This window comes from Mercurialis annua, linkage group LG3, assembly GCF_937616625.2.
Source record: "Mercurialis annua linkage group LG3, ddMerAnnu1.2, whole genome shotgun sequence".
Lineage (NCBI taxonomy): Eukaryota > Viridiplantae > Streptophyta > Magnoliopsida > Malpighiales > Euphorbiaceae > Mercurialis > Mercurialis annua.
The window spans coordinates 34,207,334-34,279,200 of record NC_065572.1 but is presented as its reverse complement, the minus strand read 5'-3'; the positions used below and the strand labels follow the sequence as shown (position 1 = coordinate 34,279,200).

The 71,867-nt window shown below is 33.5% G+C and overlaps 4 protein-coding genes across 4 annotated transcripts; 3 read left to right on the top strand and 1 right to left on the bottom strand.

Annotated features, from left to right (window-relative positions):
- The first annotated feature begins 26,431 nt into the window (after positions 1-26,431).
- On the top strand, positions 26,432-30,437 carry LOC126672505 (uncharacterized). The gene is made up of 7 exons (XM_056105032.1): positions 26,432-26,801; positions 26,881-28,098; positions 28,246-28,473; positions 28,765-29,131; positions 29,237-29,261; positions 29,638-29,725; positions 29,832-30,437. The coding sequence occupies exons 1-7, from the start codon at positions 26,798-26,800 to the stop codon at positions 30,299-30,301; spliced, it is 2,400 nt and encodes a 799-aa protein (XP_055961007.1). The 5' UTR covers positions 26,432-26,797; the 3' UTR covers positions 30,302-30,437.
- Positions 30,438-33,153: 2,716 nt separating this feature from the next.
- On the bottom strand, positions 33,154-35,826 carry LOC126672504 (uncharacterized). Its single transcript, XM_050366454.2, has 3 exons — positions 35,351-35,826; positions 33,622-34,467; positions 33,154-33,535 (listed from the first exon to the last, which is right to left on the bottom strand). Exons 1-3 carry the CDS (start codon positions 35,585-35,587, stop codon positions 33,167-33,169), a joined length of 1,452 nt encoding a protein of 483 aa, XP_050222411.2. The 5' UTR covers positions 35,588-35,826; the 3' UTR covers positions 33,154-33,166.
- A 181-nt stretch (positions 35,827-36,007) lies between these two features.
- On the top strand, positions 36,008-37,944 carry LOC126671293 (uncharacterized). Its single transcript, XM_050365059.2, has 2 exons — positions 36,008-37,616; positions 37,727-37,944. Exon 1 carries the CDS (start codon positions 36,332-36,334, stop codon positions 37,613-37,615), a length of 1,284 nt encoding a protein of 427 aa, XP_050221016.2. The 5' UTR covers positions 36,008-36,331; the 3' UTR covers position 37,616; positions 37,727-37,944.
- A 4,380-nt stretch (positions 37,945-42,324) lies between these two features.
- LOC126672503 (uncharacterized) lies at positions 42,325-43,156 on the top strand. The gene is made up of 3 exons (XM_050366453.2): positions 42,325-42,430; positions 42,520-42,627; positions 42,705-43,156. The coding sequence occupies exons 1-3, from the start codon at positions 42,428-42,430 to the stop codon at positions 43,143-43,145; spliced, it is 552 nt and encodes a 183-aa protein (XP_050222410.2). The 5' UTR covers positions 42,325-42,427; the 3' UTR covers positions 43,146-43,156.
- Positions 43,157-71,867: the final 28,711 nt, after the last annotated feature.

Genomic DNA, 71,867 nt, shown 5'->3' with positions numbered 1-71,867 from the left:
CCAATTGCTTCCATGTTGTGATTGAGGTGCTTGGAAGTGATTGAATCCAATTCCTCGCCTTGTCCCTCAAAGAGAAAGGAAAAAGACGAAGCTTGATTTGATCCTCCGTCACATTATGGATTTTGAATGTGTTGCATACCTCCGTGAATTTTGAAAGATGGGCGTTTGGATCCTCGCGTTCCAACCCATAAAATTGACAACGACTCTCAAGTAGTTGAATCGTTCCCGGCTTGATTTCAAAATTGTTAGCGAGTATAGGAGGTGCAAAGCATCCATAGTTGGCGTTGTCGACGTTGGGTAAGAAGAATTCACCCAAGGTACGTCTTGCGGGAAGAGGGGCGACCCTCTCGTTTGGCCTATTAAGAGCTAGGCCATCATGTAGTGGTGGTGGAACAATCCCCTCGTGATTCAACGGAGGGTTACGGTCGTCCTCCATCGTTTTGGATTTCCGCGCTGTTTTTCGGATACTTCTTTCGAAGGAAGTTAAATCTGACTGAAACGGTTCTAGCGGTTTTCTGGCACGTCGTGTATTAGGCATACACTAACCAAAACTCCTGCGCAAACAAAAACAAGAAAACCAACGTAAAATCCAAGAATCACAAAGTATAAAAATAACTAAAATTAAATAAAACTAACTCAATCTAAGAATAAGATACTTTTAATTAATTTAATTGCGATTGCTCCCCGGCAACGGCGCCAAAAACTTGTTGGCAAATAATCGCAAGTGTACGATATCGCGCAAGTAATATAACTTGGAAGACCAAGTATCGATCCCACAAGGAACAATGAACTAAACAACTAATTTCTAATATTCTTTAATTGGCTAGTAGGAAAATAAATGGATTTGTGTAAACTAATTATAATCTAAGTGAATTTAACTCAAGTAATTTAGACTAAAAATCTGAAATCAAACAAATAAATTGAAGTATAAACAATAATGGTAAAAAGCTCAAGAATTGATAATTCCAAATAAACTAGTAGAAGAATGGATTAAAAATTTATCTAGTGATTTTATTGTGAATCGAGCTATTCTAATGCACCGAATCCCGCTCTCTCAAGCCTCAAAGATTCAAATAAAATCACAACCTAATTAGCTAATCAATTATTAACTTGCTCTCACAATATTAAAACTGAATTAAATAACTAAATTGTAATTATGAAGCAAACTCAACGACTACCTAAATTCCAACCCGCTCTCACGGTGTTTTCCTCTAAGTTTTTAATTACCTATGTCTATCTAATTAACAATCTCTCAATTAGTTAATTAAACACAAAATCATGAACTAAGTGATCAAATTAATTCAAGCATTAATCTTAGTAATTAAAACACAATTTTACTCACTTAATAAATCCTAATCCAATTCGAAAACTAGTCTAAGTGTTCATATCAATCCCCGAACAAAGGATTTAGTTACACATGCTTAAGCTTAAATTAAACAAAGAAGAAGATGAAGAATTAAACATAATTAGAACAATAAATACCGGAGTTGTCAATTTCGGAAGAATCGTCTAGATTAAACTTGAAATCTTCACAATCGTTCTTTGCAGAAACTAATAATAAACTACTTATAAACTGCTGAGAAATAGAAGCTAAAACGCTATTTTAAGAGAATGAAAATAAAACTAAAGTAGTCTAAATTATTCTACGTATTAAATTGAGTCTAGTACAAGGTCTTTATATAGTAGGAGAAGTTCCGGAGTCTTCTAATTCGTATTGCAAATTGATTTGTAATAGGAGTTGGAATTGTGAGTTGAAGAAGAATTTCAGTCCAAATCAAATCCTGAAGCACGCGTGTTTTACTCTTGTTCCGTTCGGGAAGCCCTTGGTTCCGTTCGTGACATGCCTAATTTTCCTCTTTTCCGAACGGAACAACCCTTTCACGTTCGAAAAACTTGTAACCGAGAGCTTTTGATATCAGATTTCTTCTTGAGTCCCGAACGGGACAAGGCTTTTCCGTTCGGGACTCATGCTCATTCTGCATGTCTTCCGTTCGGAACTCATCTTTTTCGAACGGAACAATCCTCAATCTCGTTCGTAACTTCAATTCCTTCGTCCGCAAGCTACGCTTTTCACTCGTACACGCAATCCACCATAATTTTGCCCCAAATAGTCGGTTTTCACCTAATTTCCACTGAAATACTAACAAACACGATTAAACGTAAAAACGCCAAATAATGTATAAAAACAATACTACACATAATAAAAACCGACTAAAATCGACCCTAAATATAGGAGTAAAATACTCCTATCAGCAGTATAGCTCAACATCACATGTCGGGCGACACACGTCTAACCCGACTCAACCATAATCCAAAGTGAAAACCAAAGTCTTAAATCAATCTTTAAATAAAACCCAAGTCGAAATAAGAACTCATTCCCTAACTTAACAATGTCAAAAACACTGAAAGCAACAAAGCCAAAAACGCTTGCCAACACTTGGCAAGTAACACCCAAGGTACACTTGAATATATCACCTTAAATAGAATCGATAAGATTCAACATCTTTCAAGTATCAACTTGAAACTAAAATAACTTAGCTAAACATAATACAACAATCTTACACCTTACATGCCTTTAATCGATTACTTAACCCATGTTAACCACAACCTAGAATAAGACTAACATCCTTTTAATATGTTTAAACCACTTTTAAAACATAGTCTCCAGCCTCTTATATTTAATAAAAACCATCTTAAATATGCCTTAAACATTTGGCAAAAACGTTGGTTAACCATTTAAATCCAATCTCCCCCAAAGTAGCATTACAATTACTTAAAATCAACATTAAAATAATTTCCAGCAATATAAGTCATTTCAAAACAGCGATTTAATCTTTGTAAAACATTAATTAGCCTATGTTTTAACCTTAGCCAATTTATCACAAACCCCCCAATGAATTAGTTGTTAACTAACAACCTATAATCATCCTATAGCGGATTTCCAGATTTTCAATAAAGCTTAAGACCAGAATTTTAATTCAAAACATTACCCAATGTATTAATCCTCCAATTAACTCAACCAAATCAATCCACCCAAAGTACAATTGACAAGAACAAGCCAATCACAACACTAATCAATATTTACAGATTTTTATATTGCAACCGAACAGAAATTAACAAGCCAAACACCACAGGTATGGATTCAATACAATCATCTAGCAATCTCTACACATTTAAACAAGGGATTAGAGCCACTAACCTCTTGAAACGGATTAAGAACGGTTCAATATAGGGAACCCATAAAATATTTGATTAGAATAAGCCTACAATCAACCAAACGCCATAACTAATGAATCCAATTCGAAGGGACAAGGAAATCAATGAATTAAACAACAAGGGATATGCTTAGAACACTTACCGAATGTCTAAAGCACCAAGAAAAGTTAGAGAATCAGTTGGGAATGAGTTAGAATGGAGTTTAGGGTTTTAGAAACGAGTGGGGGCTGATTAGGTTTCAGAAACGGGATTTTTATAACAAACCCGTAAGTGAACCGGTTCACTGGCCGGTTCTACTGGATAGAACCGGTCAATGAACCGGCCAAGCACAAAGTGAGCCGGCCCTCTGGCCGGTTCTACTGGGCAGAACCGGTCAGAGAACCGGTTTGCCCTCTGCTCAGTAAAACTGAGCAAACCGGACCTCCAAACCGGTTCTACTAAGGAGGTCCGGTCCTAGGTCCAGTCAAGGCCTTAAAACCGACTTAAAACATGTCCGAACACGTCTCGAAAGCTACGATACGATCCGCCAATCGCACACACAAGTGTTAACCAAACCGACACCAAAACACATGCACAAACCGAAGTGAAAACACAGCTAGTGTTCAACCTAAACTGAACATTATATGGTCAACCAACCTTCGAATCGAATCATAAAAAACGGGGTATTACAATATTCTTGAAAATATGAAACGTTTTGATTTGTTTCGTAACGTTTTAAACGTTTGGTTTTGTTTCGTAACATTTGTAAATGTTTGGCTAAAATCTCTAAAAAGGGGAAACGTTTAGATTAGTTTCGTAACGTTTGTAAATGTTTGGCTTAAATTGCTAAAAAGGTGAAACGCTTGGATTTGTTTCGTAAAGTTTGTAAATGTTGGGCTTAAATTGCTAAAAAGGTGAAACGTTTGGATTTGTTTCGTAACGTTTGTAAAAGTTTGGCTTAAATCGTTAAAAAGGTGAAACGTTTGGTTTTATTTTATAACCTTTGTAAACGTTCGGCATAAATCGCAAAAAGGGTGAAACGGTTGGATTTGTTTCGTAACGTTTTAAACATTTGGATTTGTTTCGAAACGTTTGGATTTGTTTCAAAATGTTTGGATTTGTTTCGTAACGTTTGTAAACGTTTGGCTTCAATCACTTAAAAAGTGAAACATTTGGATTTGTTTCATGACATTTGTAAACATTTGGCTTAAATCACTAAAAATATGGAATGTTTGGATTTGTTTCGTAACGTTTACAAACGTTTGGTTTTGTTTCGTATAAACGTTTGGCATAGATCGCTAAAATGGGGAAACTGTCACGACCCAATTTCATGGATCGCCACCGGCGCTAGGGTATGGGTATGGTTGTACCAAAACCCGTAGCAAGCCTTGCGGAAAACCACCAATCAGATAAACCTGCAGAAAATCCAATGCTCGGGGCAGCCGAGACTCCAACTTAAACTAACAGTTTAAATATAAGTATTTCCATTAAATAAAAAAATAACCAGAGTTAAACAATAATAATGCCAAAGCATAAAATTAAACCAGTCAGACAAATCCGACAAACAAACTAAAATAATAGACTTCTAGTTTACTACTGCGGTCTAAGAATAAAAATAGTTTGACAATTTATTAAAATAAAATAAACCTCCGAGGAATAAAGATTCGGAGATCAGCAGACTTGCTCAAAATAATAAACCTGGAAAATGGGAAAACAACGGGGGTCAAATATACTGAGATGAGTTCATAATACTATTTACATATATTAAGTTTAAAACCCTTAAAACAAATCCTTTTATACTAATATATATAAGATTATGGAAAAACAGTATGAAATGATCCCAGCGTAAGTATGACATAGCATACTGAAAAATCCAAAGTGGACGGGAACAAATCCTCGTCATATACCAGCGTAAGCAAGATATTAGTCTGCCGATCCCAGAGTACTTACCGGTGCACACAGTCTCGATACAAGCCTATCGAGTAGCTCGTTCCAATCCAGATCCATAATCGCTTAAACAGTTCGAAAACATTTATAATACTAAAATAAATTTCGGTACTTAATAAAGCGGTAAATAGCACTACAAACTCACTGCTTGCTAATCCACGTGAAAAACCTGGCAAGCGACAAAAACTGATTTGACTCCGAAGCACCAGTAGTCGACGAGTCTAAGACAGGATAAAACAAATATTAAAATCAACCCCTAACTCTAGTGATTACTAGACACCACATAGGACTAGCACAATACCAAGTCTCGTACAAGCATAGCCAAAGAAGAAAGAACAATTAATTACATAATGACCAGAGTCAAAATACAAACCACCTTGAGTAAACACAATACTCAAAATTAATAAGTCAAGTTTATTGAGTTCCCGCTTTAAAATCTGTTCCAGAAAATATTACTTAAATAATATTTAAATAATAACTTAATTTCATTTTCTCAAATATTGGGTTAGCCGAGTTACCAATAACTACCAAGCTACCTCAAATGTCGGGTGACCCAAGTCTAACCCAACCCAAAATATTTATCAAAATATAAACAAGAGTTTATAATTCCCAAAAATGACTTTGATAAAATAAATATATTTATATCCAATTATAAACCATAGTTTATAATTATAGAAACAACCTTGATAAAATAATAATCAAAATTTAAAACGGAACTCAATAACTTATAACTCAAGTAACCATTAGTAACTAACAATTTATTTAATTAAATTAAATTAAGAAAACGTTTAAAATTTAAAACGTCAAATTGACACGCCTAGTCAATAATTCCAAAATATAATAATTGCCCGAGTAATTATAAATTGTTGGTTAAAAATATAATTATATTTTTTTTTTCAAAAACAAATCAATTATAATTGAACAAATATTGTTTTCAGATTCTTAAATAATATTATCGATTAGCAATTTGGAAAAAAAAATGATAATTGAAAGCCCGGTTTTAAATCGATAAAAACATTATAATATTAAACTAATATAAATAAAATAGCTAAAGATGATATGGTTTAACAATTAGAAATAGTTACAAAAAAATTCAATACATATATAATACCATTTCATTACTGCCAATCAAATCATGAAACTAAAATCATTATTAAAATATGGAACCCATCTCACACGAGCCAATAATTTAGACCAATAATTACAGTAAACCATTTACTTAACCAAACACTATTATTTTGCATAGAGAAACCTACTGAAATAGAAATGGAAATTAGCCAATACAAATTTAAATCTCAATCTGCCGCCAACCAATTATTAAAGAAATCAAACAACTAGAAACCGAGTCCAACAGTTAGCAGCCAAAAGTAATTCCAAGGCATCAAGACAAAAATATTAATCAATGAACATTTCAGCAATAACATCACCAAATAACCAACAAGAGTAATTGCAAAACCACAAGAATGTACTCCTGCAATAACAATCACAGGCTGGCCAAGCACAGAGGTTAAGAAGAACGAACCGAGACGAAGCAGTGATACAAGCAACGAGAATCAATCTCAGCACAATAGCCAGACAATAAAAGATCAGATTATAATCATAAAAGCAACATGAATCACATCAGCAACCAGGAAAAATGGGCAGCAACATAAAGAATAGACGACATATTAATGGCATGAACAAACAGTCACCATAACAACAAAGACGATGAAACGACGGCGCGAATAACGGAGAGATTGACATACCGTTTGACGAAGAAAAAAAAAAGAATTGTTGAGGACGACGTGAACTAGTCTTGGGACGAAACGGATCTCAAATAGATGCTAAAACGAATAAGATATAGTTAAAAAAACGAGACGTGACGATAACGATGAATAACAAAGAACAAAAGCTTAGACTTACCGAATTGTTGCAGCAATGGAGAGGATGAAAATAGTATAAGTTCAGAGAATTTTGAAGTGTGTAGGTCGGGTAGGGTTTGAAAAAAATAGAGGAATAAAAAAATTTAGGGTTGTTAAGAATTATTTATAGAAGGAACAAAAATGTCGCAGGACGAAGAAAAGGATTGGGCTGCTGAAACATGTGAGAAATGGGCCAACACTAAGCATGGTCAACACTAAGAAGCCCAAGTTAAACAAAACAAACCATAGCCCAACAAAGCTGAAACACAATCCAAAAAAAATTACTCACAACACGAATCGAACCACGAATTCGTAATGGCTCAAAATTATTATAGGAAACTCATCAGAAAATAAAAAAAAAATACGGGATATTACAGAAACATTTGTTGTTGTTTTGTAACATTTGTAAACGTTTGGATTTGTTTCGTAACGTTTTAAGCGTTTGGATTTGTTGCGTAACGTTTCTAAAAGTTTGGCTAAAATCGTTAAAATGGTGAAATGATTTTTTTTGTTTGAAATTTTTGTAAACGTTTTGCTTAAATCGCTAAAAAGGTGAAACATGTGGATTTGTTTTGTAACATTTGTAAACGTTTGGCTTAAATCTCTAAAAAGTTTAAGCGTATGGATTTGTTTTGTAACGTTTGTAAACGTATGGCCTAAATCACTGAAAAGGTGAAACGTTTGGTTTTTTTCGTAACGTTTGTAAACGTTTGCTTAAATCACAAAAAAGGTGAGACGTTTGGTTTTGTTTCCTAAGGTTTTTAAACGTTTAGATTTATTTCGTAATGTTTGTTTCATAACGTTTTAAACGTTTATTTTTGTTTCGTAATGTTTGTAAACGTTTGGCATAAATCGCTAAAAAGGTGAAACGTTTGGTTTTGTTTCGTAACATTTGGCTTAAATCTCTAAAAATATGAAACATTTGGTTTTGTTTCGTAACGTTTGTAAATGTTTCGATTTGTTTCGTAACGTTTTATACGTTTGGTTTTGTTTCGTAACGTTTGTAAACGTTTGACTTAAATCCCTAAAAAGGTGAAACGTTTGGTTTTGTTTCGTAATTTTTGTAAACGTTTAGCTTATATCGCTAAAAAGGGGAAACGTTTGGATTTATTTCGTAATGTTTGTAAAAGTTTGGGTTAATCGCTAAAAAGGTGAAACGTTTGGATTTGTTTCGTAGCTTTCGTAAACGATTGGCTTACATCGCTAAAAATGTGAAACGCTTGCTTTTGTTCCTTAACGTTAGTAAACGTTTTGCTTAAATTGCTAAAAAAGTAAAACGCTTGGGTTTGTTTCGTAACGTTTGTAAACATTTGGCTTCAATCACTAAAAAGATGAAACGTTTGGATTTGTTTCGTAACGTTTGTAAACGTCTGGCTTAAATTGCTATACAGGTGGAATGCTTGGATTTGTTTTGTAACGTTTGTAAACGTCTGGCTCAAATTGGTAAAAAGTTGAAACATTTGGATTTGTTTCATATCATTTGTAAATGTTTGGCTAAAATCGTTAAAAAGGTGAAGCATTTAGATTTTTTTCATTGCGTTTGTAAACGTTTGGCTTAAATAGCTAAAAAAGGGAAACGTTTGAATTTGTTTTGTAACGTTTGTAAAGGTTTGGCTTAAATTGCTAAAAAGGTGAAACGCTTGGATTTGTTTCGTAACGTTTGTAAAAGTTTGGCATAAATTGCTAAAAAGGTAAAATGCTTGGTTTTGTTTCGAATCGTTTGGCTTAAATCGCTAAAAATGTGAAGCGTTTGGATTTGTTTCGTAACGTTTTAAACGTTTGGTTTTGTTTCATAACGTTTGTAAATGTTTCGCTTAAATAGCTCAAAAGGTGAAACGTTGGGATTTGTTTCGTAATATTTATAAATGTTTGGCTTAAATCTCTAAAAAGGTGAAACCTTTTGATTTGTTTCGTAACATTTGTAAACGTTTGGCTTAAATTGCTAAAAAGGTGAAACATTTGGATTTGTTTCGTAACATTTGTAAAGGTTTGGCTTAAATTGCTAAAAAGGTGAAATGTTTGGATGTGTTTCGTAACATTTGTAAACGTTTGGCTTAATTTGCTTAAAAGGTGAAACGCTTGGATGTGTTTCGTAACGTTTGTAAATGTTTGGCTTGAATTTCTAAAAAGGTGAAACGCTTGGATTTGTTTCGTAACATTTGTAAATGTTTGGCTCAAATTGGTAAAAAGCTGAAACATTTGGATTTGTTTCATAACCTTTGTAAACGTTTGGCTAAAATCGTTAAAAAGGTGAAACATTTGGATTTTTTTCGTAGCGTTTGTAAACGTTTGGCATAAATAGATAAAAAGGGGAAACGTTTGAATTTGTTTCGTAATGTTTGTAAACGTTTGGCTTAAATTGCTAAAAAGGTGAAACGCTTGAATTTGTTTCTAATGTTTGTAAACGTTTGGCTTAAATTGCTAAAAAGGTGAAATGCTTGGTTTTGTTTCGTAACTTTTGGCTTAAATCGCTAAAAATGTGAAACGTTTGGATTTGTTTCATAACGTTTTAAATGTTTGGTTTTGTTTCGTAACGTTTGTAAATGTTTCGATGAAATCGCTGAAAAGGTGAAACGTTGAGATTTGTTTCGTAATATTTGTAAACGTTTGGCTTAAATCGCTAAAAAGGTGAAACGTTTGCATTTGTTTCGTAACGTTTGTAAACGTTTGGATTAAATCGCTAAAAAGGTGAAACACTTGGATTTGTTTCGTAACGTTTGTAAAGGTTTGGCTTAAATCGCTAAAAAGGTGAAACGCTTGGATTTGTTTATAATGTTTGTAAACGTTTAGCTTAAATTGCTAAAAAGGTGAAATGCTTGGTTTTGTTTCGTAACGTTTGGCTTAAATCGCTAAAAATGTGAAACATTTGGATTTGTTTCGTATCGTTTTAAATGTTTGGTTTTGTTTCGTAATTTTTGTAAATGTTTCGCTTAATCACTGAAAAGGTGAAACGTTGAGATTTGTTTCGTAATATTTGTAAACGTTTGGCTTAAATCGCTAAAAAGGTGAAACGTTTGGATTTGTTTCGTAACGTTTGTAAATGTTTGGCTTAAATCGCTAAAAAGGTGAAACATTTGGATTTGTTTCGTAATATTTGTAAAGGTTTGGCTTAAATCGCTAAAAAGGTGAAACGTTTGGATTTGTTTCGTAACGTTTGTAAAGGTTTGGCTTAAATCGCTAAAAAGGTGAAACGCTTGGATGTGTTTCGTAACGTTTGTAAACGTTTGGCTTGAATTGCTAAAAAGGTGAAACGCTTGGATTTGTTTCGTAACTTTTGTAAACGTTTGGCTTAAATTTCTAAAAAAATGAAGCTCTTGGATTTGTTTCGTAGCGTTTATAAACGTTTGACTTATATCGCTAAAAAGGTGAAACGTTTGGATTTGTTTCATACCGTTTGTAAACGTTTGCATTAAATTGCTAAAAAGGTGAAACGTTTGAATATGTTTCATAACGTTTGGCTTAAATTGTTAAAAAAGGTGGAAACGTTTGGATTTGTTTCGTTACGTTTGTAAACGTTTGTCTTAAATTGCTAAAAAGGTGAAACGCTTGGTTTTGTTTCGTAACGTTTGGCTTATATTCTTGAAAATGTGAAATGTTTTGTAACGTTTTAAACGTTTGGTTTTGTTTCGTAACGTTTTAAACGTTTGGTTTTGTTTCGTAACATTTGTAAACGTTTGGCTAAAATCGCTAAAAAGGTGAAACGTTTAGATTTGTATAGTAACGTTTGTAAATGTTTGGCTTAAATTGCTAAAAAGGTGAAACACTTGGATTTGTTTCGTAATGTTTGTAAATGTTATGCTTAAATTGCTAAAAAGGTGAAATGTTTGGATTTGTTTCGTAACGTTTGTAAACGTTTGGCTTAAATCAATAAAAAGGTGAAATGTTTGGTTTTATTTCGTAACCTTTGTAAACGTACGGCTTAAATCGCTAAAAAGGTCAAACGGTTGGATTTGTTTCGTAACGTTTTAAACGTTTGGATTTGTTTCGAAACGTTTGGATTTGTTTCGTAACGTTTGTTAACGTTTGGCTTCAATCACTAAAAAGGTGAAACGTTTGGATTTGTTACGTAACGTTTGTAAACATTTGGCTTAAATCCCTAAAAATGTGGAATGTTTGGATTTGTTTCGTAACGTTTGCAAACGTTTGGTTTTGTTTCATATAAACGTTTGGCTTAAATCGCAAAAATGGAAAAACGTTTGGAGTTGTTTTATAACGTTTGTAAACGTTTGGATTTGTTTCGCAACGTTTTAAACGTTTGGATTTGTTTTGTAACGTTTGTAAAAGTTTGGCTAAAACCGCTAAAATCGCTAAAAATGTGAAATGTTTTATTTTGTTTCGTAGCGTTTGTAAACATTTGGCTTAAATTGCTAAAAAGTTTAAATGTATGGATTTGTTTCGTAACGTTTGTTAACGTATGGCTTAAATCACTGAAAAGGTGAAACATTTGGTTTTATTTCGTAACGTTTGTAAACGTTTGGCTTAAATCACTCCAAAAGGTGAGACGTTTGGTTTTATTTCGTAACGTTTTTAAACGTTTAGATTTGTTTCGTAATGTTTGTTTCGTAACGTTTGTAAACGTTTGGCTTAAATCGCTAAAAAGGGGAAACGTTTGAATTTGCTTCGTAACATTTTAAACGTTGGATTTGTTTCTAAACGTTTGGATTTGTTTCGTAATATTTGTAAACGTTTGGCTTCAATCACTAAAAAGGTGAAACATTTTGATTTGTTTCGTAACTTTTGTAAAAGTTTTGCTTAGTTTGCTAAAAAGGTGAAACGCTTGGAAATGTTTCGTAACGTTTGTAAACATTTGGCTTAAATTTCTAAAAAGGTGAAACATTTGGATTTGTTTCATAACCTTTGTAAAGGTTTGGCTTAAATTGCTAAAAGGGTGAAACATTTGGATTTGTTTTGTAACGTTTGTAAACGTTTGGCTTAAATAGCTAAAAAGGGGAAACGTTTGGATTTGTTTCATAACGTTTGTAAATGTTTGGCTTAAATTGCTTAAAAGGTGAAACGCTTGGATTTTTTCATAACGTTTGTAAACGTTTGGCTTAAATTGCTAAAAAGGTGAAAGGCTTGGTTTTGTTTCGTAACGTTTGTAAACATTTAGCTTAAATAGCTAAAAATGTGAAACGTTTGGATTTGTTTCGTAATGTTTTAAACGTTTGGCTTTGTTTCGTAATGTTTGAAAACTTTTTGCTTATATCGCTACAAAGGTGAAACATTTGTATTTGTTTCGTTATGTTTGTAAACGGTTGACTTCTATCGCTAAAAAGGTGAAACGTTTGCATTTGTTGTGTAACGTTGGTAAACGTTTGACTTAAATCGCTAAAAAAGGTGAAACGTTTGGATTTGTTTCGTAACGTTTGTAAACGTTTCGCTTAAATCGCTAAAAAGGTGAAACGTTTGGATTTGTTTCGTAACATTTGTAAACGTTTGGCTTAAATCGCTAAAAAGGTGAAACGGTTGGATGTGTTTCGTAACGTTTGTAAACGTTTGGCTTAAATTGCTAAAAAGGTGAAACTCTTGGATGTGTTTCGTATCGTTTGTAAACGTTTGGCTTAAATTGCTAAAAAGGGGAAACGCTTGGATTTGTTTCGTAACGTTTGTAAACGTTTGGCTTATATTGCTAAAAAGGGGAAACGTTTGGTTTTGTTTCGTAGCGTTTGTAAACATTTGCCTTATATCGCTAAAAAGGTGAAACGTTTGGATATTTTTTGTAACGTTTGCAAACGTTTGGCTTAAATCGCTGAAAATGGGAAACATTTGGATTTGTTTCGTAAAGTTTGTAAATGTTTGGCTTCGATTGCTAAAAAGGTGAAACGTTTGGATTTATTTTGTAACGTTTCTAAACGTTTGGCTTAAATTGCTAAAAAGGGGAAACGTTTGGATTTGTTTCGTAACGTTTGTAAACGTTTGTCTTATATCGCTAAAAAGGTGAAACGTTTTGATTTGTTTCGTAACGTTTGTAAACGTTTTGCTTAAATTTCTAAAAAGGTGAAAAGCTTGAAAGTGTTACGTAACGTTTGTAAATGTTTGGCTTAAATTGCTAAAAAGGTGAAACGCTTGGATTTGTTGCGTAACGTTTGTAAACGTTTGGCTTAAATTGCTAAAAAGGGGAAACGCTTGGTTTTGTTTCGTAACATTTGTAAACGTTTGGCTTAAATCGCTAAAAGTGTGAAACTGTCACGACCCATTTTCACGAATCGTGACCGGCGCTAGGGTATTGGTATGGTTGTACCAAAACACGTAGCTAACCTTGCAGATAGCCAACTTATAGCATTTAAAACAATGTACCTGCAGAAAACCACATGCTCGGGGGCAACCGAGACTTTAGCCTAGTCTAGCAGTACAATATAAACAACTTGTATTTAAAGTACGCTTATCTCAAAATAATTTCTATCAGCATGGCAATAGATAAAATACCATAAACGTTGTAATCATGCCAAAGCTGATAAAATAATAGTTGGACCAATCCAACAAACAATAGTCTAAAATATAAATAAAAGACTAAGACATGAATAAACAGATACTACTACTGCAGTCTAAGAGTTTGAAACAGTTCGACTCTTTTATTCTAAAAATAAAATAAAAACCTCCGAAAATGAAGAAACGGAAATCGACCAATGCTCAAATCATAAACCTAGAAAATTTGAGAAAAGAACGGGGTCAGATTTACTGAGTAGAGTTTATATAACCATTTACATTTATTAAGTTAAAAAGCTTTAAAACGTTTAATAAAACATTTTCATTATGGATTATGAATGAAACCCTGAACCACAATTCTAAATCCGCTGTCGTGTCGGTGAGACGTATCTCAATAATTGATCCCCGACTATCACTGTAATATCCCGTATTTTTAAATTTTTTTTTAAATTTAAATTCCGTCAAGTTTTAAGTAATTTATTATTATTATTATTATTAAATTAAATATGTTAAGTATTTATTTTGTTTATAAAAAAATATATATAAGTAATATATAATTCATGCAAAATGAATGCAAAGTGATTTGGCCCATTTGTTTTGTATATTAACCTTCCACGTGAATATGGCCCATTGCTTTGTCTTGTTTCTATCATAAAAGGCCCATGTTAGAATTATAGAAAATCTAATACACTTTTTTATTTAAGATTACTGCAGAGTCTTCTTCTTCGTTTATATGCCCCTGTTTCATAACTTTTTGTAAACCTATTTTCTTTCTTTCCTTTCTTAAATAAAACCCTAGCCGTCAAACACTCTAAACCCATCTGAGACATATCATTCTTCGCTCCATTCGTTCAATCCGCTTTATTCTGAGATTTCTTGTGACGGTTCCTCATTATTCTTCGTTCTCTATATTCGTTACGTTTCGAAATCGATAAAGGTACGTAAAGATTACTCCGTTTATCGCCGTTCGTTTCACCATATTCTCGTTAGTTTACTGCCATCTCTTTTGGTACTAAATGCTATTGTTCTTATGAAAAATTGATTAGTGATTAGTTGTTGTTGAGGTCGTTATAGTTATCTAGGGTACGTGAATGAATTGGTTTGAATTCGACGGTTTGTCGACGTTCTTCATGGCATGACAGTTTCTACATGTTATGTTTCTTATTTCCTCCTGAGATTATATGATCTTCATGGAGTTGCTAGTTTAATATGGTTTAAAGATTGTAAGACCTATGCGTGGATCTTAGTGTGCTTCTATGTTGTTATCATTGTCTAATCTTTTTATGTTAGTTAGGGAATGTTAAATTGGAAATCGTTCATGGTGTTTTAATGGCAGGGACTTGAGTTATGATTTTGATTTAAAAGGATGGTTAAATGTCATGTGTAATCACCAAGTTATTTTATTGAAATCAATTGAATCCTTTAAGTTAGTTTTACCTATCGAATTCGGTTTGATAATAACTTAAACTCGTTTAATTTTAAATAGAAAATTTGGATACGTTAAATAATTTTATAACTTAGATTAATATAATTACCGGATAATTATATTTAATTCTAATTGAAATATCAATTTGGTTAAATTACAATTTAACCCCTAAAAGTTTCTAAAAAACTTATTTAAGTTATGTTTTATCTTTTGGACTTCTAATTGATTGATAATTTAGTAAATTGAGATTGGGTATTAATTTTGACTATGATTATCAAATTTGGCTAAATTACAGTTTAGTCCCTGAACTTTTATAAACTTAAAATGGTTAAGTTTTGGGTTGTAACTTAGGTTATTTAATTTGCAAGATATTGAATTCTACTTTAAAATGGATAATTATTTTATTGAATTATTTTAATTTATAAACTTGGGTTTATAAATTTAATAAGTTATGTTTGGGTTAGACTGTGGTCGCCCGACAAGTGGGAAGAAGCTTGATAGTTTTTAATAACTCGGCTGACTCACTGATATGGATTTTAACTTGGGTTTATTTAAACTATTTTACGATTCACTCTAAATATATTTATATGATTTGTACTCTATAACTTGGGTTATATTTGTAATGCATTTAATATAAGTATTTATTAAATGTGGCTTGGTATTGTGTTGTGCTAGTCCTATATGGTGTCTAGTACTCTTTAAAGTTAGGGTCTGATTTTAATTATGATTTTATTATTTTATTTAGACCCGTCGACTGTTCGTACTTCAGAGGCGAACCAGAGTTAGGTGCTTGTCAGGATCACGTGGATTTGGCAAGCAGTGAGTTTATATCTCTATTTACCTCTTTATTAAGAAAATATTATATTTTGTATATGTATATGTATAAACAGCTTTTGAACTGTTTTTCGGCATTGTGGATTTGATTTGGAACGTGCTACTCGATGGGCATCATCGGGACTGCGTGCGCACCGGTAATGATTATGGTATTGAGGTAGGTTTGAGATATGTCTCACCTTAGTGAGGGAACCGGTGGAAGATACGTCTCATGGGCTCACTATTTATTAAGTGATAGTCGGGGATCGGTTATTGAGATACGTCTCACCGACACAACAATGGATTTAGAATTGTGCTTTAGGGTTTCATTGATAATCCATAATGAAAATGTTTTATTAAACGTTTTAAAGGTTTTTAACTTAATAAATGTAAATGGTTTTATAAACTCTACTCAGTAAATCTGACCCCATTGTTTTCCCAAATTTTTCAGGTTTATGATTTGAGCATTGGTCGATCTCCGTTTCTTCATTCTCGGAGGTTCTTTATTTTATTTTCAGAATAAAAGAGTCGAACTGTTTTAAACTCTTAGACCGCAGTAGTAGTATCAGATTATTTATGTTTTAGTCTTATACTATATTTTCAGACTGTTGTTTGTTGGTAATTACTTTATCGCTTTTGGCATGATTACAGTGTTTATGGTATTTATATTATATTGCCACACTGTTAGAGTTATAATTTGTGATAAGCATACTTTGAATATATGTTGCTTATTGTACTGCTAGACTAGGCTGAAGTCTCGGTTGCCCCCGAGCATGTGGTTTTCTGCAGGTACACTGTTTTAACTGTTTAAGTTGGTTATCCGCAAGGCTTGCTACGGGTTTTGGTACAACCATACCCATACCCTAGCGCCGGTCACGATTCATGAAAATGGGTCGTCACAAACTTGGTATTAGAGCTTTGGTTTCAAACCAAGGCCTTTTAAATGTTAAGTGTTTACTTTGTTTGGCATGTTAAGTGGTTAACTTGTCCTAGGAACTACTGCAGAATTAGGATTCGAGTCTTGTCTTTGAAACGTCATCTTTTGTTTTCAAAACTTTCTGCCTACTCCTATAGGAATGTCGTGAGTCAGTCATGAGAATTTATTTGCTTATTGCTTTTTATATGTTGTTTTCACTTGGGTGATTACTTGTTGGCTGATTCTCCAAGTTGTGTTTATTTGGTTAAATTTTGTTGTATTGAGAAATTTTGTTTCATTCTTAGGAATGAATACTCGTACTCGTGCTGCGGCTCAGCAAAATGTTGAGGCTGATGACGCGATCTCTATGGAGGTGGACCAGAATGAACCAGAGGTTCAAGCTGGTAGAGGACTAGCAGGCAGAGGCCCAGCTGGTCAGGGTCGAGCTGGTCGAGTACGAGATGGCCGAGGTCAAGCTGGCAGAGGCAGAGGCAGAGGCGTAGGACGTGGTGCTGCAGGGGGTGCTCAAGCACCAGGTGTGGCACAGCCTCAGTTGGACGATTTTGACTTCAACACATTTTTGGCTGGAGTTGCTGCTTTACAACTCAACCAGGTTCAGCTGCAAGCGGGTCAGGTCGCTATGCAGGATCAGTCTGCGGTTTTGGGTCAGATAGTTCAGCAGCAGCAACCACGGGCTGGTAGTGCAGCAGTTGGTGGTGTCGGAACCACTGACAGGGATTTTGTTCTGGCTTACATGAGGCTGAAGCCAACTGAGTTTGACGGTTCGGGAGACGCGCTGGATTTTCTCGAGGAGGTTGAGCAGAATGCTCGGCGACTACAGGCTACTGAACGTTAGACCGTCGTTCTAGTCGAGATGTCCATGAAGGGTTCAGCTGGGGACTGGTTTCGTAGCTCTATTCATGTTGACATGGCTACCATCTCTTGGGCTCAGTTTGTGGCGAGATTCAGAGCTTTCTTCTTGCCGTTTTCAGTGACAGAGGGTCACAGAGACAGGTTGCTTACGCTTACTAGGGATGATAGGTCAGTATCTGAGTACACGACAGAGTTCGTGAGGTTGGGTCGGTTCGCTCCAGACTTGCAGGCAGATCAGCAAAGGGTGAACGACGGATACATAAAAGGCTTAGGGCGCGATTTTATGAGTTTGCTGACTGAGACACGCAGAGACTTTACAGACGTAGTGGACAGTGCTCGGCGTATGGAGAGGTCGTTATTGCAGTTTGGGGATATTCCTGGTTCTTCTCAGACTAAGAAGTCTTCTGGCCCTGGACAGCGGAGTGGTGGTGGTAGCTACCAATCGACACCTTCTCGGTACGAGAACAAGAAGAGGGGTGTCAAGAAGAGTTATCAGCCGTACACCTACAGTTCAGGCAACAGCGATAGCAGCCGCAGCTTTGGGCGCGGTAACAGTGGAGGTGCTAGTTTTCCTTTCTGCCGGAATTGCAGACGTCGACATCCAGGCGAGTGTCGTTTAGCACCAGGGGGTTGTTTTACTTGTGGCCAGCCGGGTCACTTTTCCAGAGAGTGCCAAGCATCTGGGCAGTAGATGTCGGCAGCTAGTGTCGCTCAGCCATTCTATCAGAGTTAGAGACCAGCGTTCTCTGCACCAGCAGGGTTTTCTCAACCTGCCGCTTCTTTTGGTGGCCAACGAGGCCGTGGTTCTGGAGGGCGTGGTTTTGGAGGCCGTGGCAACGGTGGCAGAGGTTCTAGCAGCTATGGTACTAGACAGAGTTCTCAACAGCAGAGTCAGGGTGAGGCTAGAGTTTTTGCCTTGACTACTCAGGATGCTCTCGCATCTAACACAGTGGTGCAAGGTACTATTCAGATTGCCTTTGTAGATTCTTTAGTTTTATTTAATGCGGGTGCAACCCATTCTTTTGTGTCAACGTGTTTCGCTGCTAAGTTGGGTGTAACACCAACAAGTCTGTGTGAACCTTTATCTTTTTCAACTCCTTTGTCTGACTGTGTGGTGGTGGACGTTGTGTATCCATCGTGTTCCGTGGTTATCCATGGAAGAGACTTGCGTGCTGATTTGATTGTTTTAGATGTACTTTCATTTGACGTGATTTTGGGGATGGATTGGGTGGCACGCCATTATGCTTCGATCGACTGTCGAGGGAAGTCGGTTGAGTTTCGGATTCCAGGTGATCTACCCTTTTCTTTTTAAGGGGAAAAGGCGGAGACACCGAAGAATCTCATTTCTGCGATCAAGGCAAAGCGGATGATGAGTAAGGGTTGTCAAGCTTTCTTAGCTGTGGTTCGAGACATGGATGCTGAGGTGGGCAGTATGAACACTGTCCCTATAGCGAATGAGTTCACTGACGTTTTTCCAGAGGAGTTGCCTGGATTACCACCTGATCGGAATATCGAGTTCTGCATTGACGTTGTTCCTGGAACTGGTCCGATTTCGATACCGCCGTATCAGATGGCTCCTGCTGAGCTGAAGGAGTTGAAGGAGCAGTTACAAGAATTTTTGGTCAGTGGCTTCATCAGACCGAGTACTTCTCCGTGGGGTGCTCCAGTTATGTTTGTTAAGAAGAAAGATGGTTCCTTTTGGCTTTGTATCGATTACAGGCAGTTGAATAAGACTACCATCAAGAACAGATATCCTCTTCCTCGCATTGACGACCTGTTTGATCAGTTGCAAGGTGCGAAGTGCTTTTCCAAGATTGACTTGAGATCCGGGTATCATCAACTTCGGATTCAGGATGTCGATGTACCTAAGACTGCTTTCAGAACGCATTATGGGCATTTTGAGTTTTTGGTCATGTCGTTTGGGTTGAGTAACGCACCAGCAGCGTTTATGGACATGATGAATCGAGTTTTCAAGCCCTTTTTAGATCAGTTTGTCATCGTCTTCATTGATGACATTCTGATTTATTCTCGGAGTGAGGAAGAGCATGCTTATCACTTGAGGACTATACTACAGACTTTGCGAGAACATCAGTTGTATGCTAAGTTGTCAAAGTGCGAGTTTTTGCTGGAACATGTTACCTTCTTAGGACACGTGGTGTCGAAGGATGGGATCAAGGTTGATCCGAAGAAGATTGAGGCAGTTATGGATTGGCAAAGGCCAAGGTCAGTTACCGAGATCAGGAGTTTTCTTGGGTTAGCTGGCTACTACCGTCGGTTCATGCAGGATTTCTCTCGGATATCTGCACCTTTGACTAAACTGACACAAAAGGGTGTTAAGTTTGAGTGGACCGACAAGTGTGAGGCATGTTTCGAGAAGCTGAAGGAGATTCTGACTACAACTCCTGTTTTGGCGTTACCTTCTGGCATTGAGGGTTTTACTGTGTACTGCGATGCTTCTCGGATGGGCTTAGGTTGCATGTTGATGCAACATGGACAGGTGATCGCCTATGCTTCTCGTCAGCTGAAGAAGCATGAGGTGAATTACCCTACTCATGACTTGGAGTTAGCTACTGTGGTTTTTGCTCTGAAGATCTGGAGGCACTACTTCTACGGTGCGACTTGCGAGATCTTCACTGATCATAAGAGTCTGAAGTATATCTTTGATCAGCGAAAGTAGAATCTGAGACAGAGGAGGTGGCTAGAGTTGCTGAAAGAGTACGACTGTACTATTTAGTACCATCCTGGTAAGGCTAATGTGGTAGCCGATGCATTGAGTCGCAAGTCTTCGGGCAGTCTGGCCCATATTTCTGAGGTTGGGCGTAGACCCATGGTTCGAGAGTGGCATGGTTTGATAGCTTCGGGCTACGGTTTTCAGTTTCTCAGAATGGTATTTTGTTGGCACAACTGCAGGTGCAGCCGGTTTTGATTGATAGGATTAAAGCTTTACAAGCCGAGGATCCACAATTGAAACGGATTATAGATGAGATCCATCTGGATGGGAATTCCGAGTTTGTTTTTGTTGACGGAGTTCTCAGGTTTTGTTCTAGACTGTGCGTTCTGGATTCGGATGGTTTGAGAGATCAGATTCTGGAGGAAGTGCATAGATCAGCTTACAGTGTTCATCCGGGATCTACCAAGATGTACCATGACCTCAATGGTGCGTATTGGTGGAGCGGAATGAAGAAGGATGTTGCAGAGTACGTTTCCAAGTGTCTGACTTTCCAGCAGGTGAAGCTGGAACATCAGAGACCCTTTGGCTCTCTGCAGCCACTACCTATTCCAGAGCGGAAGTGGGAGCGGATTGCCATGGACTTTGTTGTTGGTTTACCACGTACTCGACAGGGGTACGATTCCATCTGGGTGATAGTTGATCGTATGACTAAGTCAGCTCATTTCCTTCCGATCAAAGTTTCATATCCTGCTTCGAAGTTGGCTCAGTTGTACATCGACAGGATTGTCAGTTTGCATGGTGTACCGGTTTCGATTGTTTCAGACAGAGGTTCTGTTTTCACTTCGAGCATCTGGAAAGCGTTACATGAGTCTTTGGGTTCTCGATTGGACTTCAGTACAGCTTTTCATCCTCAGACTAATGGTCAGTCTGAGAGAACTATTCAGACTGTAATATCAAGGGAATTTTTAAAAATTTTATCATTAAGTTGCGGAAATAATTTGAGTCGTTCTCGGTATTTTAGATCGTTTGGTTTACGTATAGGGTTTTAATTGGGTTTGATTTTAGCCCTATATAGGTTTGGTTGGCCCATGGGGTTTTGGCCCATGGGCCAAACCAAATTTCTTTCGGCCCAAACACAGGTCTCGAACGAGACCTGTGCCATTTGAGGCCAGTCTCGTTCGAGAATTCCATTCTCGAACGAGACCCTAGCTGAATTCAGCTAGTCTCTTTCGAGAATGGCAATTCTCGAACGAGAATTGGCCTAAATCTGCTGGTCTCGTTCGAGACCAGTCCTAGCCTTGCGGGGGGGGACTTTCGTCAATCGTTTCTAACCTAATCGACCTACTTAAATACGAAATTTTCTACCCTAACTCATTCTCCACACTACAAGCAAACCCTAGCCACCTTTAACATCTGTTTTTACTGATAAACGACGCTGAAATCATCCGTCAAAGTTGTTGTCCCGGTAAGTCTCTTCGTTCATCAGATTTCAGTTTTTGGTTTTGAACGGCATTCCGTATTTTTGATCGTTCTCTCTCGTTTCTAGATCGAAATTGGTTTCGTTTGATCCCGTGGATTCTAGACTCGAGTATCTCCGATTCCCCACCTCGTTTTCGTGGAACGGTACGCTATCGATCTCGTTTCAATCGACGTACGGTTTCCGTTTTAAGTTTGATAAACTTGTTTCTTGTAGAATTTGGTTTCTGCCGAATTCTTTTCAAGAGTCTTGGCCATGATTTTATTGATTCATGTTTATGAAACTCTTAGTAGGTTAGTTGTAAATCGTTTTAGCTTTCGTTTTGTGTTTGTTCCATCGACAATGGATGTCTCGGTTGAGTTTTGATTGAGTATTTCGGAATTGTCCTTGCTTGTGAGTTTTTCGAATTAATCACTACGGATTTTTCTTTTTAAGATGTTGGGTTATTGATTTTGATGGATGATGTGTTTATAATATGAAGTCTTAAGGGTTTGAAGATTAAAAATCAAGATCAGTAGCTTAAAAAAATGGCGAAATGAATATTTCAAGGTTGGCGGGTCTGTTGATTTGTTTGAATTAAGAGGATGGTCAAATGGCCATATTAGTCATGTATTTGTTTTGATTAAATCAAAGAAATCCCTTAGGTTAAAATTATGCCAATCATTTGATAATAAATAGGATTTTGATTTGATTTTTAATTAACAAATTATAAATGATAGTTATTATAAATTAAGCTAATATAATTACTCGGGTAATTATATTAAATTTCGAATTTCGATTATGTATAAATTGGCTAAATTACAATTTAGCCCCTAAACGTTTTAATAACTTATTTAAGTAGGATTTTGATTAACAACTTTGTATTTTGTATTAATTATAAACAAAAGTAATTAATTTGATTTTAAATATCAAATTGGCTAAAGTACAATTTAGTTCTTAATTGGCAAAAGTACAATTTAGTCCTTAATTGGCAAAAGTACAGTTTAGTCCCTAATTGGCTAAAGTACAGTTTAGCCCCTAAAATTTTATAAACTTAAAATGATTAGATTTTTGGGTTATAGCTTGGTTTACTTGAAATTGAAGTTATTGAGTTCCGCTTTTAAAATGGATGTTATTTTATCGAATTATTTTATAAATATAAACTCGGGTTTATATTTGATAAACGTTTTGAGTCGGGTTAGACTTGGGTCACCCGACAAGTGAGGTTAGCTTAGTAGTTATTGGTAACTCGGCTAACCCACTATTTGGAAATTAATTATTATTTAAAGATTATTAAATAATATTTTTAAATTGGATTTTAAGCGAGAACTCAATAGACTTGTATTAATTCTACATTGTTACCTTTTGGGTATTTTTGTGTTGTTCTGGATTATTTAATTCCGACGTGTTAATTGTGCTAGTCCTATGTGGTGTCTAGTACTCTCTAGAGTTAAAGTCAGTTTTTAATAATTATTTTATTTGTCTAGACCAGTCTATTGTTCGTGCTCCAGAGGCGAACCAGGATTAGTTGCTTGCCGGTTATCACGTGGATTAGCAAGCAGTGAGTTTGTACTTACTATTTACCGCTTTATTAAGTAAATTGTTATTTTATTATTAAATATATATACTGTATGTATATTTCGAACTGTTTTTATATTATGACTTTTAGTTGGAACATGCTACCTAATGGGCATCATTAGGACTGCGTGCGCACCGGTATTGATCCGGGTAAGTTATATATGGAAATGTGGTAACTCGGTGTGAGCATAGCTCTCGGGACCAAATAGAGTAACTCGGTGTACCACAGCTCTCGGGACTCTGGATATGGTAAAGTGTGGTCAGTGGTAACTCGGTGTAGCTCAGCTCTCGTGACCAGACCTATTGGATTATGTTTATATTTGGAATTGTGGATTAGGGTTCCAACTATTATTCGTAATATCGTTATTAAATGTTTTAAACGGTTTTAAAGGTTTTCCACTTAATAAATGTAGATAGTGGTATAAACTCATCTCAGTATATCTGACCCCGTTATTTTCCCAATTTTTCCCAGGGTTATTATCTGAGAGAGTCTGGTGATCTCCGCATTTACTTTTCTTCGGAGGTTCCCTTTATTTTTGATAAACTGTAAAACTGTTTTATTCTTAGACCGCAATAGTTGACTAGACGTCTTTATTTTATTTTAGTTGTTATCGGATTGGTCCGACTGGATTATTATTGCTTTGGCATGTTATATTATTATTCAGAATTATTATGTTAAGCCGAATTAAGACTATTATTGGAAAGCATGTTATTTTAATTGCTGAATATTATAACTGCTAGATTTAGGCTGAAGTCTCGGTTGCCCCCCGAGCATTGGTTTTCTGCAGGTTTATGAATTTTCATGTTAATTGAAAGGTTAGCTACGGGTTTTGGTACTACATTACCCATACCCTAGCGCCGGTCGCGATTCATGAAAATGGGTCGTGATAAGACATTGGAGGATATGCTCAGGATGTGCATTCTTGATTTTCAGGGTAGCTAGGATACTCATTTGCCTTTGATTGAGTTTTCCTACAACAACAGTTACCATGCGAGCATTGAGATGGCACCTTATGAGGCTTTGTAGGGACGCAAGTGTCGATCTCCTATCTGCTGGGAAGAGGTCGGCGAGCGGAAGTTGTCTGGTGCTAAGATTATTCAGATTACCTTAGAGAAGGTACCGTTGATAAAACGAAGGTTGGAGACAGATTTTAGTCGGCATAAGAGTTATGCTGATCCGAACAGAAAAGACATCGAGTTTTAGGTGGGAGACTTTTTGTTTCTTTGGGTTTCGCCTATGAAAGGCGTGGTTCGTTTTGGTGTCAAGGGGAAGTTGGCACCGAGGTACGTTGGTCCTTATGAGATTTCAGAGAGGATTGGAGCTGTGGCTTATCGTCTGGTTCTGCCGCCAGACATGTCTTTGGTACATCCTGTATTTCATGTTTCTATGTTGAGGAAGTGCATCTCAGATCCTTCACATGTGATTGTGCCTCTGAGCGTTGAGATTGACCAGGAGCTGTCCTATGAGGAACAGCCAGTTGAGATTTTTGATACGCAAGTGCGTAAGTTACGGAACAAGGAGATTCTGATGGTCAAAGTTCTGTGGCGAAATCATTCTGTTGAGGAGTGCACTTGGGAGACGGAGTCCGATATGCGGAAACGTTATCCTTTCCTCTTTTCTTAAGGTACGTGCACTACAAAAAATTTGGCTTCTTGTGACAAAAAAATATGTGACAAACTATATTTTGTCATAATAAATAGGTTAGTTGTGACAAAAAAAATTATTTTGTCACAATGAGAGTTCAATGAAATGATATTGCGACAAATACATATTGTGTCAACCATTTTTGTCACTATAAAAAATAATTATGTTTGTTGTGACTAACTATTTTGACAAAAACATGTTTTGTCGCCGTAATTTAAAATATTTTTATTATGACAAAATTATTCTTATCATAATATTTAAAAAAGTTGTGACAAATTTTATTTTGCAGCAATTAGATATATTTTGTCACTATAAAATTTAATTACGTTTGTTGTGACAAAGTATTTTGCCAATAAAAGATATTGTAATAAATTATTATTGTGTCAAATTTTTTCGTCACTTATAAAAAAGTAAATATGTCTTTGTGACAATGTATTTTGCCAAAACAAATGTTTTGTTTTCGTATTTTAAACCTACAGTTATAACGACTGCATATGGACCTGATGTCAACCGTATGTCAACCTTATAAAACACAAACATAAACTCTTTCCACTACTGTTTATTGTGTCAAATTTATTTGTCAATAAAAAAAGTAAATTTTTTTTTCTGACAAAATATTTTGCCAAAACAAATGTTTGGTTCCGATATTTCAAAAAGGCAGTTATAATATTTATTGTGTCATATTTATTTGTCACTATATAAAAAAGTAAATATATTGTTGTGACAAAGTAATTTGCCAAAACAAATGTTTTGTGCCTGTATTTTAAACTATAGTTATAATAACCGTAAATAAACCGTTTATTGACCATATGTCAACCTTATGAAACACAAAATACACACAAAATAGAGAAAGAAAAACTAATTGCAGAAAATAAATGGTAAAATAGAAAATATATACAGTTATAATGAAAAAATAAATTTTAGCATAATATTTAAAGACTTTAGTAACGAATTTATTTTTCAGCAATTAATTAAACTTATATAATGTTGTGATAATTAAATATTGTGTCTAATATTTTTGTCACTATACCAATTAATTGTGTTTGTTGTGACAATGGGTTTTGACAAAAACTGTTTTGTCACTGTATATTAAAAATACAGTTATTATGATAAAATAAATTTTATCATAATATGTAAAAATATTGTGAATAATTTTATTTTTCAGCAATTAAGCGAAATTAAATGATATTGTGATTAATAAATGTTTTGTCACCATGGAATTGAAAAAACAAATATGATAACAGGTTTAAATGGGTTATGAAATTATATTTTATTTTGATAAAAAAAGGTATATGACAATTAAGATTCAAATATCCAAATTAGGTTAATCGAAGCACTCTTCATTAGGGAAAAACTTTTTTTGCTGAATATTGACACCACACTACCGCATCAATTCCATACGTTTGTACGCTTCTCACGCCGCCGCACTTTCATTGATTTGTGTTTGTTGATGCTTATTTGTCCAGGTATTTTTTAACTTATGAAAAGAGACTAAATTGATTAATGTAGGATGAATTTCACATTCAAATTGCTTATTTGTTCAATTGATAATTTAATTTTTTAACTAATTCGTACAAACTCGAGGTCGGGCTTAAAACTCGACGACTTATCACCTATTCTCGAGTTTATTAGCTCAGTAAAATCAAGAACTCGAGGTTTTGCTTCCATTTCGTCGAGTATTAAGACTTACATCAAGTTTGTGCTTTGACAGAGATAAAAAAGTCGAGTTAAGGATGTAACTCGTCGAATATTAAGCATGACATCGAGTTTAACATTGCAAACGACGTATAAACTCGAGTTAAGTTTAAAAATTCGTCGACTATATAGGCTGACCTCGAGTATGTTTTAACAGTAACACTAACCAAATGTTAGCCTTGTTTTAGAACTGCAGGTAGTTCAGGGAAAGAAATTGGATATATTTTTAAAATAGCTAACGGTATCTGATTTGTAATGGGTAAGTTTTAATTATATTTTCAATTGATAGATTTGTACCAAATATTGATGTTGCCTAATATATTATTTTGGTATTAAAGGGACGCCATCAGACAAAAGTTGGATGACGTCGTACCGATTTAGTTCATGTTATATTCAAGGGGTCAAAAATTTTCTGAATGTTGCAAAAGACTTTACTGATTCAAATGGCAGAGTTCGATGTCCATGCAAGAACTGCATCAATATTTATTTGAAGCCATTGCAAGAAGTAAAAATGGATCTATATCAATATGGAATTAGTGAAAACTACACAAACTGGGTGCACCATGGTGAGACTTCTCAACCTCGTGATAGTTTAGATGGCTCTATTAATTCGGACAATGAATTGGAGGATAGTGGAAATGATGTTTCAGAAATGTTAGATGATATGTGTAATGCAACTTTTATGGACACCGACATGGAAGACAGACTTCCCAATCAAGATAATAACATGCTAGAAGGAGAAGTAGCAAAATTTGCTAAATTGTGGAATGATTCTCATTGTGAACTATATCCTGGAAGTCAAAAATATTCAAAGCTCTCTTTTCTTCTTAAGATGATTAATATCAAAGCACTCACAAATTCTAGTAATAAGTCATTTTTTTCGAATTTGGAGTTGTTCAAGGATGCACTCCCGAGAGGAGAAACCCTTCCAAGCTCAAGTTATGAGGTTAAAAAATTGATGCGTGATTTAGGACTCGGTTACGTAACTATTGATGCTTGTGTAAATGATTGTGTGCTATTTTGGAAGGAAAATGAAAATCTTGACACGTGTCCAACTTGTAAGGCCCCTAGATGGAAATTAGGTTTCGGAAAACGCAAGAAGGTTGCTCAAAAAATTCTTAGACACTTCCCTTTAGTACCTAGACTTCAGATGTTATTTATGTCTAAAGATATTGGTGAAAATATGAGGTGGCATAAGGAGAAACGTGTAGATGATGATACGATTAGACATCCAGCTGATGCTACGGAATGGAAAGATTTTGACCAGAAATATGCTTGGTTTGGCAAAGATGCTCGTAACGTGCGACTTGGGCTTGCTAGTGATGGATTTAACCCTTTTGGAAATATGAGCACGAGTTATAGCATGTGGCCGGTGATTGTGACGCCATATAACTTACCACCATGGAAATGCATGAAGGAGAATTTTTTGATGTTATCTTTGCTTATTCCTGGTAAGGAATCTCCCGGAAATAATATCGATGTATATTTAAGGCCATTAATTGATGAGTTAAAAGAGTTATGGGAGACCGGTGTGTCAACATATGATGCATATAGCGGTAAGAATTTTCAATTACATGCTGCATTATTATGGACAATAAATGACTTTCCAGCATATGGAATGTTATCTGGATGGAGCACAAAAGGAAAATTGGCATGTCCTGTGTGTAATAAGTGGACGTGTTCGCTAACATTAAAAAATGGAGTGAAGCAATGTTACATGGGTCATCGGAGATATTTACATGCCCAACATTCTTGGAGAAAAAGCAGAAAATTTGATGGCAAACCAGAGCACGGGTCAAAGCCTGAAGAGTTGTCAGGGGATGAAGTTCTAAGGCAATTAGATTTGCTTCCAAAAAGCCTTGTTTTTGGGAAGACACCTAACCAAAAAAAGCGTGCACGTGGTCCTGAAGAGCTCAATTGGACAAAGAGAAGTATATTCTTTGAATTGCCTTACTGGAAAACATTAAAATTACGTCATAATTTAGATGTAATGCATATTGAGAAGAATATATGTGAAAATATATTGGGTACGTTGATGAATATTGATGGAAAATCTAAGGATAACATTAAGGCTCGAATGGATTTAGAAGCAATGGGTATAAGAAAAGAGTTACATTTACAGCAAAAGGGAAATAAATTTTTTATGCCACTTGCTTGTTATACATTACCGAAGCCTGAAAGGAGAAAGTTTTGCGAATGGTTGCAGCCAATCCGGTTGCCAGACGGATATGCTTCCAATCTTTCTCGATGTGTAAGTGTTCAGGACTGCAAAGTTATGGGGATGAAAAGCCATGATTATCATATATTCTTGCAACGGTTACTTCCAGCATCAATTTGTGGGTCTTTGCGTAGTGAGGTTTACACTGCATTATCAGAGTTGAGCTCTTTCTTTAAGGAGCTTTGTTCGAAGACTTTAAAAAGATCTACAGTTAAAAAGTTGCAGAGCGATATCATTTTGATAATATGTAAACTTGAGATGATATATCCTCCATCTTTTTTCGTGGTAATGATGCATTTGGTAATTCATCTGCCACGTGAAGTAGAATTAGGAGGCCCTGTTCACTATAGGTGGATGTACTTTATTGAGAGGTGAGTTGATAAGGAAATTTTATTTTTAGTTTTCTTGCTGCAGTTTTAACTAATTTTTATATATCTATATGGTTTATTCACATTTACAACAAATTTGTTGTGCAGGTTCTTACGTACTTTGGAAAATTATGTACGTAACTTAGCTCGACCGGAGGGTTCAATTGCTGAAGCGTATATCACTAAAGAATGTTTGAACTTTTGTTCACTGTATTTTCATGGTGTTGAGACAATATATAATCGCGTTGAGAGAAATAATTTTCCTGTGCAAATAGGAGTGGAAAATGGATTTTCCATATTTTCAAACAATGCAAGACCTTTAGGAGCTACAGAATATAAAACGTTATCCCATTCTGATTTTGAAAAATTGCAGTGGTATGTGCTTAACAATTGTGAGGATGTTGATGAATATCTTAAGTAAGTTATTTTATTTTGAAAAAACAAAGACTTTAGAGTTTCAAAATAGCTTTATTTTACACTTTTTATCTAATTTTATAAACGTTGTGCAGGATTCACATCGAGGAATTACAAAAGGAAAGTGTTATAGATGTGCAAAAAAGACACCAGGCAGGATTTGCCAGTTGGTTCAAGGAGTGTGTAAGTATGATGCTATAAAAGTACTAAATATTGAATTATGCCTCTAATTTCACCATTAAACTTATTTTTCAGGTTGGACGCTTACGTGCTACTGGTTTGGCTGCAGCAACAGATCATATATATGCGTTGGGATTAGGTCCTGATATACGAATTGCTAGGTACAGTGGGATAATTGTCAATGGAGTTAGGTTTCACACAGTTGAGCGTGATAATTTTCGTCGGACTCAAAATAATGGAGTTTCAGTTACGGGAGAGCATAAGTCGAAAGAAATCGAGTTTTATGGTGTGCTAACAGATATCATTGACCTCCAATATGTTAATGGGAATCATGTTTTCTTGTTTAAATGTGATTGGTGGGATGTTGGCGATAAAAATGGAATTAAAACAGATGGCAACTTAGTTTCTGTTAATGTGAGCCGTAAATGGTATACAGGTGATTCTTTCGTGTTGAGTTCTCAAGTACAACAGGTTTTTTATGTCAGCGATATGAAAAATGGAGGTCATTGGAAAATTGTGCAAAAATCATTTCACAGGAATATATTTGATGTGCCAGAAAAGGAAAAAGTGTGCAATTAAGATTCAATATTGAATGATGAGCCCTATCAGCAATACGAGGCAGATAATAGTCATGAAGTCGATCAAAATGGTGGTGAAAATTTGGAACTCTTGCATCCTATAGATGTATTACCGGATGAAGTTGATGTTGGTCAAATGTTTCAGGGTCAAAACTCAAACCCGATTTATTCTAGCGATGAGGAGGATGATACTACGATCAATTATGATGATGCCGACACTGATGTACTAGAAGACTCAAATGACAGTGACAATGAAGACGAAGACGATGATTAGTGACTGAAATTTACCGCTTATTGAACTCTTTTTGGATTCTTGTAGCTTGTTTGAAAGTATGAATTTTACTGAGAGATGCTTTTTTATATTGCCTTGAATGTAGATTGTAGAATTTTGGTGTTTTATGGCAGTAGTTATGCAGCCCAACATGAAATTTGTGGAAAACTGGATAGCAGAAACTCGATGTGTTGATGAAAACTCGTCGAGATATTAGACACACATCGAGTTTGAACGTATGGAATTATATATGAGATATCAGCCAAACATTCAATTGATTCGTTTGGTTTAGTTTGATTTTAAGGTTTGGTGTAATACCAATTATTTTTTCTCAATTTTGTACTTCTACTATAGAACAGAACAAAAAAATAGAATTGAACTCCTGCCTTTTAATATAACTATTGACAATTCACAATTTTGCGGAAATTTGCTAAAACACTACACATATTGTAACTACCTGTTTTTACAAATACTCTAAAATAGACTTCAAATAAGAAATAAATGGACATTTATGTCCTCCAAGCAAAATAAAAGTGTGACAAAAAGGAGACTTTCTTTACAAACAAAAATCAATAACATTCTTCATCTTGAACCTCCATAAATTAGCTTCCTCTTCACTCCCTAGGCAGATGTTCTCTTGAGTTTTAGAGGACCCTCATCTTCACTAACACAAGAAGAGCTTTCCTTCCAACGAGCATACAAATATAATGACGAAGCGTAACGAGCACGGTGTTCTTTGACATCATAATCATGCCCCATAACTTTCCCATCAACAAAGAACTCAGCAGCGGAAAACATATGAACTCCACAATCACTACGAAAAGTGAGAAAAAAATAAAAAAAACATAAGAAACAAGGTTGACATTAGGTTCCTATTCTGTCACCATAACTCTTTAATATAACCCAACCAACTAAAGTTAAAAACAAATTATAGACTTACACATCATTTTGGATAGGCATGTTTTCCACAATCTCTATTCTGAACGGATCAGTTATTCTCTTTCCCTCATAAGCACCGGCAGTAGTATCGATGTCATCTCGAGAATCATAAAAATTGGTAGCTTGAAGGAATAGTGGAAGTAACACACTGTAGGAAGTAACATATTCAGTTGCTGATCTGTCATTTTGCGCCGACCTCAACGAATTGTAGATATAGATGCATCGTTCCTTGAAATTCAGGCGAGCCAAAATTCAATGCCAATCGTTAACACAATTGATCGGAAAAAGAACATCGTCAACATCAGCCCAATTCGTATTGCAACGCATAGCACCACCTTTAATGTAGATAGCCACTGTATGTTTCAAAGAAACAAGTGACACATCTTGCTTTTTCTTGTATACTGTGTAGAGAGTTTGAATACGCCGATCAAAAAAATTATCAGTTGACGTACATCTACTGTTTGCAGCACATCCAGATTTTATTTTCTTTCTCAGATAATAAAAGAGAACATCTACATGCTGCCAAATAAACAAAATTCAAGGTTAAGTAGCCATACAGTCACAACAATGTTATTAACTAAGTGAGCATTAAAACAGGATTTACTTACAGAACACTCAAGAGGCTTTCCAACGTGGTAGAGATGGTAAAACCAGGATTTCGTTTCAATATCAACCACGCCAAGAGAAAGACGAGGATGGAATTTATCAATCTTTGGATCGTATATCCAGCTTTGTCTTCTAAACAAACAAAGAAAAAAAAATTAAATAAGTGAGCATTAAAACAGAACTGAAAAAAGTTAGTCGAGATACGAACTTGGCCCCTTTAGGACGTCCTTCTTCCAGCCAATTCTGAATGATGTTTTGTTTGGTAGCATCACTGAATAAAATGTGATTAGCATCAAATGGACAAATACGGACTTTACAACCAGTTTGCGTCGGTATGAAGCGGCTTGAAGAAGGACCAGACTACCAAAAACATAAGAGAGGATACAGTAAGTAAACTATAAAATTAAACTATAAATATAATTTAAAGCAAACAATACCTCCTTTGATTTGAATTCAGCAATCGATTCACTTGCATTTTTTTTAGTCTGATTGATGGTGTCATATGGTGGAGATTTTAAATTCAACTCGCTTTGTCGCGAAACCTAGTAAATTGACAATAAACAAATTAATATAGTTAATCAAAACAGCTTAATATCAAATTATTAAATATACCTCAAAATTCGGAGAGATAACATCAACGTGTTCGGAAGAAACAATAACACAAGGTTCACCACGGTCATCCTTGCCTTCAAGTACAGCCTTCTCGCAAACCAAATCTTCCAATTCGACTTTTTCAGCACCTTCTTCTTCATCAGCAGACTCCCTACCATCCCTTTCTTTGCTGGAAGTAGCTTTAGTATCAGCAGAAACAGGAACAACAGACTCCCTACCATCCCTTTCTTCTCGTTCCGTTACTATAGAAGTACCATTTTTACTTGGTTTCACTGAAATGTCCTCTGCAGGAAGAACAACCTTTTTTCCTTTGTCAACCCTTGTCTGCAAGCCATCAGAAACATCATGTTTCTCACTTTCAACCTGATATAGATATGGAGTTAACATTAGGTTCCCATCAGGTTACAATAACATAATATGAAATAACATAAATTATATTTAACTAAACTCTAAGTGATAAAAGTACAAAATACATAAATCAAAACAAATTACCGTTTTAGAATCACCAATCAGAGTTAGCCTATCATTCAATGAATTGACAACTGTCAAAAGTTCGGAACATTTGGAAGTGAATAAACGTTTCAAATCCATTATATCATCCTTAATCGTCTTTTGACCAGCCATCAAAATTTCCAGCCTCTCTTCCATAACATTTAAATTCGAAGTGTTCGACGTTGATTCACCGTCCTTCAATATATTAAATGCCGGACAATAACCCTCCTCGTTTCCCTTAATTTTTTTGAATAAGTCACCTAGACGAAGGGCATTCATCTCTGCCGGGGTTGGAACAATTGATCGGAAAATCATCTACACATAACAAATGAACACCATATATGAAAACAGAGTCAATGATAAATTACATTTGAAAAATTGAAAATTTAACACATACGAACCTCATCGGATGCAATCTCAACAAATAAATCCCTGTCAACATCAATGTATTTTGCAGGAACGAATGCTTGCCACCTCAGAATCCGCGGGATAGCATCTTTGTTCACTAGCTGAGCAAAGGTATTTTCCACCGCCGGGCAACACTCGTAGAACCAACATACCAGTGCATATGGTAAACCTTGAAGTCGATACTGGTAAATGTTGTCTTCAATAATAAGAGATCCCGGACTAAGAACAGCTCTTTTTGACAAAGAATCAAACGTGTACTTGAAAACGTCAATACCCCATGGATAGTCGTTCAAATCAGCCGAATCAACTACGTCAAAGTCCTTCAAAGGGATACGAGCAGTCCTCGGTGAAGCAAGCAAGAAGTTATGCAAAAAATGCATAAATGCTATCTTAAACCCATCCTCCTCCGACTCCCAACGCCTAGCTTTGAAAAAATCCTGAAGGGTCTGTTTAGAAACAGATTGCAGCCCGCTGAAGTACTTATCCAAAATGCCGTTTTCAACTTTTGTATAGGCATACTTACTGCTGTCACCTTGACAGTTTAAACCCGAGATCAAAGCAAATTCGTCGATTCCGAATTTCAGCCTATGACCGCCAACCTCAAACCACAATTCAGACTTCTTTAGCTGCTCCACCTCCCTCAACAATAAACAATGTATGATCTGATTTTGCACTTTGATCTTGGGAATATCAAGAAAGTAGCCAAAGCAAGATTGTCTAAACTTTTCCAATTCACCTGGAGTCAGAGTCGATTTGATATCAGAAATGACATCGTATGACATGCGCGTATCAATCTTCGAGTGAACACGATCTTCTCGGCTTACTTTAAACTGCCATAGCTGTATGGAAATTAGAGTGAAAACAGTTAGATATCAAAAATTTCACAAAGAACATGTTGACATCAGCCAGACGAAAATAGGAATTCGGAAAATAACAAAAGCCAGAAATTAAACCCATAGTATGCACACAGATTTACAGCACTCTTTTTCAGATATTTATAGTGCTTGTCAAAGTAAAACTGCTGGTCCAATTCAGCAGTGCAAAAAGTAACATTTTGTAGGTTAAGGTAATAAACCTCCAAGGCAAGTAAAACAACACTAAGCTGGCTCAGGTTCACTTCAAGCTTTCAAATTTTAGAGCTCCAACATAAAAGTCTCCCAGTATCTACATAAATGTACACTAAAACTGCCAAGCTATGTAACACGGACTCGGAAACTTGTAAACAAGACACTTAGATATGGACACGTAGACGTCAAGTCATTGTTATTTCAAGATTTTCCATAATAAAAATTGCAATTTTGTGTCTGAAACGCCAAGTTTCCAATACATGAATGTTGATTGAGTAAATTGTCCATCCTACTTAGCTGCCAATTAGTAAGGGTAATTTAGAGTTCATAACAATTTCTAACATTCCTCTCAATACAATGCCCAAAAATAACCAAATCAAAACCTGAAATTTCATTGTCAAACCCAGTAGAATGGAGGAATTAGCCTTCAAAAACTGAAATTTCAGTATCCTAAAAAAATAGAGTTCATAACTGTACCTTCAAAACTATCTACCAACCAACCTAACCACAATTTTATATAAACATAATTCCAAACAATCATACTTAAACATATTTTCAAACAATCATATAAACAGAGTCAATTTATTATTTTAAGACATAAAACAATTCTAATGCAGTAGGTTCTTAATTGACTTATAAACTAATGAAATCATACCTTAGGAGGAGATTTCTTGGATTCAGTTCTGGAAATGCCTTTGTGTTTCTTCGATTTCGGAGGTGAATCATTTGCATGTCTCTTCTTACTCAACTGCACAGGAGATGGAGGAACTGAAGCTTCTCCGGTTGACACTACCTTTTTGTTTTTTGAAGCTTTTTTTGCAACGGATTTCTTACCCATATCAGCGATTCTGATATTACCGTCGTTCTCAGTGGCAGCCCGTGTAGTCACCATGGATTTAGGTCATAAAGAAGAACACGGCAAATTAGGAAGGAAGAAAAGAGTTTTGATTATTTAGGAATGAAATCAAATTTTGCAATATCAAATGGGTATTTCCCGCTATATGAAAAAAGGAGAGGTAAATTATATGATACATTAGACACACACTAAAGAGACATATACCTTAGATGAGGATAAAATTGGAATAAAAAATTTAAAGGGTGTTGAAAATAAATTAATGTTTTCAATAGAGGCATTTTTTCAAGGGTAAAAAAATGAAATCAATAATTTAAAATTTTGAGATTTCAATTAATTTGTTATAGTTTTAATAATTTAAATGATTAAAATTATTATTTTAATTAGGGTATGTGTATATAAAGAACTGGACAAGTAAATACTCGATGTCTGGCTAAATACTCGACGAGTTTTAAGCCTAACATCGAGTTTGTTTCTGTTCAGTGCTGCATAAACTCGATGATGGGTTAATATTCGACGAGTTTAAACCTAACATCGAGTTTATGCTAGTCCAGTTATGCCAAACTCGATTTCAGGCTTTGTTTTCGTCGAGTATTTAGACCCACCTCGATTTATTTTGAAAATTACTGCAATTGAAAATTAAACCTCCCACTTTTCTTTAGAAACCTAGAATCAAAACAAGTGAAAAAAAAATTTCTCTAAATCTTCCCCATTCCACAACCCGAAACCTAGCCTCTAAATTCATCAAATTGCTATCATAATCTTATCAAATCATTAACCAAAATGATGGCATCAACAAAGGGACGAGCTAAAAGAGTTGCTTCAAAAGGGAAATCATCAAGTTCAACTATGCCTCCGAAATTTGTTACAAGAGAAGATTTGTCCTCAAATTATGATTGCCCATTTCCAATTTTCTCCGACGAAGAAGGTATTCGTTACGAAACTATTTCACGCAAGCCTATTGTTATACCTAGATATTTTGATTATGCTTTGTTGACTAGGATGGGTTTGAAATCAAAAATTGATGAAATAGTTGGTAGAATGGGTTTAAATTTTATTGCACATGGTAAGTATCAAGTTTATAAAGAGTTAACTAGAGAATTTTATACCACCTTGAATTATGCCTCTAAGAATGAAAAAGCAATTTCTTTTAGAATAAAAGGGGTTGATTATAGCATAGGGTATGATTTTATGAATCAGAAATTGAAGTTGCCTAAAGGTGGCATTAGAGGTTGTCCTTCAAATTTTGATGTTAATAGAGTATGGAAGCAATTGACCGGTGAAGACTCGGTCGATTTACAACAAGCTCCTAATGGACTCATAATTGAACCATCATATCTTATATTTCATAAATTCCTTTGTCATTCTATATGTGGTAAAAAGGAGTCGAATAGAGTAACGAAGGATGATTTACTAGTACTTGACTATTTAGTGCGACGTTCGGCAAAAAGTGTTGATTTCATACACTTAATTTTTAAAAGCATGATGACCATGGCAACATCATCTAAAGTTGCACTTGGAAATGGTCATTTAGTAACTTGTATAGCATTGCTTCATAGTGCTATTGATGAGGATGATTTGCATAAGATGGAATGTTTGGGGGATGCGTATCTTAATGAAACTATGCTCCGTAAAGCCGACATTCTTGATATGGATGGAGAATTGATGAATGTAAAGGACCGAAATTGTTATTTAATTAAAACTGGCCAGCCGAGAAGAGGAAAGGGAAGAAAAGCAGAAATAGAAGATGACTGTGACGAAGATGAGGATAATGTAAGTAGAGAACTGGAAACCGAGAATGGTCAAGGTGAGGTGGTGAGGGATGATGTCGGTATAGATCAACCAAGAGAGGAGGAAGTGAGGCGACCAAGAAAGCCGAAGCGAAGGGGAGCTTTTGAAGAGGAAGTACTTTCTTTGTTAAATGAAACAAAGTCCAGGTTGACTAATATTGAAACATCTATCGAAGAGATTAAAAGAGAACAACGAAGGTCACATCGCCGATGGAAGGCTTGTTTCGGCACCTTGGGAGCACATGATCCTTCACCTCCACATACACCGGAGAGTTAAGGTTAGTAACAACCAAAATATTTTGATTATTTCATATCTATATGCTGTCATTCATTTGGTTTCAGGGCATTACTTTTCTTCCTGAAATATCCTCTGTTTTCCAAATTGCAGATAAGATGGGTGGCTGATTGCATAGTTGGTTCTAAATATCTAATTCTGGATACGCTGTTTTGGAGACTTGGAGGTGCAGTTTTGAAGACGTGGAGCAGATGTATATGCATAGCTGTTGATTATGGATTTAGTATTTTGAATTTGGAGGTTTATGTATTTGAACATAAGTAGGTTTAATTGTGATAAACTCATGTGTTATTAGTAGGTCTGAAATGTTATTACCAAGTATGAATATTTCTGAATGCTATTATCAAATTTGAATATTAACACTTGTTAATTCTAGATCATTGTACACTAATATTTTTTTGACAAAACTTTAAATTTAAGTTTGTTAAATTGTTATAAATTAGGATAGTTAGATGACTTTTATTGATTAACTTTTCTTATAAAGCCAAAGAATAAAAATTGATAAATTTAAATATTTATGAATTACAAATATGTAATTAATTTGTTACATTGGTCTTTTAGCTTTTATTTTTCTTTTCCACCAATTTTTAATATTTAAATATCTAAATCCGTAGAAAAAAGGATTATGATCTAGAAAATTTGAATAAATGTTAATATTTTACAAATTTAAATATTTAAATTTTAAAAATATGTAATTAATATTTTGATTACATCAGTCTTTAAGCTTTTATTTTTTGGTTGAGTCGATTTTTTAATATTTAAACATTTAAAATTATTAATATATTATGATATGATCTATATATTTTTGATAATTTGTTTCATAAAATTTTAAATTACGTACATTATTAAATGTATAAACTTTATAGAATGCAACGACATAATAACATGTCTGTGTGTGCTACTCATAACTTGTGATTATTAAAGTGTGTACTGCCTGAACCAATCTGTTTTCAAAATTGCAAAAGTGCTTGGTTGCAAGATATGTACATGAATTTGAGATTTATGTACTTAAAAACGAGTTAGTTTATTTGTGATGAAATCATGTCTTATTTTACGAGTAGGTTGAAGTTGTAGGTTCATTTTTACATCTCACGTAAGTTGAGGCACATGCAACGTTAAATTGAGGCACATGTAACGTATATTTTAAGTTCTCTTAATTTTTATCAAAATTCATAAAATTAACTTCATGTAAATTTTGCCACATTGCTTTGTTAATGTAAAAATGGAATTGAAACAAATCATTCTTTCGTGTTCAGTTCTCAAGTATACATGAGGTTTTTTATGTCAACGATATGAAAAATGGATGTCCTTGGAAAACTAAATAAAATATTAATTGTTTTATTTTTTTAGCGGTCATTAAAAAAATAAATTAAATATTGTTTTATTTTTTTAGCGGTCATTAAAAAAAATTGAATGTTGCTAATTAATGTTGTTTTTTCTAACCCTAACACTAATCCTAACCCAAAACCCTAAACCCTAACCCTAAGCCCTAAACCCTAAACCCTAAGCCCTAAACCCTAAACCCTAAAATACAATTTTAATAATGGTTATGCGAGTAAAATCATATTCAACGGAATAAATTTAGCTATTAAAAATTCAAATTATACTAATTAAAAACATAAAAATAAATTATAAGAATAGGCAAAAGTGGAAAAATTTCTTATTGTTGCAATTTATTTGCAAAAGGCATATATTACCTCCAAAAAAATTAAGACAAAATATTGTTTTGAAATATTTATGTTAGAGCGATAAAAATGGAGTGGTCAACTATTACGTTGAATAACACATAAATTTTTGATATCTAATCATAAATAAGCATAAAAACAACCATTTATCAACATTAGACTCTTTGTTTTGCTTTTAATATGGGAAACAAAGACTTTTTATTTTGCATTTTGCTTCTATATCTAAAGGAAAGTGGTGATATTTGGATTAAGTTGAAAAAAATAGATTTTAACTCGAGTATATTGTTTAAACTCGTCGAATATTTTCCATGTCATCGAGTTATGACGAGTTCAGTAGAGCATATATTCGATGAAACATATAAAACTCGTCGACTTTCTCTACTACCTCGAGTAAAAAACAATATTTCTCCAACAAGATTTTCAGAATATATCTCAAACTGATTAGATTTGACACGATTTTGGCAAATCAAATCAGGAAAATTTAAAAACGAATTTATTAGGAGGGAAAAAATATTAAAATAGGAGGGAAACGAAAAAAAAAAGAGAGGGAAACGAAAATAATTTGTTCCTTATTTAATTTTTTAATTAAAGAAGTTCCCTCTAAAAGGAAACTTCTTTGGCATTAACCATAATTGCAGGAATCACGTTGTTGAATGACAAAATAAAGTGGTTTCTTTGTTCTTATCAAAATATCGATCATAAAAAAAATTACAAACAATTCTCACCATACTTGTTCTTCAATTCAATTTGTTTCAACGTTTTTCTGAACAATGTCACTTAATACTAGAAAAAGAGTTATATCGTTTAACGAATTACAAAGATCAGCTAGACTGAAAGCTCATTTGAGGAAGGGGAATGACAAACCATCGATGAAAAATATATCACAACAATCTCAGACTACCGAAACTGAGTCGGAACCTATTCCTCCTTTGGTGAACACAACATCTCCGTCTCCTCCAATTCAAAACCCAAATAGTATTGAACATCACAACCACCGTGATGATTCAACTGCAATACCAGTGGCTGCTGAAGTTAACAGGGATGGTGAAACTGAAACCATGTCCGGTGAACCAACAAACGTTGATGAAGGTTAGGTTGAATTTATTTTGTGTTTCATTTATTTTGCTTAGTGAATTGATATAATTAACAAATGAAATTGTGTTTCAATGCTTTTTCTGGAATGGAAATATTGTTTTCAAGTTATTTTTTACCTTATATTTTTTGCAATTCGTTTTTTTTTTCTCTATTTTGTGTTTCTTAAAGTTGACATACGGTTGACATAAGGTTCATATTAGGTTACAAAAACCTATAAAAAACTGCATCTAAATAAAAATTAAAAATAGTATAAGAGATACATATCAATTTGAATTGAGAAGAAAACTAACATGAGATAAACTGTAGTATTTCTTAGGTCTTCTTCCCAAAAAGAAATGTGTTTTAATTTAAAAATAGTTTAAGAATAGTATAAGACATACATATCAATTTGTTTCTCTTTTTTGTGATTATTTTGTGTTTCATGCGGTTGACATAAGATTCATATTTGGGCACAAAAACGTCTTAAAAACTGCATTTAAATTTAAAAATAGTATAAGACATACATATGAAATTTTAAAATAGTATGATAATTACATATAAAGTTTAATAGAGCAGCAAACTAGTATGAGGTAAAGTTTTGTATTTCTTACGTATTTCTCTATTCTGTGTTTGTTTTTTGTTTTCTGAGGTTGACTTATGGTTCACATATAGTTTATATTCAGTCACTATAACGTTTACAAACTGCATATAAATTATTTTTTTAAAAAGGTACATATCAATTTGGAAACAAAAAGCAAACTAACATGAGGTAAACTGTTGTACTTCTTAGGTCCTCTTCCAAAAAAGAATGGTAGAGGTAAAGCTAGAGGATTTGAAGTTAAAAAAATGACTAAAGATGGTTCAAAAATTGGTGGAATTGTGATTGCAAAAACAAATAGATTACCAATTGCTCCTTCAGAAAAGATATTCAAAATGGAAATTGGTATTGTCACTCGATTAATGGCACCGCTAGGTAAACTTTATTGGTCTCAAATAAGCGCTGAACAAAAGGAAGCCTTACTTACAACTATTCAGGTAAAATTAATAATTATTTTATAGCATACTTGTTATTTCGAATAATTGTATTCTTATAATATGTGACTATTCATATGTTTTTTTATTGATAGGGTGAATTTGAGATTGATTTAAGTGATCCATATGCAAGAGAAGTAGTATATGGAATGATGGCTAGACGATTTAGAAATTTCAAGTATCAGTGTCACTTACACTATAAGACGTTCCCTACTCGTGAAGAAGCTGAAAAACATCCACCCAAGGATGTAAAAATTAACGATTGGAAGAACCTATGTGAACATTTTGATGAACATGCACACTTTAAGGTAATGTTTCAATTTTATATACGATTGTCTAATATCGTTTGCTAAAAATGAGTACTTTATTATCTAATTAGTTGGTAGTATGTTTCCAATTATATCTAAATTAGCTTCACATATTGTGTTCTGAACGAAAATACGAGGTTTGTTCAAAGGATTTCAATATTAAATGATTTTTAGCCTTTTCATGATTTATTTTAACTCTGAATAAGCTTAAACTCGAGGTTAGACTTGAAACACTTCGAGTTTAAAGCCTCTCCACGAAAATGAGCTTATACAGAAATGAAAATCTCGAGGAATGAATGATCTCGTAGAGTATTTTTTCCTTCCTCGAGTTAGTTCATATCTGAGAAGCTCAAACTCGATGAAAGGCTTGAAACTCTTCGAGTTTTATGCCTTACCTCGAGTTCAGATGTCTACATAATTAACATAACTCGAGAAAATGCTTGTACTTCGTCGAGTATTTTGCATGTTTACGAGTTATGCTTATGAGATACGAATATCTCTACTATTTTGGTTAAAATAGTTTATATCTAATTATATAAAACTTTTATTATTGATAATATGATATGTACCTTTAAAACCTTTATGTGTTGGCTTTATTATAATAGGCTCGAAGCACTGTAAACATTAATAATCGCAAGAAAGTGACCTTTTCTCACACTTCGGGATCAAAGTCTTATTGCCAACGTTTGTATGAAATGGTAAATATGAGTTTATATGTAATCTGTTTTTGATTTCGTATTTAAATTCTTTATCATTTAGTTTTTAATCAATTGTATGAACGTTATAGGAAACATCTGAAGTCATTGATGAAGAGCCACCTGAAATGAGGCTCTACAGTCAAGCACACCGTAAAAAAGACGGCTCATGGATTGACCCAGAAGCTGGAGATAAATACGTAAGTTCTTTTTTTATATATATAGTTATCTAAACACAATTTTATAAAGTGTTATTAAAGCATATTTAATTAATTAGGAACAAATGGAAGCTATTCGCTCAAAAGCACTCGAGGAAGGCGTTGCAATTGATGGGAGGAAAATTCTACAAAAGGTTTTGGATATACCGAAGTCTGGTTATGCTCGTGGACTCGGATATGGAGCCAAACGGATAACAGCTAAAGAATCAGAGTTTGAAGCTCGTTTACAAGCAGAGAAGTTTGAGACTGAAAAGCAAGTTAAAGAACTAAATGACCAAATTCAAAATCAACAGGTGAAAATTGATAACATTTCTCAATCATATAGCAAACTCAAGCATCTTGTTCAACAAATGTTGAATGCAAAAGATGATGAGGAAATATCTATTGATGGCGACGAAACATGTATCGATGGCTGTGAAAAATCTCTTGATGACGAACCATCTAATGATTGGTATGTGACGGCTTACTTAAATATATTTTTTAATTCGTTACGCTTTTAAATTTTTTCTATAATTTGAAAATTATTCACTTAATTATGTCAGTTTGAAAATAAAAGTGTATATAATAAACGTATTTTTTTTCTTGCAGATTGGAATTGAATGAAAGAAGATGGACGTCTCCTATATCAAAAGTTAGGCCTAATTTAGTTTCTTTTCTTTATAGCAAATAGTTTACATGTTTCATACGATCGGTTATTTTAGTGTTATTAAAGACTTAATCATTGATAATTTTATGTAATATTTGAATTGATTTTGTTTTTTATTCATTGATTTTAGCAACAAATTACCGTATTCAATTATTTTGGTATCGATAAAAATGGAAATAATAGCTTGTTGTGACAAATTAATTTTGTTACAGCTACCTAATAATAATGACAATTAATTTCGTCACGTAATGATAAATTTCTTCTTGTGATAAATTAAATTTGTCACCGTTAACAACTTATAATGACAATTAATTTCGTCACGTTATAATATATTATTTGTTGTGATAAATTATATTTGTCACCGATGACAAACTGTAATGACAATTAAGTTCGTCACATTATGATAACTTACTTGTTGTGATAAATTTTTTTTGTCACAGCTAACTAATTATAATGACAATTAATTTCGTCACGTTATGATAACTTACTTGTTGTGATAAATTAAATTTGTCACCGTTGACAAATTATAATGACAATTAATTTCGTCACGTTATGATAAATTACTTATTTTGATAAATTAAATTTGTCACCGTCGACAAATTATAATGACAATTAATTTTGTCACATTATCATTATATTACGTGTTGTGATAAATTAAATTTATCACAACTAACCAATTATTATGACAATTAATTTCGTCACGTTAAGTTAAATTACTTCTTATGATAAATTAAATTTATCACAACTACCTAATTATAATGACAATTAATCTCGTCACATTATGTTAAATTACTTGTTGTGATAAATTACATGTATCACAATTAATTAATTATTATGACAATCAATTTCGTCACTTTATGATTGATTACTTGTGATAAATATTTTTTTGTCACTTCACAATCTTTTTGTCACTAATAACTCGGCGTATGTGGTGACAAATGTATATTAATTGTGATAAATATGGTTTTATCACCATATAATCTTTTTGTCACTAATAACTCGGTGTATGTAGTGACAAATTTATATGAATTGTGATAAATATTTTTTTGTCATGTTATTAGCGTTTTGTCACTAGAAGTCGATGTATATTACGACAAATTTTGACAACATTGGATTACTTGTGATATACATTTTCGTCACAATAAATATGAATGTGACAAAACAATTTTATCACAATAGAAAATTTATGGTGACAAACTATAAAATTGACTTATTGTGACTTGTTTGTTGTGACCAACAAAATTCGTCACAAAGTAGTCACAATAACGTTGTTGTGACAAATTTTGGGCTTAACATGATAAATTTTATTCGTCACAAGAAGCCAAATTTTTTGTAGTGGTGTATCATTGCTTATGTGTTTTAGTTGCTTGTTTGTGTACTTGGGGTGCTATTATGATTTATTTTGGTTGCGTATTAAATTCGAGGACGAATTTTTAATAAGTTGGGAGATTGTAATATCCCGTATTTTTGAATTTTTTTTTTTAAATTTAAATTCCGTCAAGTTTTAAGTAATTTATTATTATTATTAATAAATTAAATATGTTAAGTATTTATTTTTTTTATAAAAATAAATATATAAGTAATATATAATTCATGCAAAATGAATGCAAAGTGATTTGGCCCATTTGTTTTGTATATTAACCTTCCACGTGAATATGAGCCACTGCTTTGTCTTGTTTCTATCATAAAAGGCCCATGTTAGAATTATAGAAAATCTAATACACTTTGTTATTTAAGATTACTGCAGAGTCTTCTTCTTCGTTTATATGCCCCTGTTTCATAACTTTTTGTAAACCTATTTTCTTTCTTTCTTTTCTTAAATAAAACCCTAGCCGTCAAACACTCTAAACCCATATGAGACATATCATTCTTCGCTCCATTCGTTCAATCCGCTTTATTCTGAGATTTCTTGTGACGGTTCCTCATTATTCTTCGTTCTCTATATTCGTTACATTTCGAAATCGATAAAGGTACGTAAAGATTACTCCGTTTATCGCTGTTCGTTTCGCCGTATTCTCGTTAGTTTACTGCCATCTCTTTTGGTACTAAATGCTATTGTTCTTATGAAAAATTAATTAGTGATTAGTTGTTGTTGAGGTCGTTATAGTTATCTAGGGTGCGTGAATGAATTGGTTTGAGTTCGACGGTTTGTCGAAGTTCTTCATGGCATGACAGTTTCTACATGTTCTGTTTCTTATTTCCTCCTGAGATTATAAGATCTTCATGGAGCTGCTAGGTTTATATGGTTTAAAGATTGTAAGACCTATGCGTGGATCTTAGTGTGCTTCTATGTTGTTATCATTGTCTAATCTTTTTATGTTAGTTAGGGAATGTTAAATTGGAAATCGTTCATGGTGTTTTAATGGCAGGGACTTGAGTTGTGATTTTGAATTAAAAGGATGGTTAAATGTCATGTGTAATCACCAAGTTATTTTATTGAAATCAATTGAATCCCTTAAGTTAGTTTTACCTATCGAATTCGGTTTGATAATAACTTAAACTCGTTTAATTTTAAATAGAAAATTTGGATACGTTAAATATTTTTATAACTTAAATTAATATAATTACCGGATAATTATATTTAATTTTAATTGAAATGTCAATTTGGCTATATTACAATTTAGCCCCTAAAAGTTTCTAAAAAACTTATTTAAGTTAAGTTTTATCTTTTGGACTTCTAATTGATTGATAATTTAGTAAATTAAGATTGGGTAATTAATTTTGACTTCGAATATCAAATTTGGCTAAATTACAGTTTAGTCCCTGAACTTTTATAAACTTAAAATGGTTAAGTTTTGGGTTGTAACTTAGGTTACTTAATTTGCAAGATATTGAATTCTACTTTAAAATGGATAATTATTTTATTGAATTATTTTAATTTATAAACTCGGGTTTATAAATTTAATAAGTTACGTTTGGATTAGATTGTGGTCGCCCGACAAGTGGAAAGAAGCTTGGTAGTTTTTAATAACTCGGCTGACTCACTGATATGGATTTTAACTTGGGTTTATTTAAACTATTTTACGATTCACTCTAAATATATTTATATGATTTGTACTCTATAACTTGGGTTATATTTGAAATGCATTTAATATAAGTATTTATTAAATGTGGCTTGGTATTGTGTTGTGCTAGTCATATGTGGTGTCTAGTACTCTTTAGAGTTAGGGTCTGATTTTAATTATGATTTTAATATTTTATTTAGACCCGTCGACTGTTCGTACTTCAGAGGTGAATCAGAGTTAGGTGCTTGTCAGGATCACGTGGATTTAGCAAGCAGTGAGTTTATATCTCTATTTACCTCTTTATTAAGAAAATATTATATTTTGTATATGTATATGTATAAACAGCTTTTGAACTGTTTTTCGGCATTGTGGATTTGATTTGGAACGTGCTACTCGATGGGCATCATTGGGACTGCGTGCGCACCGGTAATGATTATGGTATTGAGGTAGGTTTGAGATACGTCTCACCTTAGTGAGGGCACCGGTGGAAGATACGTCTCCTGGGCTCACTATTTATTAAGTGATAGTCGGGGATCGGTTATTGAGATTCGTCTCACTGACACGACAATGGATTTAGAATTGTATTTTAGGGTTTCATTGATAATCCATAATGAAAATGTTTTATTAAACGTTTTAAAGGTTTTTAACTTAATAAATGTAAATGGTTATATAAACTCTACTCAGTAAATCTGACCCCGTTGTTTTCCCAAATTTTCCAGGTTTATGATTTGATCATTGGTTGATCTCCGTTTCTTCATTCTCGGAGGTTCTTTATTTTATTTTCAGAATAAAAGAGTTGAACTGTTTTAAACTCTTAGACCGCAGTAGTAGTATCAAATTATTTATGTTTTAGTCTTATACTACATTTTTAGACTGTTGTTTGTTGGTAATTACTTTATCGCTTTTGGCATGATTACAGTATTTATGGTATTTATATTATATTGCCACACTGTTGGAGTTATAATTTGAGATAAGCATACTTTGAATATATGTTGCTTATTGTACTGCTAGACTAGGCTGAAGTCTCGGTTGCCCCCGAGCATGTGGTTTTCTGCAGGTACATTGTTTTAACTGTTTAAGTTGGTTATCCGCAAGGCTTGCTACGGGTTTTGGTACAATCATACCCATACCCTAGTGCCGGTCACGATTCATGAAAATGGGTTGTGACAATCACTTAATAAATAGTGAGCCCAGGAGACGTATCTTCCACCGGTGTCCTCACTAAGGTGAGACGTATCGCAAACCTACCTCAATACCATAATCATTACTGGTGCGCACGCTGTCCCGATGATGCCCATCGAGTAACACGTTCCAAATCAAATCCACAATGCCAAAAAAAAACAGTTCAAAAGCTGTTTATACATATACATATACAAAATATAATATTTGCTTAATAAAGAGGTAAATAGTGATATAAACTCACTGCTTGCTAAATCCACGTGATCCTGACAAGCACCTAACTCTGGTTCGCCTCTGAAGTATGAACAGTCGATTGGTCTAATTAAAATATTAAAATCATAATTAAAATCAGACCCTAACTCTAAAGAGTACTAGACACCACATAGGACTAGCACACACAAAGCAAAGCCAACGTATAATCGAACACATAAGATTTAAAACGTATTAAATCTATAACCCAAGTTATAGAAATCAAACCAAATAAATTATATATTAAATTACAATTCAAATAATATATTAAACAATTTAATTTAGGCTTAATTGCATAAAAAATCACCAACTTTCGCGTGTTTTTGGTATTTAACATAATTTTTTTTCTTTGTATAAAAAAGCACCAACTTTCATTTGTTGGCATATTTGTCCACGGGATGTGAAACGACGCCGTTTGGAATATAAAACGGCGCCGTTTTACGCTAAAACAACATCGTTTTGCGCTTAATTTTTCAAAGAAAACGGTTATGTGGATGAATATGCCAAAAAATGAAAGTTGATAATTTTTTATGCCAAGAAAAAAGATTATGTTAAATACCAAAAACACGCGAAAGTTGGTGATTTTTTGTGCAATTAAGCCTTTAATTTATCCCAAGTTAAAAATCCATATCAGTGAGTCAGCCGAGTTATTAAAAATTAGCAAGTTTCTTCCCACTTGCTGGGCGACCAAAGTCTAACCCGGTTCAAAAGTTTATTAAATTTATAAACCCGAGTTTATAAATTAAAATACTTGATAAAATAATTATCCTATTTTTGAAATAGAATTCAATAACTTGAAATTCAAGTAACCTAAATTACAACTAAAACTTAACCATTTTAAGTTTATAAAAGTTTAGGGACTAAACTGTAATTTAGCTAATTTGATTTTCGAAATCAAATTTAATTACTCGTTTTCAATTTACTAAATTATAAAACAAACAACAACCCAAAAGTTATCCTATAGATAAAACTTAACTTGAATAAGTTATTAGAATTTATAGTGGCTAAACTGCAATTTAGCCAAATTCACATTTCAATTAAAATTAAATATAATTACCCGAGTAATTATATTAATTTAAGTCATAAAATATTTAACGTATTCAAATTGTCTATTTAAAAATTGAAACAAATAGAAAAGTTATTATTAAATAATAACATAGCTAGAAACAACTTAAGGGGTTTAATTGTCTTTAAGGAAATCATTTAGTGGCTAACTTGGCCAATTGGGCATCCTCTTCCTCTTCAACAGAATATCAATCCCGCCAACAACCATGAATTAGAATCATATATGCTATCAATTTAAACCATGAATCACCAAGAAACAACCAAGTAAACCTAGGTCAAGATTGCTCTAAATAATCACAAGTAACCATCCTTAGAACATCACAGAATTATCAAGAATGAGATCAAGAACATGTCACAGTCATCATGGCAATTTCACGGTGACGACAGAATTTATGGTCGAGTCCGACGATGGCCAACAACACAACGATTAGGCAAACACAACTCACGCAACATCGATCTCTACCCTAACCACAAGTAAAGTTACATACACTAAACATTGGCAGCAATACAGACATAAGAAAACGTAGCAAAGTATCAAGAATACGGCGAATCATAACGGCGGCAACATAAGAGATTTTACGTACCGTTATTGATTCTGAAACGTAGCGATGATAGAGAACAACAAGGAATAGATGAACGAATGAATCACAACTTAGAATTTTACCTAAACGATAGAGATAATAGTTAAGATCGGTGATGCGATGTCGAAACAAAAGCAGAAAACCAAAGAGAATTCTTACCGGATTGGAATGGATGAAACGAACGAACGAACGTTATGATTTCCGGGATTAAGAGGAGAAGGGTGGCGGCTGAGTTTGATTTAAAGTGATGAAGAAATTATTAGGTTTGGAAGAAAAGAGACATGCACAACTATATATACGAAATAGGTTTGGAGTTGGTAGGCTGAGAATAATGTTTCCAACGTTATTTGGCATAACACAACTGGGTCTCGTTCGAGACTCTGAGTCTCGAACGAGACCAACCTATTTCAGCACAGGTCTCGTTCGAGACCTGTGCTGGGCAGGTTGCAAAATGATTTTTTTATTTATTATTTTTAATATCTTTTAAAAATTAAAACACCCATAATAAGATATGAACCAACTCAAAACGAATATTAAAACAAAACTCCAATCGAATCAAAATTCCTTAACGATTCGAAATTATTTTCAGAACTCATCGGAAAAATTAAACAAAAATTTACGGGATATTATAGAAACGTTTGGATTTTTTTCGTAACATTTTAAACGTTTAGTTTTGTTTCGTAACGTTTCTAAACGTTTGATTTAGATCACTAAAAAGGTAAAACGTTTGGATTTGTTTCGTAATATTTGTAATCGTTTGGCTTAAAATGCTAAAAAGGTAAAACGTTTGGATTTGTTTTGTATCGTTTGTAAACGTTTGGCTTAAATCGCTAAAAAGGTGAAATGTTTGGATTTGTTTCGTAACGTTTGTAAACTTTTGGCTTAAATCGCTAAAAAGGTGAAACGTTTGGATTTGTTTCGTAACGTTTGTAAACGTTTGGCTTAAATCGCTAAAAAGGTGAAACGTTTGAATTTGTTTCGCAACGTTTGTAAACGTTTGGCTTAAATTGCTAAAAAGGTGAAACGCTTGGATGTGTTTCGTAACATTTGTAAGCGTTTGGCTTGAATTGCTAAAAAGGTTAAACGTTTGGATTTGTTTCGTAACGTTTGTAAACGTTTGCCTTAAATTGCTAAAAATGTGAAATGCTTGGATTTGTTTCGTATTGTTTCTAAACGTTTGTCTTAAATCGCTAAAAAGGTCAAACGTTTGGATTTGTTTTGTACCGTTTGTAAACGTTTGCTTTAAATCGCTAAAAAGGTGAAACGTTTGGATATGTTTCATAACGTTTGTAAACATTTGGCTTAAATTTTTAAAGAGGTGGAAACACTTGGATTTGTTTAGTAACGTTTGTTAAAGTTTGGCTTATATTGCTAAAAAGGTTAAATGCTTGGTTTTGTTGCGCAACGTTTGTAAACGTTTGGCTTAAATAGCTGAAAATGTGAAACGTTTGGATTTTTTTCATAACGTTTGTAAACTTTTGGCTTAAATCACTAAAAAGGTGAAACGTTTGGATTTATTTCGTAACGTTTGAATTCGTTTAATAACGTTTAAATAGTTTAAATAGTTTTGATTCGTAACGTTTTAAACGTTTGGCTTAAATCGCTAAAATGGGGAAACGTTTGAATTCGTTTAATAACGTTTGTAAACGTTAGTCTAAAATTGCTAAAAAGGTGCAACGTTTGGTTTTGTTTTGTAACGTTTGTAAACGTTCGGCATAATTCGCTAAAAAGGTGAAATGTTTGAATTTGTTTCGTAACGTTTATAAACGTTTGGCTTAAATTGCTAAAAAGGTGAAACAGTTGGATTTGTTTCGTAAAGTTTGTAAACGTTTGGCTTAAATTGCTAAAAACGTGAAACATTTGGATTTGTTTCGTGATGTTTGTAAACATTTGGCTTAAATTGCTAAATGGGAGACGTTTGGATTTGTTTCGTAACATTTTGTAAACATTTGCCCTTACATTGCTAAAAAGGTGAAACATTTGGATTTGTTTTGTAATGTTTATAAACGTTTGGCTCAAATTGCTATAAAAGAAACGTTTGGATTTGATTCATAGTGTTTGTAAATGTTTGCCTTTAATCACTAATAAGGTGAAAGGTTTGGTTTATTTCGTAACGTTTGTAAACGTTTGGCTTAAATTGCTAAAAAGGTGAAACGCTTGGATTTTTTTCATAACTTTTGTAAACGTTTGGCTTAAATTGCTAAAAGGGTGAAAGGCTTCTTTTTGTTTCGTAACGTTTGTAAACATTTGGCTTAAATCGCTAAAAATGTGAAACGTTTGGATTTGTTTCGTAATGTTTTAAACGTTTGGTTTTATTTCGTAATGTTTGGAAACGTTTTGCTTAAATAGCTGAAAAGGTGAAAAGTTTGGATTTGTTTCGTTATGTTTGTAAACATTTGACTTATATCGCTAAAATGGTGAAACGTTTAGATTTGTTGGGTAACGTTTGTAAACGTTCGGCTTAAATCGCAAAAAAGGTGAAACGTTTGGATTTGTTTCGTAACGTTTGTAAACGTTTGTCTTAAATCGCTAAAAAGGTGAAACATTTGGATTTGTTTCGTAACTTTGTAAATGTTTGGTTTAAATCGCTAAAAAGGTGAAACGGTTGGATGTGTTTTGTAACGTTTGTAAACGTTTGGCTTAAATTGCTAAAAAGGTGAAACGCTTGGATGTGTTTCATATCGTTTGTAAACGTTTGGCTTAAATTGCTAAAAAGGTGAAAGGCTTGGATTTGTTTCATAACGTTTGTAAACGTTTGGCTTATATTGCTAACAAAGGGAAACGTTTGGATTTGTTTCATAGCGTTTGTAAACATTTGCCTTATATCGCTAAAAAGGTGAAACGTTTGGATATTTTTTGTAACGTTTGTAAACGTTTGGCTTAAATTGCTGAAAATGTGAAACGTTTGGATTTGTTTCGTAAAGTTTGTAAACGTTTGGCTTCAATTTCCAAAATGGTGCAACGTTTGTATTTGTTTCGTAACGTTTGTAAACGTTTGGCTTAAATCGCTAAAAAGGTGAAATTTTTGGATTTGTTTCGTAACGTTTGTAAACATTTGTCTTAAATAGCTAAAAAGGTGAAACGTTTGGATTTGTTTCGTGACGTTTGTAAACGTTTTGCTTAAATTGCTAAAAAGGTGAAACACTTGAATGTGTTACGTAACGTTTGTAAATGTGTGGCTTAAATTGCTAAAAAGGTGAAACGCTTGGATTTGTTTCGTAACGTTTGTAAACGTTTGGTTTAAATTGCTAAAAAGGGGAAACGCTTGGTTTTGTTTCGTAACATTTGTAAACGTTTGGCTTAATTCGCTAAAAGTGCAAAACGTTTGGATTTATTTCGTAACGTTTTAAACGTTTAGTTTTGATTCGTAACGTTTCTAAATGTTTGATTTAAATCGCTAAAAAGGTAAAACGTTTGGATTTGTTTCGTAATGTTTGTAAACGTTTGGCTTAAATCACCAAAAAGGTGAAACGTTTGGATTTGTTTTGTATCTTTTGTAAACGTTTGGTTTAAATCGCTAATAAGGTGAAACGTTTGGATTTGTTTCGTAACGTTTGTAAAAGTTTGGCTTAAATCGCTAAAAAGGTGAAACATTTGGATTTGTTTCGTAACATTTGTAAACGTTTGGCTTAAATCGCTAAAAAGGTGAAACGTTTGAATTTGTTTCGCAACGTTTGTAAACGTTTGGCTTAAATTTCTAAAAAGGTGAAACGCTTGGATGTGTTTCGTAACATTTGTAAACGTTTGGCTTAAATTGCTAAAAAGGTTAAACGCTTGGATTTGTTTCGTAACGTTTGTAAACGTTTACCTTAAATTGCTAAAAATGTGAAACGCTTGGATTTGTTTGGTATTGTTTCTAAAAGTTTGTCTTAAATCGCTAAAAAGGTCAACCGTTTGTTTGGTACCGTTTGTAAACGTTTGCCTTAAATCACTAAAATGGTGAAACGTTTGGATATGTTTCGTAATGTTTGTAAACGTTTGGCTTAAATTGCTAAAGAGGTGGAAACACATGGATTTGTTTTGTAACGTTTGTAAAAGTTTGGCTTATATTCCTAAAAAGGTTAAACGCTTGGTTTTGTTGCGCAACGTTTGTAAACGTATGGCTTAAATAGCTGAAAATGTGAAACATTTGGATTTGTTTTGTAACGTTTGTAAACGTTTGGCTTCAATTGATAAAAAGGTGAAACGTTTAGATTTGTTTCGTAACGTTTGTAAACGTTTGGCTTAAATCGCTAAAAAGGTGAAACGTTTGGGTTTATTTCGTAACGTTTTAAACGTTTAGCTTAAATCGCTAAAATGGGGAAACGTTTGAATTTGTTTCGTAACGGTTGTAAACGTTAGTCTAAAATCGCTAAAAAGGTAAAACGTTTGGTTTTGTTTTTTAACGTTTGTAAACGTTCGGCTTAATTCGCTAAAAAGGAGAAACGTTTGAATTTGTTTCGTAACGTTTATAAACGTTTGGCTTAAATTGCTAAAAAGGTGAAATGCTTGGATTTGTTTCGTAACGTTTGTAAATGTTTGGCTTAAATTGCTAAAAACGTGAAACATTTGGATTTGGTTCGTGATGTTTGTAAACATTTGGCTTAAATTGCTAAATGGGAGACGTTTGGATTTGTTTCGTAACATTTTGTAAACGTTTGGCTTACATTGCTAAAAAGGTTAAACATTTGGATTTGTTTTGTAATGTTTATAAACGTTTGACTCAAATTGCTATAAAAAGAAACGTTTGGATTTGTTTCATAGTGTTTGTAAATGTTTTCCTTCAATCACTAATAAGGTGAATGATTTGGTTTATTTTATAACATTTGTAAACGTTTGGCTTAAATTGCTAAAAAGGTGAAACGCTTGTATTTTTTCGTAACGTACGTTTGGCTTAAATTGCTAAAAAGGTGAAAGGCTTCGTTTTGTTTCGCAACTTTTGTAAACATTTGGCTTAAATCGCTAAAAATACGAAACGTTTGGATTTGTTTCGTAATGTTTTAAACGTTTGGTTTTATTTCGTAATGTTTGGAATTTTTTTGCTTAAATCGCTGAAAAGGTGAAACGTTTGGATTTGTTTCGTTATGTTTGTAAACGTTTGACTTATATCACTAAAATGGTGAAACGTTTAGATTTGTTGTGTAACGTTTGTAAACGTTCGGCTTAAATCGCTAAAAAGGTGAAACGTTTGGATTTGTTTCGTAACGTTTGTAAATGTTTGGCTTAAATCGCTAAAAAGGTGAAACATTTGGATTTGTTTCATAACTTTGTAAATGTTTTATTTAAATCGCTAAAAAGGTGAAACGGTTGGATGTGTTTTGTAACGTTTGTAAAAGTTTGGCTTAAATTGCTAAAAAGGTGAAACGCTTGGATGTGTTTCATATCCTTTGTAAACGTTTGGCTTAAATTGCTAAAAAGGTGAAAGGCTTGGATTTGTTTCATAACGTTTGTAAACATTTGGCTTATATTGCTAAAAAAAGGGAAACGTTTGGATTTGTTTCGTAGCGTTTGTAAACATTTGCCTTATATCACTAAAAAGGTGAAACGTTTGGATATTTTTTGTAACGTTTGTAAACGTTTGGCTTAAATTGCTGAAAATGTGAAACGTTTGAATTTATTTCGCAACGTTTGTAAACGTTTGGCTTAAATTGCTAAAAAGGTGAAACGCTTGGATGTGTTTCGTAACATTTGTAAACGTTTGGCTTTAATTGCTAAAAAGGTTAAACGTTTGGATTTGTTTCGTAACGTTTGTAAACGTTTGCCTTAAATTGATAAAAATGTGAAACGCTTGGATTTGTTTTGCATTGTTTCTAAACGTTTGTCTTAAATCGCAAAAAAGGTCAAACGTTTGGATTTTTTTCGTACCGTTTGTAAACGTTTGCCTTAAATCGCTAAAAAGGTGAAACGTTTGGATATGTTTCGTAACGTTTGTAAACATTTGGTTTAAATTTCTAAAGAGGCGGAAACACTTGGATTTGTTTCGTAACGTTTGTTAAAGTTTGGCTTATATTGCTAAAAAGGTTAAATGCTTTGTTTTGTTGCGCAACGTTTGTAAACGTTTGGCTTAGATAGCTGAAAATGTGAAACGTTTGGATTTGTTTTGTAACGTTTGTAAACGTCTGGCTTCAATTGCTAAAAAGGGGAAACGTTTGGATTTTTTTCGTAACGTTTGTAAACGTTTGGCTTATATCACTAAAAAAGTGAAACGTTTGGATTTATTTCGTAACGTTTTAAACGTTTGGCTTAAATCACTAAAATGGGGAAACGTTTGAATTCGTTTCATAACGTTTGTAAACGTTAGTCTAAAATTGCTAAAAAGGTGCAACGTTTGGTTTTGTTTTGTAACGTTTGTAAACGTTCGGCTTAATTCGCTAAAAAGGTGAAATGTTTGAATTTGTTTCGTAACGTTTATAAACGTTTGGCTTAAATGGCTAAAAAGGTGAAACGATTGGATTTGTTTCGTAAAGTTTGTAAACGTTTGGCTTAAATTGCTAACAACGTGAAACATTTGGATTTGTTTCGTGATGTTTGTAAACATTTGGCTTAAATTGCTAAATGGGAGACGTTTGGATTTGTTTCGTAACATTTTGTAAACGTTTGGCTTACATTGCTAAAAAGGTGAAACATTTGGATTTGTTTTGTAATGTTTATAAACGTTTGGCTCAAATTGTTATAAAAAAGAAACGTTTGGATTTGTTTCATAGTGTTTGTAAATGTTTGCCTTCAATCACTAATAAGGTGAAAGGTTTGGTTTATTTCGTAATGTTTGTAAACATTTGGCTTAAATTGCTAAAAAGGTGAAACGCTTGGATTTTTTTCGTAACGTTTGTAAATGTTTGGCTTAAATTGCTAAAAAGGTGAAAGGATTCGTTTTGTTTCGTAACGTTTGTAAACATTTGGCTTAAATCGCTAAAAATGTGAAACGTTTGGATTTGTTTCGTAATGTTATAAACGTTTGGTTTTATTTTGTAATGTTTGGAAACGTTTTGCTTAAATCACTGAAAAGGTGAACGTTTGGATTTGTTTCGTTATGTTTGTAAACGTTTGACTTATATCGCTAAAATTGTGAAACGTTTAGATTTGTTGTGTAACGTTTGTAAACGTTCGGCTTAAATCGCAAAAAAGGTGAAACGTTTGGATTTGTTTTGTAACGTTTGTAAACGTTTGGCTTAAATCGCTAAAAAGGTGAAACATTTGGATTTGTTTCGTAACTTTGTAAATGTTTGGTTTAAATCGCTAAAAAGGTGAAACAGTTGGATGTGTTTTGTAACGTTTGTAAACGTTTGGCTTAAATTGCTAAAAAGGTGAAACGCTTGGATGTGTTTCATATCGTTTTTAAACGTTTGGCTTATATTGCTAAAAAGGTGAAAGGCTTGGATTTGTTTAATAACGTTTGTAAACGTTTGGCTTATATTGCTAAAAAAGGGAAACGTTTGGATTTGTTTCGTAGCGTTTGTAAACATTTGCCTTATATCGCTAAAAAGGTGAAACGTTTGGATATTTTTTGTAACGTTTGTAAACGTTTGGCTTAAATTGCTGAAAATGTGAAACGTCTGGATTTGTTTCGTAAAGTTTGTAAACGTTTGGCTTCAATTGCCAAAATGGGGAAACGTTTGGATTTGTTTCGTAACGTTTGTAAACGTTTGGCTTAAATCGCTAAAAAGGTGAAACTTTTGGATTTGTTTCGTAACGTTTGTAAACATTTGTCTTAAATAGCTAAAAAGGTGAAACGTTTGGATTTGTTTCGTGACGTTTGTAAACGTTTTGCTTAAATTGCTAAAAAGGTGAAACGCTTGAATGTGTTACGTAACGTTTGTAAATGTGTGGCTTAAATTGCTAAAAAGGTGAAACGCTTGGATTTGTTTTGTAACATTTGTAAACGTTTGGTTTAAATTGCTAAAAAGGGGAAACGCTTGGTTTTGTTTCGTAACATTTGTAAACGTTTGGCTTAATTCGCTAAAAGTGCAAAAAGTTTGGATTTATTTCGTAACGTTTTAAACGTTTAGTTTTGATTCGTAACGTTTCTAAATGTTTGATTTAAATCGCTAAAAAGGTAAAACGTTTGGATTTGTTTCGTAATGTTTGTAAACGTTTGGCTTAAATCACCAAAAAGGTGAAACGTTTGGATTTGTTTTGTATCTTTTGTAAACGTTTGGTTTAAATCGCTAATAAGGTGAAACGTTTGGATTTGTTTCGTAACGTTTGTAAAAGTTTGGCTTAAATCGTTAAAAAGGTGAAATATTTGGATTTGTTTCGTAACATTTGTAATTGTTTGGCTTAAATCGCTAAAAAGGTGAAACGTTTGAATTTGTTTCGCAACGTTTGTAAACGTTTGGCTTAAATTGCTAAAAAGGTGAAACGCTTGGATGTGTTTCGTAACATTTGTAAACGTTTGGCTTAAATTGCTAAAAAGGTTAAACGCTTGGATTTGTTTCATAACGTTTACCTTAAATTGCTAAAAATGTGAAACGCTCGGATTTGTTTGGTATTGTTTCTAAAAGTTCGTCTTAAATCGCTAAAAAGGTCAACTATTTGTTTGGTACCGTTTGTAAACGTTTGCCTTAAATCGCTAAAAAGGTGAAACGTTTGGATATGTTTCGTAATGTTTGTAAACGTTTGGCTTAAATTGCTAAAGAGGTGGAAACACATGGATTTGTTTCGTAACGTTTGTAAAAGTTTGGCTTATATTCCTAAAAAGGTTGAACGCTTGGTTTTGTTGCGCAGCGTTTGTAAACGTATGACTTAAATAGCTAAAAATGTGAAACATTTGGATTTGTTTTGTAACGTTTGTAAACGTTTGGCTTAAATTGCTAAAAACGTGAAACGTTTAGATTTGTTTCGTACCGTTTGTAAACGTTTGGCTTAAATCGCTAAAAAGGTGAAACGTTTGGGTTTATTTCGTAACGTTTTAAACGTTTAGCTTAAATCGCTAAAATGGGGAAACGTTTGAATTTGTTTCGTAACGGTTGTAAACGTTAGTCTAAAATCGCTAAAAAGGTGAAACGTTTGGTTTTGTTTTTTAACGTTTGTAAACGTTCGGCTTAATTCGCTAAAAAGGAGAAACGTTTGAATTTGTTCCGTAATGTTTATATACGTTTGGCTTAAATTGCTAAAAAGGTGAAATGCTTGGATTTGTTTCGTAACGTTTGTAAATGTTTGGCTTAAATTCCTAAATACTTGAAACATTTGGATTTGTTTCGTGATGTTTGTAAACATTTGGCTTAAATTGCTAAATGGGAGATGTTTGGATTTGTTTCGTAACGTTTGTAAATATTTGGCTTACATTGCTAAAAAGGTGAAACATTAGGATTTGTTTCGTAATGTTTGTAAACGTTTGGCTTAAATTGCTATAAACAAGAAATATTTGGATTTGTTTCGTAGTGTTTTTAAACGTTTGCCTTCAATCACTAATAAGGTGAAGGTTTGGTTTATTTCGTAACGTTTGTAAACGTTTGGCTTAAATTTCTAAAAAGGTGAAATGCTTGGATTTTTTTCATATCGTTTGTAAACGTTTGGTTTAAATTGAAACGTTTGGATTTGTTTCATAACGTTTGTAAACGTTTTGCTTAAATTGCTAAAAAGGTAAAACGTTTGGTTTTTTTTGTAACGTTTAGCTTAAATTGAAAACAAGGTAAAACGTTTGGATTTATTTCGTAACGTTTGTAAAAGTTTGACTTAAATTGCTAAAAAGATGAATCGTTTGGATTTGTTTCGCAATGTTTATAAACTTTTCGCTTAAATTGCTAAAAACGGGAAACGTTTGGATTTGTTTCGTACCGTTTGTAAACGTTTGGCTTCAATCAGTAAAAAGGTGAAAGGTTTGGTTTATTTCGTAACGTTTGTAAATGTTTGGCTTAAATCGCTAAAAAGGTGAAACGTTTGGATTTGTTTCGTAATGTTTGAAAATGTTCAACTTAAATCATTAAAATGGGGAAACGTTTGGATTTGTCTTGTAGCGTTTGTATACGTTTGGCTTAAATCGCTAAAAAGGCGAAACGTTTTGATTTATTTTGTAAAGTTTGTAAACGGTTGGCTTAAATTTCTAAAGGGGTGAAACGCTTGAATTTGTTTTGTAGCGTTTGTAATTTGGCTTAAATCGCTAAAATGGGGAAACGTTTACAAACATTACGAAACAAATCCAAACGTTTCACCTTTTTAGCAATTTAAGACAAATGTTTACAAAGGTTATAAAACAAAACCAAACGTTTCCCCATTTTAACGATTTAAGCGAAACGTTTACAAACGTTACGAAACAAAGCCAAACGTTTACAAACGTTACGAAACAAATCCAAATATTTCACCTTTTTTGCGATTTAAGCCAAACGTTTACAAACTTTACGAAACAAATTGAAGCGTTTTACCTTTTTAGCAATTTAAGCCAAACGTTTACAAACATTACGGAACAAAACCAAATGTTTCACATTTTTAGCGATTTAAGTCAAACGTTTATTAACATTACGAAACAAACCTAAACGTTTCACATTTTTAGCTATTTAAGCAAAACGTTTACAAATGTTACGAAACAAATCCAATCCAAATGTTTCCCATTTTAGGGATTTAAGACAAACGTTTTGTTTCATAACCTTTGTAAACGTTTGGCTTATATCGCTAAAAACATTTGGATTTTTTCGTAACATTTTAAACGTTTGGCTTTAATCGCTAAAATAGGGAAACGTTTGGATTTGTTTTGTAACGTTTGTAAACGTTTTTCTTAAATCGCTAAAAATGTGAAATGTTTGGATTTGTTTCGTAACGTTTGGCTTAAATCGCTAAAATGGGGAAACGTTTGGATTTGTTTCGTAACGTTTGGAAACGTTTTTCTTAAATAGCTAAAAGTGTGAAAAGTTTGGATTTGTTTTGTAACGTTTATAAACGTTTGGCTTAAATCGCTAAAAAGGGGAAACGTTTGGATTTCTTTCGTAACATTTGTAAACGTTTGGCTTAAATCGCTAAAAAAGTGAAAGGTTTGGATTTGTTTCGTAACGTTTGTAAACGTTTGGCTTAAATCGCTAAAAATGTAAAACGTTTGGATTTGTTTTGTAACGTTTATAAGCGTTTGGCTTAAATTGCTAAAAAGGTGAAACGCTTGAATTTGTTTCGTAGCGCTTGTAAACGTATGGTTTTGTTTCGTAAAATTTGTAAACATTTGGCTTAAATCGCTAAAAATATGAAACGTTTGGATTTGGTTTGTAACATTTTAAACGTTTGGTTTTGTTCCGTAACGTTTGTAAACGTTTGGCTTAAATTGCTAAAAATGTGAAAAGCTAGGATTTGTTTCGTGATGTTTATAAACGTTTGGCTTAAATTGCTCAAAAGGTGAAACATTTGGTTTTGTTTCATAACGTTTGTAAATGTTTGGCTTAAATTTCTAAAAAGGTGAAACATTTGGATTTGTTTCGTGACGTTTGTAAATGTTTGGCGTAAATTGCGAAAAAGGGGAAACGTTTGGATTTGTTTCGTAACATTTATAAACGTTTGGCCTAAATTGCTAAAAAGGTGAAACGTTTACATTTTTTTGTAGTGTTTGTAAACATTTGTTTTGTAACGTTAGTAAATGTTTGGCGGTGAAACTCTTGGATTTGTTTTGTAATGTTTGTAAACGTTTTGCTTAAATTGCTAAAAAGGTGAAACAATTGGATTTGTTTTGTAATGTTTGTAAACATTTGGCTTAAATTGCTAAAAAGGTGAAACGCTTGGTTTTGTTTCGTAACGTTTGTAAACGATTGGCTTAAACCGCCAAAAATGTGAAACGTTTTAATTTGTTTCATAACGTTTTAAACGTTTGGTTTTATTTCATAACGTTTGTAAACGCTTGGCTTAAATTGCTAAAAAGGTGAAACATTTGGATTTGTTTCGTAACGTTTGTAAGGGTTTGGCTTAAATTGCTAAAAAGGTGAAATATTTGGATTTGTTTCGTATCGTTAGTGAACGTTTGGCTTAAATCGCTAAAAACGTCAAACGTTCGGATTTATTTCGTAACGTTTGTAAACGTTTGGCTTGAATTCCTAAAAAGGTAAAACGCTTGGATTTGTTTCGTAACGTTTGTAAACGTTTGGCTTACATTGCTAAAAAGGTGAAACGCTTGGATTTGTTTCGTAATGTTTGTAAACGTTTGGCTTAATTGCTAAAAAGGTGAAACGCTTGGATTTGTTTCGTAAGGTTTGTAAACGTTTGGCTTACATTTCTAAAAGGGTGAAACGCTTGGATTTGTTTCGTAATTTTTGTAAACGCTTGGCTTATACTGCTGAAAAGGTGAAATGCTTGGATTTGTTTCGTAACGTTTGTAAACGTTTTGCTTAAATTGCTAAAAAGGTGAAACGCTTGGATTTGTTTTGTAATGTTTGTAAACGTTTGGCGTAAAATGCAAAAAAGGTGCAACGCTTGGATTTGTTTCGTAACGTTTGTAAACATTTGGCTTAAATTGCTAAAAAGGTGAAACGCTTGGATTTGTTTTGTAATGTTTGTAAACGTTTTGCTTAAATTGCTAAAAAGGTGAAATAATTGGATTTGTTTTGTAATGTTTGTAAACGTTTGGCTTAAATTGCTAGAAAGGTGAAACGCTTGGTTTTGTTTCGTAACGTTTGTAAACGATTGGCTTAAACCGCTAAAAATGTGAAACGTTTTAATTTGTTTCATAACGATTTAAACGTTTGGTTTTATTTCATAACGTTTGTAAACGCTTGGCTTAAATTGCTAAAAAGGTGAAACATTTGGATATGTTTCGTAACGTTTGTAAGGGTTTGGCTTAAATTGCTAAAAAGGTGAAATATTTGGATTTGTTTCGTATCGTTAGTAAACGTTTGGCTTAAATCGCTAAAAAGGTCAAACGTTCGGATTTATTTCGTAACGTTTGTAAACGTTTGGCTTAAATTCCTAAAAAGGTAAAACTCTTGGATTTGTTTCGTAACGTTTGTAAACGTTTGGCTTACATTGCAAAAAAGGGGAAACGCTTGGATTTGTTTCGTAATGTTTCTAAACATTTGGCTTAAATTCCTAAAAAGGTAAAACGCTTGGATTTGTTTCGTAACGTTTGTAAACGTTTGGCTTACATTGCTAAAAAGGTGAAACGTTTGGATTTGTTTCGTAATGTTTGTAAACGTTTGGCTTAAATTGCTAAAAAGGTGAAACGCTTGGATTTGTTTCGTAACGTTTGTAAACGTTTTGCTTAATTTGCTAAAAAGGTGAAACGCTTGGTTTTGTTTCGTAATATTTGTAAAAGTTTGGCTTAAATTGCTAAAAAAAGTGAAACGATTGGATTTGTTTGGTAATGTTTGTAAACGTTTGGCTTAAAATGCTAAAAAGGTGAAACGCTTGGATTTGTTTCGTAACGTTTGCAAACATTTGGCTTAAATTGCTAAAAAGGTGAAACGCTTGGATTTGTTTTGTAATGTTTGTAAACGTTTGGCTGAATTGCTAAAAAGGTGAAACGCTTGGATTTGTTTCGTAACGTTTGTAAACGTTTGGCTTACATTTCTAAAAGGGTGAAACGCTTGGATTTGTTTCGTAATTTTTGTAAACGCTTGGCTTATATTGCTGAAAAGGTGAAACGCTTGGATTTGTTTCGTAACGTTTGTAAACGTTTTGCTTAAATTGCTAAAAAGGTGAAACGCTTGGATATGTTTTGTAATGTTTGTAAACGTTTGGCTTAAAATGCTAAAAAGGTGAAACGTTTGGATTTGTTTCGTAACGTTTGCAAACATTTGGCTTAAATTGCTAAAAAGGTGAAACTCTTGGATTTGTTTTGTAATGTTTGTAAACGTTTTGCTTAAATTGCTAAAAAGGTGAAACAATTGGATTTGTTTTGTAATGTTTGTAAACATTTGGCTTAAATTGCTAAAAAGGTGAAACACTTGGTTTTGTTTCGTAACGTTTGTAAACGATTGGCTTAAACCGCCAAAAATGTGAAACGTTTTAATTTGTTTCATAACGTTTTAAACGTTTGGTTTTATTTCATAACGTTTGTAAACGCTTGGCTTAAATTGCTAAAAAGGTGAAACATTTGGATTTGTTTCGTAACGTTTGTAAGGGTTTGGCTTAAATTGCTAAAAAGGTGAAATATTTGGATTTGTTTCGTATCGTTAGTGAACGTTTGGCTTAAATCGCTAAAAACGTCAAACGTTCGGATTTATTTCGTAACGTTTGTAAACGTTTGGCTTGAATTCCTAAAAAGGTAAAACGCTTGGATTTGTTTCGTAACGTTTGTAAACGTTTGGCTTACATTGCTAAAAAGGTGAAACGCTTGGATTTGTTTCGTAATGTTTGTCAACGTTTGGCTTAAATTGCTAAAAAGGTGAAACGCTTGGATTTGTTTCGTAACGTTTGTAAACGTTTTGCTTATTTTGCTAAAAAGGTGAAACGCTTGGTTTTGTTTCGTAATGTTTGTAAAAGTTTGGCTTAAATTGCTAAAAAAGTGAAACGATTGGATTTGTTTGGTAATGTTTGTAAACGTTTGGCTTAAAATGCTAAAAAGGTGAAACGTTTGGATTTGTTTCGTAACGTTTGCAAACATTTGGCTTCAATTGCTAAAAAGGTGAAACGCTTGGATTTGTTTTGTAATGTTTGTAAACGTTTGGTAAATTGCTAAAAGGGTGAAACGCTTGGATTCGTTTCGTAACTTTTGTAAACGTTTGGCTTACATTTCTAAAAGGGTGAAACGATTGGATTTGTTTCGTAATTTTTGTAAACGCTTGGCTTATATTGCTGAAAAGGTGAAACGCTTGGATTTGTTTCGCAACGTTTGTAAACGTTTTGCTTAAATTGCTAAAAAGGTGAAACGATTGGTTTTTTTTAATGTTTGTAAAGGTTTGGCTTAAATTGCTAAAAAGGTGAAACGCTTGGATTTATTTTGTAATGTTTGTAAACGTTTGGCTTATAATGCTAAAAAGGTGCAACGCTTGGATTTGTTTCGTAACGTTTGTAAACATTTGGCTTAAATTGCTAAAAAGGTGAAACGCTTGGATTTGTTTTGTAATGTTTGTAAACGTTTTGCTTAAATTGCTAAAAAGGTGAAACAATTGGATTTGTTTTGTAATGTTTGTAAACGTTTGGCTTAAATTGCTAAAAAGGTGAAACGCTTGGATTTGTTTCGTAACGTTTGTAAGGGTTTGGCTTAAATTGCTAAAAAGGTGAAATATTTGGATTTGATTCGTATCGTTAGTGAACGTTTGGCTTAAATCGCTAAAAAGGTCAAACGTTCGGATTTATTTCGTAACGTTTGTAAACGTTTGGCTTAAATTCCTAAAAAGGTAAAACGCTTGGATTTGTTTCGTAACGTTTGTAAACGTTTGGCTTACATTGCTCAAAAGGTGAAACGCTTAGATTTGTTTCGTAATGTTTGTAACCGTTTGGCTTAAATTGCTAAAAAGGTGAAACACTTGGATTTGTTTCGTAACGTTTGTAAATGTTTTGCTTAATTTGCTAAAAAGGTGAAACGCTTGGTTTTGTTTCGTAATGTTTGTAAAAGTTTGGCTTAAATTGCTAAAAAAGTGAAACGATTGGATTTGTTTGCTAATGTTTGTAAACGTTTTGGCTTAAAATGCTAAAAAGGTGAAACGCTTGGATTTGTTTCGTAACGTTTGCAAACATTTGGCTTAAATTTCTAAAAAGGTGAAACGCTTGGATTTGTTTTGTAATGTTTGTAAACGTTTGGCTTAATTGCTAAAAGGGTGAAACGCTTGGATTCGTTTCGTAACTTTTGTAAACGTTTGGCTTACATTTCTAAAAGGGTGAAACGCTTGGATTTGTTTCGTAACGTTTGTAAACATTTGGCTTAAATTGCTAAAAAGGTGAAACGCTTGGATTTGTTTTGTAATGTTTGTAAACGTTTTGCTTAAATTGCTAAAAAGGTGAAATAATTGGATTTGTTTTGTAATGTTTGTAAACGTTTGGCTTAAATTGCTAGAAAGGTGAAACGCTTGGTTTTGTTTCGTAACGTTTGTAAACGATTGGCTTAATCCGCTAAAAATGTGAAACGTTTTAATTTGTTTCATACCGTTTTAAACGTTTGGTTTTATTTCATAACATTTGTAAACGCTTGGCATAAATTGCTAAAAAGGTGAAACATTTGGATTTGTTTCGTAATGTTTGTAAGGGTTTGGCTTAAATTGCTAAAAAGGTGAAATACTTGAATTTGATTCGTATCGTTAGTGAACGTTTGGCTTAAATCGCTAAACAGGTCAAACGTTCGGATTTATTTCGTAAAGTTTGTAAACGTTTGGCTTAAATTCCTAAAACGGTAAAACGCTTGGATTTGTTTCGTAATGTTTGTAAACGTTTGGCTTACATTGCTAAAAAGGTGAAACGCTTAGATTTGTTTCGTAATGTTTGTAAACGTTTGGCTTAAATTGCTAAAAAGGTGAAACGCTTGGATTTGTTTCGTAGCGTTTGTAAACGTTTGGCCTAAATTGCTAAAAAGGTGAAACGTTTACATTTTTTTGTAGTGTTTGTAAACATTTGTTTTGTAACGTTAGTAAATGTTTGGCGGTGAAACTCTTGGATTTGTTTTGTAATGTTTGTAAACGTTTTGCTTAAATTGCTAAAAAGGTGAAACAATTGGATTTGTTTTGTAATGTTTGTAAACATTTGGCTTAAATTGCTAAAAAGGTGAAACGCTTGGTTTTGTTTCGTAACGTTTGTAAACGATTGGCTTAAACCGCCAAAAATGTGAAACGTTTTAATTTGTTTCATAACGTTTTAAACGTTTGGTTTTATTTCATAACGTTTGTAAACGCTTGGCTTAAATTGCTAAAAAGGTGAAACATTTGGATTTGTTTCGTAACGTTTGTAAGGGTTTGGCTTAAATTGCTAAAAAGGTGAAATATTTGGATTTGTTTCGTATCGTTAGTGAACGTTTGGCTTAAATCGCTAAAAACGTCAAACGTTCGCATTTATTTCGTAACGTTTGTAAACGTTTGGCTTGAATTCCTAAAAAGGTAAAACGCTTGGATTTGTTTCGTAACGTTTGTAAACGTTTGGCTTACATTGCTAAAAAGGTGAAACGCTTGGATTTGTTTCGTAATGTTTGTAAACGTTTGGCTTAATTGCTAAAAAGGTGAAACGCTTGGATTTGTTTCGTAAGGTTTGTAAACGTTTGGCTTACATTTCTAAAAGGGTGAAACGCTTGGATTTGTTTCGTAATTTTTGTAAACGCTTGGCTTATATTGCTGAAAAGGTGAAATGCTTGGATTTGTTTCGTAACGTTTGTAAACGTTTTGCTTAAATTGCTAAAAAGGTGAAACGCTTGGATTTGTTTTGTAATGTTTGTAAACGTTTGGCTTAAAATGCAAAAAAGGTGCAACGCTTGGATTTGTTTCGTAACGTTTGTAAACATTTGGCTTAAATTGCTAAAAAGGTGAAACGCTTGGATTTGTTTTGTAATGTTTGTAAACGTTTTGCTTAAATTGCTAAAAAGGTGAAATAATTGGATTTGTTTTGTAATGTTTGTAAACGTTTGGCTTAAATTGCTAGAAAGGTGAAACGCTTGGTTTTGTTTCGTAACGTTTGTAAACGATTGGCTTAAACCGCTAAAAATGTGAAACGTTTTAATTTGTTTCATAACGATTTAAACGTTTGGTTTTATTTCATAACGTTTGTAAACGCTTGGCTTAAATTGCTAAAAAGGTGAAACATTTGGATATGTTTCGTAACGTTTGTAAGGGTTTGGCTTAAATTGCTAAAAAGGTGAAATATTTGGATTTGTTTCGTATCGTTAGTAAACGTTTGGCTTAAATCGCTAAAAAGGTCAAACGTTCGGATTTATTTCGTAACGTTTGTAAACGTTTGGCTTAAATTCCTAAAAAGGTAAAACTCTTGGATTTGTTTCGTAACGTTTGTAAACGTTTGGCTTACATTGCAAAAAAGGGGAAACGCTTGGATTTGTTTCGTAATGTTTCTAAACATTTGGCTTAAATTCCTAAAAAGGTAAAACGCTTGGATTTGTTTCGTAACGTTTGTAAACGTTTGGCTTACATTGCTAAAAAGGTGAAACGCTTGGATTTGTTTCGTAACGTTTGTAAACGTTTTGCTTAATTTGCTAAAAAGGTGAAACGCTTGGATTTGTTTCGTAACGTTTGTAAACGTTTTGCTTAATTTGCTAAAAAGGTGAAACGCTTGGTTTTGTTTCGTAATGTTTGTAAAAGTTTGGCTTAAATTGCTAAAAAAAGTGAAACGATTGGATTTGTTTGGTAATGTTTGTAAACGTTTGGCTTAAAATGCTAAAAAGGTGAAACGCTTGGATTTGTTTCGTAACGTTTGCAAACATTTGGCTTAAATTGCTAAAAAGGTGAAACGCTTGGATTTGTTTTGTAATGTTTGTAAACGTTTGGCTGAATTGCTAAAAAGGTGAAACGCTTGGATTTGTTTCGTAACGTTTGTAAACGTTTGGCTTACATTTCTAAAAGGGTGAAACGCTTGGATTTGTTTCGTAATTTTTGTAAACGCTTGGCTTATATTGCTGAAAAGGTGAAACGCTTGGATTTGTTTCGTAACGTTTGTAAACGTTTTGCTTAAATTGCTAAAAAGGTGAAACGCTTGGATATGTTTTGTAATGTTTGTAAACGTTTGGCTTAAAATGCTAAAAAGGTGAAACGTTTGGATTTGTTTCGTAACGTTTGCAAACATTTGGCTTAAATTGCTAAAAAGGTGAAACTCTTGGATTTGTTTTGTAATGTTTGTAAACGTTTTGCTTAAATTGCTAAAAAGGTGAAACAATTGGATTTGTTTTGTAATGTTTGTAAACATTTGGCTTAAATTGCTAAAAAGGTGAAACACTTGGTTTTGTTTCGTAACGTTTGTAAACGATTGGCTTAAACCGCCAAAAATGTGAAACGTTTTAATTTGTTTCATAACGTTTTAAACGTTTGGTTTTATTTCATAACGTTTGTAAACGCTTGGCTTAAATTGCTAAAAAGGTGAAACATTTGGATTTGTTTCGTAACGTTTGTAAGGGTTTGGCTTAAATTGCTAAAAAGGTGAAATATTTGGATTTGTTTCGTATCGTTAGTGAACGTTTGGCTTAAATCGCTAAAAACGTCAAACGTTCGGATTTATTTCGTAACGTTTGTAAACGTTTGGCTTGAATTCCTAAAAAGGTAAAACGCTTGGATTTGTTTCGTAACGTTTGTAAACGTTTGGCTTACATTGCTAAAAAGGTGAAACGCTTGGATTTGTTTCGTAATGTTTGTCAACGTTTGGCTTAAATTGCTAAAAAGGTGAAACGCTTGGATTTGTTTCCTAACGTTTGTAAACGTTTTGCTTATTTTGCTAAAAAGGTGAAACGCTTGGTTTTGTTTCGTAATGTTTGTAAAAGTTTGGCTTAAATTGCTAAAAAAGTGAAACGATTGGATTTGTTTGGTAATGTTTGTAAACGTTTGGCTTAAAATGCTAAAAAGGTGAAACGTTTGGATTTGTTTCGTAACGTTTGCAAACATTTGGCTTCAATTGCTAAAAAGGTGAAACGCTTGGATTTGTTTTGTAATGTTTGTAAACGTTTGGTAAATTGCTAAAAGGGTGAAACGCTTGGATTCGTTTCGTAACTTTTGTAAACGTTTGGCTTACATTTCTAAAAGGGTGAAACGATTGGATTTGTTTCGTAATTTTTGTAAACGCTTGGCTTATATTGCTGAAAAGGTGAAACGCTTGGATTTGTTTCGCAACGTTTGTAAACGTTTTGCTTAAATTGCTAAAAAGGTGAAACGATTGGTTTTTTTTAATGTTTGTAAAGGTTTGGCTTAAATTGCTAAAAAGGTGAAACGCTTGGATTTATTTTGTAATGTTTGTAAACGTTTGGCTTATAATGCTAAAAAGGTGCAACGCTTGGATTTGTTTCGTAACGTTTGTAAACATTTGGCTTAAATTGCTAAAAAGGTGAAACGCTTGGATTTGTTTTGTAATGTTTGTAAACGTTTTGCTTAAATTGCTAAAAAGGTGAAACAATTGGATTTGTTTTGTAATGTTTGTAAACGTTTGGCTTAAATTGCTAAAAAGGTGAAACGCTTGGATTTGTTTCGTAACGTTTGTAAGGGTTTGGCTTAAATTGCTAAAAAGGTGAAATATTTGGATTTGATTCGTATCGTTAGTGAACGTTTGGCTTAAATCGCTAAAAAGGTCAAACGTTCGGATTTATTTCGTAACGTTTGTAAACGTTTGGCTTAAATTCCTAAAAAGGTAAAACGCTTGGATTTGTTTCGTAACGTTTGTAAACGTTTGGCTTACATTGCTCAAAAGGTGAAACGCTTAGATTTGTTTCGTAATGTTTGTAACCGTTTGGCTTAAATTGCTAAAAAGGTGAAACACTTGGATTTGTTTCGTAACGTTTGTAAATGTTTTGCTTAATTTGCTAAAAAGGTGAAACGCTTGGTTTTGTTTCGTAATGTTTGTAAAAGTTTGGCTTAAATTGCTAAAAAAGTGAAACGATTGGATTTGTTTGCTAATGTTTGTAAACGTTTTGGCTTAAAATGCTAAAAAGGTGAAACGCTTGGATTTGTTTCGTAACGTTTGCAAACATTTGGCTTAAATTTCTAAAAAGGTGAAACGCTTGGATTTGTTTTGTAATGTTTGTAAACGTTTGGCTTAATTGCTAAAAGGGTGAAACGCTTGGATTCGTTTCGTAACTTTTGTAAACGTTTGGCTTACATTTCTAAAAGGGTGAAACGCTTGGATTTGTTTCGTAACGTTTGTAAACATTTGGCTTAAATTGCTAAAAAGGTGAAACGCTTGGATTTGTTTTGTAATGTTTGTAAACGTTTTGCTTAAATTGCTAAAAAGGTGAAATAATTGGATTTGTTTTGTAATGTTTGTAAACGTTTGGCTTAAATTGCTAGAAAGGTGAAACGCTTGGTTTTGTTTCGTAACGTTTGTAAACGATTGGCTTAATCCGCTAAAAATGTGAAACGTTTTAATTTGTTTCATACCGTTTTAAACGTTTGGTTTTATTTCATAACATTTGTAAACGCTTGGCATAAATTGCTAAAAAGGTGAAACATTTGGATTTGTTTCGTAATGTTTGTAAGGGTTTGGCTTAAATTGCTAAAAAGGTGAAATACTTGAATTTGATTCGTATCGTTAGTGAACGTTTGGCTTAAATCGCTAAACAGGTCAAACGTTCGGATTTATTTCGTAAAGTTTGTAAACGTTTGGCTTAAATTCCTAAAACGGTAAAACGCTTGGATTTGTTTCGTAATGTTTGTAAACGTTTGGCTTACATTGCTAAAAAGGTGAAACGCTTAGATTTGTTTCGTAATGTTTGTAAACGTTTGGCTTAAATTGCTAAAAAGGTGAAACGCTTGGATTTGTTTCGTAGCGTTTGTAAACGATTTGCTTAATTTGCTAAAAAGGTGAAACGCTTGGTTTTGTTTCGTAATGTTTGTAAAAGTTTGGCTTAAATTGCTAAAAAAGTGAAACGATTGGATTTGTTTGGTAATGTTTGTAAACGTTTGGCTTAAAATGCTAAGAAGGTGAAACGCTTGGATTTGTTTCGTAGCGTTTGCAAACATTTGGCTTAAATTGCTAAAAAGGTGAAACGTTTGGATTTGTTTTGTAATGTTTGTAAACGTTTGGCTTAATTGCTAAAAAGGTGAAACGCTTGGATTTGTTTCGTAACGTTTGTAAACGTTTGGCTTACATTTCTAAAAGGGTGAAACGCTTGGATTTGTTTCGTAATTTTTGTAAACGCTTGGCTTATATTGCTGAAAAGGTGAAATGCTTGGATTTGTTTCGTAACGTTTGTAAACGTTTTGCTTAAATTGCTAAAAAGGTGAAACGCTTGGATTTGTTTTGTAATGTTTGTAAACGTTTGGCTTAAAATGCAAAAAAGGTGCAACGCTTGGATTTGTTTCGTAACGTTTGTAAACATTTGGCTTAAATTGCTAAAAAGGTGAAACGCTTGGATTTGTTTTGTAATGTTTGTAAACGTTTTGCTTAAATTGCTAAAAAGGTGAAATAATTGGATTTGTTTTGTAATGTTTGTAAACGTTTGGCTTAAATTGCTAGAAAGGTGAAACGCTTGGTTTTGTTTCGTAACGTTTGTAAACGATTGGCTTAAACCGCTAAAAATGTGAAACGTTTTAATTTGTTTCATAACGATTTAAACGTTTGATTTTATTTCATAACGTTTGTAAACGCTTGGCTTAAATTGCTAAAAAGGTGAAACATTTGGATTTGTTTCGTAACGTTTGTAAGGGTTTGGCTTAAATTGCTAAAAAGGTGAAATATTTGGATTTGTTTCGTATCGTTAGTAAACGTTTGGCTTAAATCGCTAAAAAGGTCAAACGTTCGGATTTATTTCGTAACGTTTGTAAACGTTTGGCTTAAATTCCTAAAAAGGTAAAACTCTTGGATTTGTTTCGTAACGTTTGTAAACGTTTGGCTTACATTGCTAAAAAGGGGAAACGCTTGGATTTGTTTCGTAATGTTTGTAAACATTTGGCTTAAATTCCTAAAAAGGTAAAACGCTTGGATTTGTTTCGTAACGTTTGTAAACGTTTGGCTTACATTGATAAAAAGGTGAAACGCTTGGATTTG

What these genes read in the sequence shown, in the direction of transcription:
- LOC126672505 (XM_056105032.1), top strand. An exon ending in AACATATGATGCATATAGCG is followed by an intron (nt 28,099 to 28,245) that starts GTAAGAATTTTC and finishes TAAAAAATGGAG; the next exon opens with TGAAGCAATGTTACATGGGT. An exon ending in CCAGTTGGTTCAAGGAGTGT is followed by an intron (nt 29,726 to 29,831) that starts GTAAGTATGATG and finishes GTTTGGCTGCAG; the next exon opens with CAACAGATCATATATATGCG.
- LOC126672503 (XM_050366453.2), top strand. An exon ending in CAGAAGCTGGAGATAAATAC is followed by an intron (nt 42,628 to 42,704) that starts GTAAGTTCTTTT and finishes TTAATTAATTAG; the next exon opens with GAACAAATGGAAGCTATTCG.
- LOC126671293 (XM_050365059.2), top strand. Translation starts at nt 36,332, where the DNA reads ATGATGGCATCAACAAAGGGACGAGCTAAAAGAGTTGCTTCAAAAGGG.
- LOC126672504 (XM_050366454.2), bottom strand. Translation starts at nt 35,587, where the DNA reads ATGGTGACTACACGGGCTGCCACTGAGAACGACGGTAATATCAGAATC. An exon ending in CCAAGAAATCTCCTCCTAAG is followed by an intron (nt 34,468 to 35,350) that starts GTATGATTTCAT and finishes ATTTCCATACAG; the next exon opens with CTATGGCAGTTTAAAGTAAG. An exon ending in TTGAGATTGCATCCGATGAG is followed by an intron (nt 33,536 to 33,621) that starts GTTCGTATGTGT and finishes TGTTATGTGTAG; the next exon opens with ATGATTTTCCGATCAATTGT.